Source organism: Neofelis nebulosa, chromosome 1, assembly GCF_028018385.1.
Source record: "Neofelis nebulosa isolate mNeoNeb1 chromosome 1, mNeoNeb1.pri, whole genome shotgun sequence".
Taxonomy (NCBI): Eukaryota; Metazoa; Chordata; class Mammalia; order Carnivora; family Felidae; genus Neofelis; species Neofelis nebulosa.
In genome coordinates this window covers 90,561,599-90,633,687 of record NC_080782.1, presented here as the reverse complement: position 1 = coordinate 90,633,687, position 72,089 = coordinate 90,561,599, and the positions used below count along the sequence as shown (strand labels likewise).

The 72,089-nt window shown below is 36.6% G+C and overlaps 1 protein-coding gene, 1 non-coding gene and 1 pseudogene across 2 annotated transcripts; all 3 read left to right on the top strand.

Annotated features, from left to right (window-relative positions):
- The first annotated feature begins 12,188 nt into the window (after nucleotides 1-12,188).
- On the top strand, nucleotides 12,189-12,908 carry LOC131511728 (transcription factor BTF3-like; annotated as a pseudogene).
- A 50,980-nt stretch (nucleotides 12,909-63,888) lies between these two features.
- LOC131510537 (cytochrome c oxidase subunit 7C, mitochondrial) lies at nucleotides 63,889-66,145 on the top strand. Its single transcript, XM_058727768.1, has 3 exons — nucleotides 63,889-64,111; nucleotides 65,098-65,241; nucleotides 66,043-66,145. The coding sequence occupies exons 1-2, from the start codon at nucleotides 64,037-64,039 to the stop codon at nucleotides 65,212-65,214; spliced, it is 192 nt and encodes a 63-aa protein (XP_058583751.1). The 5' UTR covers nucleotides 63,889-64,036; the 3' UTR covers nucleotides 65,215-65,241; nucleotides 66,043-66,145.
- On the top strand, nucleotides 65,881-65,943 carry LOC131489963 (small nucleolar RNA Z39). The gene has a single exon (XR_009250853.1). It is a non-coding gene; the product is annotated as a small nucleolar RNA Z39 (small nucleolar RNA).
- Nucleotides 66,146-72,089: the final 5,944 nt, after the last annotated feature.

Sequence of the window (72,089 nt, the reverse complement as noted above, 5' to 3'; positions counted from 1 at the left end):
AAGCGGGGAGATTAAAAATCCCTACTCTTATGCACATCTTACTTTAATTTCATGGATCGTGAATAAAATTAAAAGAGATGGGAATATCTTAAAAGTCAAAATTATCTTTTCTTCTTCCATTTTACATAAATTTATATAGAAAATACCTCTTTTAATCCTCCTCTGTGTGCCAGGCACAACTTTGAAACTAGAGATAAAATGGTATATCAGATAAGTAATATTCTGTTTCTCAAAGAAATTAGGCTCTTATTAGAGGAAGAGAGGACTGAATAATAATACATAAGCGAAAAGGGAATTGCTAGTGAAAGCTAGGCGGATAATTAAGAAGTGGGAGGGGGGATGGGCTAAATGGGAAAGGGGCATTAAGGAATCTACTCCTGAAATCATTGTACATGTCTCAGATCTAAAGAGGGTGTAGAGACCTCTGGGAAGATGGCGGCATAGGAGGACGCTGGGCTCACCGCGAGTCCTGCTGATCACTTAGATTCCACCTACACCTGCCTAAATAACCCAGAAAACCACAGAGGATTAGCAGAAGGAGTCTCCGGAGCCAAGCGCAGACGTGAGGCCCACGGAAGAGGGTAGAAAGGGCGGAAAAGTGGTGCGTGCTCCACGGACTGGCGGGAGGGAGCGGGGTGGAGGGGCAGCCTGCCGGCCAAGCAGAGCCCCTGAGTCTGGCTTGCAAAAGCGGAGGGGCTGGACGGAGTGTGTTCCGACAGCAAGCGGGACTTAGCATGTGGGAGGTCATAAGTTAACAGCTCTGTTCATAAAGCGGGAAGGCTGGAGGACAAAGGGAGGGAGACTTGCTGAGCCCCGGAAAGACAGACCTCAGTTTGGCGGGGAACAAAGGCGCTCACCAGCGCCATCTCCTTTGCCCATCTCCCAGCCAAAATCCCAAAGGTAACCAGTTCCTGCCAGGGAACTTTCTTGGTCAGCGCAAACACCCAAGGCTGTGCTTCTGCAGAGCCACCCCTCCGGCAGCCGGTCTGACTCCCTCCCACTGCCACAGAGCCCCTCCTGAAGTGGATCACCGAAGGAGAAGCGAGCTAAGCCTGCCCCTCCTGCCCCCGTGCGCCTTGCCTACCCACCCCAGCTAATACGCCAGTTCCTCAGCACCACAAGCCTGGCAGTGTGCAAGTAGCCCAGATGGGCCACGCCACACCACAGTGAATCCCACCCCTAGGAGAGGGGAAGAGAAGGCACACACCAGTCTGACGGTGGCCCCAGCGGTGGGCTGGGGGCAGACATCAGGTCTGACTGTGGCCTGCCCACCAAATCCAGTTATACACCACAGCACAGGGGAAGTACCCTGAAGGTCCGCACCACTCCAGGGACTATCCAAAATGACCAAACGGAAGAATTCCCCTCAAAAGAATCTCCAGGAAATAACAACAGCTAATGAACTGATCAAAAAGGATTTAAATAATATAACAGAAAGTGAATTTAGAATAATAGTCATAAAATTAATCACTGGGCTTGAAAACAGTATAAAGGACAGCAGAGAATCTCTTGCTACAGAGATCAAGGGACTAAGGAACAGTCACGAGGAGCTGAAAAACGCTTTAAACGAGATGCAAAATAAAATGGAAATGACCACGGCTCATATTGAAGAGGCAGAGGAGAGAATAGGTGAACTAGAAGATAAAATTATGGAAAAAGAGGAAGCTGAGAAAAAGAGAGATAAAAAAATCCAGGAATATGAGGGGAAAATTAGAGAACTAAGTGATACACTAAAAAGAAATAATATACGCATAATTGGTATCCCAGAGGAGGAAGAGAGAGGGAAAGGTGCTGAAGGGGTACTTGAAGAAATTATAGCTGAGAACTTCCCTGAACTGCGGAAGGAAAAAGGCATTGAAATCCAAGAGGCACAGAGAAAACCCTTCAGACGTAACTTGAATCGATTTTCTACACGACATATCATAGTGAAACTGGCAAAATACAAGGATAAAGAGAAAATTCTGAAAGCAGCAAGGGGTAAACGTGCCCCAACATGTAAAGGGAGACCTATAAGACTCATGACTGATCTCTCTTTTGAAACTTGGCAGGCCAGAAAGACATGGCAGGAGATCTTCAATGTGATGAACAAAAACAATATGCAGCCGAGAATCCTTTATCCAGCAAGTCTGTCATTTAGAATACAAGGAGAGATAAAGATCTTCCCAAACAAACAAAAACTGAAGGAATTCGTCACCACTAAACCAGCCCTACAAGAGATCCTAAGGGGAATCCTGTGAGACAAAGTACCAGAGACATCGCTACAAGCATAAAACATACAGACATCACAATGACTCTAAACCCGTATCTTTCTATAATAACACTGAATGTAAATGGACTAAATGCGCCAACCAAAAGACATAGGGTATCAGAATGGATAAAAAAAACAAGACCCATCTATTTGCTGCCTACAAGAGACTCATTTTAGATCTGAGGCCACCTTTAGATTGAGAGTGAGGGGATGGAGAAATATTTATCATGCTACTGGAAGCCAAAAGAAAGCTGGAGTAGCCATACTTATCTCAGACAAACTAGACTTTAAATTAAAGGCTGTAACAAGAGATGAAGAAGGGCATTATATAAAAATCACAGGGTCTATCCATCAGGAAGAGCTAACAGTTATAAATGTCCATGTGCCGAATACGGGAGCCCCCAAATATATATAACAATTACTCATAAACATAAGCAACCTTATTGACAAGAATGTGGTAATTGCAGGGAACTTTAACACTCCACTTACCAAAATGGATAGATCATCTAGACACATGGTCAATAAAGAAACAAGGGCCCTGATGATACACTGGATCAGATGGACTTGACAGATATATTTAGAACTCTGCATCCCAAAGCAACAGAATATACTTTCTTCTCGAGTGCACATGGAACATTCTCCAAGATAGATCATATACTGGGTCACAAAACAGCCCTTCATAAGTATACAAGAATTGAAATTATACCATGCATACTTTCAGACCACAATGCTATGAAGCTTGAAATCAACCACAGGAAAAAGTCTGGAAAACCTCCAAAAGCATGGAGGTTAAAGAACACCCTACTAAAGAATGAGTGGGTCAACCAGGCAATTAGAGAAGAAATTAAAAAATATATGGAAACAAACGAAAATGAAAATACAACAATCCAAACGCTTTGGGACGCAGCAAAGACAGTCCTGAGAGGAAAATACATTGCAATAAAGGCCTATCTCAAGAAACAAGAAAATTCCCAAATACAAACTCTAACAGCACACCTAAAGGAAATAGAAGCAGAACAGCAAAGGCAGCCTAAACCCAGCAGAAGAAGAGAAATCATAAAGATCAGAGCAGAAATAAACAATATAGAATCTAAAAAAACTGTAGAGCAGATCAACGAAACCAAGAGTTGGTTTTTTGAAAAAATAAACAAAATTGACAAACCTCTAGCCAGGCTTCTCAAAAAGAAAAGGGAGATGACCCAAATAGATAAAATCATGAATGAAAAGGGAATGATTACAACCAATCCCTCAGAGATACAAACAATTATCAGGGAATACTATGAAAAATTATATGCTAACAAATTGGACAACCTGGAAGAAATGGACAAATTCCTAAACACCCACACTCTTCCAAAACTCAATCAGGAGGAAATAGAAAGCTTGAACAGACCCATAACCAGCGAATAAATTGAATCAGTTATCAAAAATCTCCCAACAAATAAGAGTCCAGGACCAGATAGCTTCCCAGGGGAGTTCTACCAGATGTTTAAAGCAGATATAATACCTATCCTTCTCAAGCTATTCCAAGAAATAGAAAGGGAAGGAAAACTTCCAGACTCATTCTATGAAGCCCGTATTACTTTGATTCCTAAACCAGACAGAGACCCAGTAAAAAAAGAGAACTACAGGCCAATATCCCTGATGAATAGGGATGCAAAAATTCTCAGTAAGATACTAGCAAATCTAATTCAACAGCTTATAAAAATAATTATTCAGCATGATCAAGTGAGATTCATTCCTGGGATGCAGGGCTGGTTCAACATTGCAAATCAATCAACGTGATACATCACATTAATAAAAGAAAAGAGAAGAACCATACGATCCTGTCAATCGATGCAGAAAAGGCCTTTGACAAAATCCAGCACCCTTTCTTAATAAAAACCCTTGAGAAAGTCGGGATAGAAGGAATATACTTAAACATCATAAAAGCCATTTATGAAAAGCCCACAGCTACCATCATCCTCAATGGGGAACAACTGAGAGCTTTTTCCCTGAGATCAGGAACACGACAGGGATGCCCACTCTCACCGCTGTTGTTTAATATAGTGTTGGAAGTTCTAGCATCAGCAATCAGACAACAAAAGGAAATCAAAGGCATCAAAATTGGCAAAGATGAAGTCAAGCTTTCACTTTTTGCAGATGACATGATACTATACATGGAAAATCCGATAGACTCCACCAAAAGTCTGCTAGAACTGATACATGAATTCAGCAAAGTTGCAGGATACAAAATCAATGTACAGAAATCAGTTGTATTCTTATACACTAACAATGAAGCAACAGAAAAACAAATAAAGAAACTGATCCCATTCACAATTGCACCAAGAAGCATAAAATACCTAGGAATAATTCTAACCAAAGATGTAAAAGATCTGTATGCTGAAAACTATAGAAAGCTTATGAAGGTAATTGAAGAAGATATAAGGAAATGGAAAAACATTCCGTGCTCATGGGTTGGAAGAATAAATATTGTTAAAATGTCAATACTACCCAAAGCGATCTACACATTCAATACAATCCCAATCAAAATTGCACCATCATTCTTCTCAAAACGAGAACAAGCCATCCTAAAATTCATATGGAACCACAAAAGGCCCCGAATAGCCAAAGTAATTTTGAAGAAGACCAAAGCAGGAGGCATCACAATCCCAGACTTTAGCCTCTACTACAAAGCTGTCATCATCAAGACAGCATGGTATTGGCACACAAACAGACACATAGACCAATGGAATAGGATAGAAACCCCAGAACTAGACCCACAAACGTATGGCCAACTCATCTTTGACAAAGCAGGAAAGAACATCCAATGGAAAAAAGACAGTCTCTTTAACAAATGGTGCTGGGAGCACTGGACAGCAACATGCAGAAGGTTGAAACTAGACCACTTTCTCACACCATTCACAAAAATAAACTCAAAATGGATAAAGGACCTGAACGTGAGACAGGAAACCATCAAAACCTTAGAGGAGAAAGCAGGAAAAGACCTCTCTGACCTCAGCCGTAGCAATCTCTTACTCGACACATCCCCAAAGGCAAGGGAATTAAAAGCAAAAATGAGTTACTGGGACCTTATGAAGATAAAAAGCTTCTGCACAGCAAAGGAAACAACCAACAAAACTAAAAGGCAACCAACAGAAAGGGAAAAGAGATTTGCAAATGACATATTGGACAAAGGGCTAGTATCCAAAATCTATAAAGAGCTCACCAAACTCCACACCAGAAAAACAAATAACCCAGTGAAGAAATGGGCAGAAAACATGAATAGACACTTCTCTAAAGAAGACATCTGGATGGCCAACAGGCACATGAAAAGATGCTCAATGTCGCTCCTTATCAGGGAAATACAAATCAAAACCACACTCAGATATCACCTCACGCCAGTCAGAGTGGCCAAAATGAAGAAATCAGGAGACTCTAGATGCTGGAGAGGATGTGGAGAAACGGGAACCCTCTTGAACTGTTGGTGGGAATGCAAATTGGTGCAGCCGCTCTGGAAAGCAGTGTGGAGGTTCCTCAGAAAATTAAAAATAGACCTACCCTATGACCCAGCAATAACACTGCTAGGAATTTACTCAAGGGATACAAGAGTACTGATGCATAGGGGCACTTGTACCCCAATGTTTAAAGCAGCACTCTCAACAATAGCCAAATTATGGAAAGAGCCTAAATGTCCATCAACTGATGAATGGATAAAGAAATTGTGGTTTATATACACAATGGAATACTACGTGGCAATGAGAAAGAATGAAATATGGCCCTTTGTAGCAACGTGGATGGAACTGGAGAGTGTTATGCTAAGTGAAATAAGCCATACAGAGAAAGACAGAAACCATATGTTTTCACTCTTATGTGGATCCTGAGAAACGTAACAGAAACCCATGGGGGAGGGGAAGGAAAAAAAAAAAAAAGAGGTTAGAGTGGGAGAGAGCCAAAGCATAAGAGACTGTTAAAAACTGAGAACAAACTGAGGGTTGATGGGGGATGGGAGGGAGGGGAGGGTGGGTGATGGGTATTGAGGAAGGCACCTTTTGGGATGAGCACTGGGTGTTGTATGGAAACCAATTTGACAATAAATTTCATATATTGAAAAAAAAATAAAGAGGGTGCAGATACTACTCTTATTTTGGTTGGTGAGGGTGGGTAGTTCCAAGGTAAGATATCAATGCCCAGATGGAGTTAGCTATATTATGACCAGAAAGCAAAGCATCTTAAATGGAGAGGATGGCCTGAAAAAATACTTAAAATAGAATGAGATTGGTCTATCCTGTTGGGAAAATAAAAATAATAAGTGTGATTAAGCATAGCAAATGAAAAGAAACATGTGAAATGAGGCCAGGAAATAGGTAGAAGCTGGGTCATAAGGAACTTATATATCAGGGTAAGAAGGGTGGATTTTGTTCTATGAGCAATGATAGGCCATCAAAGGATTTGGGATTTTTTTAAACTTATTTATTGTTTAATTTACATCCAAGTTAGTTAGCATATATATGGTGCAACAATGATTTCAGGAGTAGATTCCTTAATGTCCCTTATTCATTTAGCCCATCCCCCCCCCCCACAACCCTCCAGTAATTCTCTGTTCTCTATATTTAAGTCTTTTATGTTTTGTCTCCCTCCCTGTTTTTATATTATTTTTGCTTCCCTTCCCTTATGGTCATCTGTTTTATCTCTTAAAGTCTACATATGAGTGAAGTCCACATATGATATTTGTCTTTCTCTGACTGACTAGTTTCACTTAGCATAATCCCCTCCAGTTTCATCTGTGCAGTTGCATATGGCAAGATTTCATTCATTCTGATTGCCAGGTAATACTCCGTTGTATATATATGCCACATCTTCTTTATCCATTCATCCATCAATGGACATTTGGGCTCTTTCCATACTTTGGCTATTGTCAATAGTACTGCTATAAACATTGGGGTGCATGTGCCCCTTTAAAACAGCTCACCTGTATCTCATGGATAAATGCCTACTAGTGCAATTGCTGGGCCATAGGGTAGTTCTATTTTTAATTTTTTAAGGAACCTCCATACTGTTTTCCAGAGTGGCTGCACCAGCTTGCATTCCCAACAGCAGTGAAAAAGAGATCTTCTTTCTCTGCATCCTTGCCAACATCTGTTGTTGCCTGAGTTGTTAATGTTAGCCATTCTGACAGGCGTGAGGTGGTATCTCATTGTGGTTTTGATTTGTATTCCCCTGATGATGAGTGATGTTGAGCATTTTTTCATGTGTTGGTTGGCCCTCTGGATGTCTTCTTCGGAAAAGTGTCTATTCATATCTTTTGCCCATTTCTTCACTGGATTATTTGTTTTTTGGGTGTTGAGTTTGATAAGTTCTTTATAGATTTTAGATACTAACCCTTTATCTGATATGAAGGTTTGTGTTTAAAGCAAGAAGATAAGATTACCTAATTTATGTTTTAAATAGATGCTGTTGGCTGGGGCACCTGGGTGGCTCGGTTGGTTAAACATCCAGATCTTGATTTCAGCTCAGGTCATTATCTCATAGCTGGTGGGTTAGAGCCCCATGCAGAGTTCCGCTTGAGATTTTCTGTCTCCCTCTCTCTCTGCCCATCTCCAGCTTGCGCTCATGCGTTTGCACATATGTGCTCTCTCTGTTTCTCTTAAAAATAAATAAATAAATAAATAAATAAATAAATAGATAGATAAATAAATAAATAAATCCTATTGGCTGCTCTGCAAAGAAGCAGTTGATAAGAGGACAACTTGGAAGACCCCTGCAGAAAGACAGTGTCAACTCTGATTAATGTAATTCCAGAGATAAATTAAGTGGACAAATTTGGGGTAATTATGAATAAATTTAGCATACCCTTTTATTTCTTGAATAAAGCACATTATTTTCAAAATTTTTTGATGTTTTATTTATTTTTGAGACAGAGAGAGACAGAGCATGAGCAGAGGAGAGGCAGAGAGAGAGCAAGAGACAGAATCTGAACCAGGCTCCAGGCTCTGAGCTGTCAGCACGGAGCCTGACACAAGGCTCGAACTCACGAACTGCGAGATCATGAGCTGAGCCGAAGTCCAACGCTCAACCAACTGAGCCACCCAGGCGTCCCGCACATTATTTTGATTGAGCAGATAGGACCTGAGATGTATGGTGAGGGAGAGACAGATATAATCATATTTTTAGACCAGTACTGTTAAATAAAATTTTCTGCAGTAAAAGAAATTTTTTTATGTCTGTGCTAATATGGTAACCAATACCCATATATGACCGCTGAACACTTAAAATGTGACTAGTATAAGTGTGAAATGCAATTTTTACCTTTACTTAATTTTAGTTTAAATAATCACATGCAAGTGGTGGCTACTAAATTAGATAGACCAGCTCTAGAAATCTGGCTTGAGCAAATAATTGAATGGTAGTGTCTATTACTGAAACAAGCAAGAGTAAGAGAAAAGCAGACTTGGAATGAAAATCAAGGGTTCTATTTGGATCATGTTAAGTTTGAGATGCTGAGTGGTTACCTATGTGGATATATCACATAGTATAATAGATAGGTGAACATGGAGTTCCAGCAAGTTCAGCATTATATCTACACACTTAAGAATTATCAACACATAGATATTATTTATACCCATGAAACTCAGTGAGGCCCTCTAGAGAGAGTGTATAGAGAGAAAAGGGCTCAGTGACAGAGGGTGACATTTGAACATTTAATAATCAAAACAGAAGCCAGTGTAAAAGACTGAAAGCAAAGTCAGTCTCAAGAGGTACACCCTGAAGTAGAGCACAACCAGGTCAATGACGGTTGAAGAAGGGTCATCTCTTCCACATCAGTTTAGGAAAGCACTGTTGCCCTTGGAATGACCAGATGGAGCCCAGGGAATAGCTCAGCTTGACAGCCTGTAAGCTATATGGGGGAGGGCATGGATTTTCATAAGGATTTGGAGCTGAAGGTGAGGCTAAAATGAACAGTATTATTCATTACGAATATGTCATTCAGAATATATCATTCTGAAACTATGAGGCAGAGGCATTCATGGTTTCAGAAGCAAGAAGCAGCTGGACGCTGATTTAAAACCTGCACCATTTCCCATTCAGAAATAGCTAACTATAAATTTCTCTAATAACAATGATTATAAAAATATATTAAGTTTATCTTTCCTAACAAAAACTTCATATTACTCCTTCAAAAACAAATACTCTAAAGGTAAACATCAGGAACTTTTGATTTTGTGTCATAATGTAAGTTTTCAGGAGGGCAAGTGTATACCAAGCATTGTATCAGATAAAGAAGTTAATGCAGAATTTTATCATATATTAAGAAGTTATAAGACCTTTTAAAATAATTTAAAAGAGGTAGAAAAACATTTTAAGCAATGGAAAATAGCTTTATCTTTCTCAGATAGGTTTTTCTTAGAATTTCATTAGAATTCTTTTTAATGTAATTCTCTTTATAGTAAATCCCTAGGTTTAATCTGGGATTGTTTTGAGATTCATGATTGTGTGATTTTATTTGAGCTTTATAGAATAAAGGCATTTTTCATTCTGGACTTATGTATCTGTTTCTATCTATCTCCAGAAAGAAAAAGATAAAAATAAAACCAGAAGTAAAAGAAGGCAGCCTGAAAACTGCCACCACAGACTGATGAACTACATGAATATTGCTCTATTATGATAAACCATCATTTGCACATACACAGAACTTTTTTTTCTAGGACCATAATGAGAATTTCATAGTACATTCAGGAGTTGTTTCTCATTTTGATGTTTCTATAAAATAACAAATTCAGATCATGTTTACAGGAAAAATACATACTATCCTTGTTTATCACACTACTGATTTTGCTTTCTGTGGGAAGTGGCCACTTAGTCATATCCTTGCCATGCTACATATAGAGAATATATATATATATATATATATATATACACACACACACACACATATGAACACACAAACGTATATATACACATATATATACACTCTACATGTATACACATATATATGAACATAAATATGTACAAAAGAACAATAATAATTACAAATATATGGATATAAATACAAAAGATGAGATAGATAAAATTTAATTTAAATTTTCAACTATAAGTTTACCAGACACCAATAGCGAAATGTGGGCGTGTTCTTATGGTCTACACAACAGTGAACATGAAAGGTTAAACAGTAAAACTTCAAGATGCCATGGCCAGAAGGCAGGTTTAATTCTATAATGCAGAACATATCTTTCTATGACTGTCTAATAGAATCGTTTTATACCTCAGGTTTCAATGGAAAGTCATTCTGTACCTACAAAATGATTGAAATGAAAATCACCTGACTCTTCTTGGACAGTAGAACCAAATGACCAAACAATGTACAGGCAGATTAGGAGTCAGCACAAGACAGATGCATCAGGCTTTGCCCAGATTCCGATCAGAACATAGTCCAGTCAAGAGATAAGGAAGAGTGATGGCCCAGAGACAAACACAGAAAGGCCATGTGATAATGAACACATATTTTTGGCAACTTGGAAAGCAGAAAAATGAAATAAAAATGCTGTTGATTTAGACTCAAATTTAAAATCTAAATTGTAAGTTATTTCAGACAATGAAGCTTAGCTTCTTTTACTGTTATTGTAATGTTGATATAAAAATGATATCCAATCAGCTCAATGGTCTAATGCAGCAAGAGACCTAAGAAACAGATCTCTAGAATTTTACTACAAGGAGAAAGGACAAGCTTTTTACTTATCTAAATATGATTAAGAGTATTTCCACTTCTGTCATGATAAAGAATAGAAATTCTAGAAAAAATTAAGTGAATGTTATTTCAAGTTGATTAATCTTATAATTATGACTAAAAGAATTATATACTGAACTGAACGTATTGTTATAATATGTAGCATCATTATACATAAAACCTTGATGATGGCTTTGACCAGGGACCTTAATTCTATATGGAAAAAAAATACAAATAGATAAATAAATCATAAGTCCTACTGTCCAAAAGTCATAGTATGGCAGTTAATTAAAAGAGTTAATTTCAGCAACAAATCCTAAAATGTAGGATGCAAATACATAAAGGTAATAAATGGATGAAAAACATCGTACATAATATTTTTACTTAAAACATGAACACCCAATCACTAATTTGATATTGGCCAAAGATGAATTGGATTATTGACCAGTAATGTACTGTGTCTAATGCTTCATCTCCCATTTTCAGTTTCAGTATCTTCAAGGTAAAAACAGAATTTGAAGACATTTGTAAAGCAAAATGTGTGAAACCTTTCCAATTTTTGTTTTTTCAGTCTTTACAGTCACCACAATTTTTAGCCATTTACATAAGTCAAGCCATGCCAAAGCATTCAATTTTTATTTTATTCAGGTAACGATCTCTTTCCATACGTATGTGATCACTTTATTATATTTGTCTAAACATTTGTGATTGCAGTAACAAGTATAAACCTATGGGAATAAGTCTCCAACTGGTAGGAGTAAACCATTCCTTGGCAAAACAGAACACACCCCATGAGCAGTAAACCTTCAGCACGCCAAGGGCATTAGCACGTTATATGGAAAAATTAATTCATCTGTTAAACTAATTAAGAGGTTAATTAGGAGACCTTCTACCAAAGATAATTGATTAATCAATGGAGGGTTATATAAATATATACATTAATATCGACAAAAATTTGATAAAAAGAACTGATAGAAAAGGAAGATACCACACGTTAAAATTTTGTCAAGGATTTTTAATTTAGAAATTAAGATTGAGACTCATTTTCTTCAATATCTTTTTTTGAAGAGCAGAAAAATATATAGAATCTGCTGTTGTTTATAGATCATACAATTATATGGAAGAAAAAAAAAATAGCTGCTATCTTGCTTCCCTGCATGTGTGCACCTAATCTCAACTGGTCCACCGAGACCCCCTGAGCACCAACCCTAGTCCCCCAAGCAGTCCCATTTCCTCTCCAACAAGATGAAAGAAACTATCATGAGCCGGAAGAAACTCGTGGAACTGCAAGCACAAGCGCGCATTGGTGGGAAAGAGCTGCTGGCGCAGAGAAGGTGGCTCTTAGAACAGCTACAGCAGATGATTAAAAAAAACCAAACAAACTTCAGTTCTCTTTAAAGAAGTTGGGGGTAAAAGATATCTCTGGTATTGAAGAAGTGAATATGTTCACAAACCAAGGAACAGGGAGGGGTCCACTTTAAGAACCCTAAAGTTCAGGCATCCCTGGCAGCGAAAACTTTCACCATTACAGGTCACGCTGAGACAAAGCAGCTGACAGAAATGCTACCCAGTTTCTTGAACCAACTTAGTGCAGACGGTCTGACTAGTTTAAGACTGGCTGAAGCTCTGCCCACACAGTGTGTGGATGGAAAGGTACCGTTTGCTACCGGAGAGGAGGGCGATGATGACGTTCCAGATCTTGTGGAAAACTTGGATGAAGCTTCCAAGAAGGAAGCAAATGAATAGAGGCACTTTCTGAAGTGACTTGAAGAAGTTACGGGAAGCTGCTGTTTTATAGTTTGACTGCTTTTTAAAACTTTTGTTCATGGATCTGATAAAATCTATATGTCTAATATTTTTAAGCCCTAGTCTCTTGGACACTGCAGCTCTTTTCGATTTTGGTTATACACAATTCATTCTTTGCAGCTAATTAAGCTGAAGAAACCTGGGAATACAGTTTGAAACAAGGTTAATGAAAGAAGGAAAGAAAGAAAGAAAGAAAGAAAGAAAGAAAGAAAGAAAGAAAGAAAGAAAGAAAGAAAGAAAGAAGAAAGAAAGAAAGAAAGAAAGAAAGAAAGAAAGAAAGAAAGAAAGAAAGAAAGAAAGAAAGAAAGAAAGAGGAAAAGAAAAGAAAAAAAATAGAAAGCAGAATGGGTTTCTTTCTGAAGTAACAAATCCATCTGAATTTCTATATATCATTAATTTGCACTAATATGAAAAACAAACTATTCACATTCTATGCAGTAAAATTACTGCTTAGAATTTCTGGGTTTTATGTGATTGCTCTTTCTTTCCAAGCAAGGTACAAAGTAAAACGCCTATCTGTTGTTGGTTTAGCTCTTGAGATTAATCAGAGCAATGTTTACTTGTTTTACATAGAGATCAATTTCTCTGGACCGAAGAGAATTCATATAGCAAGTTTATCCAATAAGTTTCTTACATAATAAGAAACGACTTTCTAGACAAGTCTAGCTCAGCATCTCACCTGCAGAGGAAAACCATGGAATATTGGCTGTCAGTATTAGCTAGTCTATAGTCATACAGCCCTGCACTTGCCAGATCTCATCTAATATCAAAGGATTAGCTAATATTTTGCTATATTCAAGCTAATTCTTAGAATACTGAAGGACAAATGGAGAGCAAAAGTACCAATTAATTAGGGGTGCCTGGGTGGCTCAATCAGTTAAGTGTCCTACTGTCTATCAGCTCAGGTCGTGCTCTCATAGTTCATGGGATCGAGCCCTGTGTCAGGATCTGTGCTGACAACACAGAGTCTACTTGGGATTCTCTCTCCCTCTCTCTCTGCCCCTCCTCCTCTTCCTCTCTTTCCCTCTCTCTGTCTCTCTTTCAAAATAAACAAATAAACTTAAATTTTTTTTAAGTACTAATTAATTAATTAACACTACAAATCTCTCCCAAGTTTAAATAAATACATATGCAGATATTTTCCCTCATTATTTACTTGGGGGAGGGATAAGAGAGATCAGCTATAACTTTAAAATGTCTAATTTAGGGGCGCCTGGGTGGCTCAGTCAGTTGAGCGTCTGACTTCAGCTTAGGTCATGATCTCACGGATTGTGAGTTTGAGCCCTCGTGGGGCTCTGTGCTGACAGCTCAGAGCCTGGAGCCTGCTTCATATTCTAGGTCTCCCTCTCTCTCTCTCTGCCCTATCCCACTCATGCTGTCTCTCTCTGTCTCTCAAAAATAAATAAACATTCAAAAAAATGTTTAATGTCTAATTTACTACTGACAAATTTAAAGTCCTTATTCTGGTCCTAATGTGATAGTCTCTGAAATAAATAAAATATAGGCTAAATTTGTGATTAATATTCATTTCAATTTTGACAGTTTAACTCAATTCAACCTGGGTGGGACCAGCAAAAGAAAGTCAAAGTTTATCACCAGTCTGTAAATTTTGGATAGCTTTCACTTGTTTATTCATATGTTTACCCCTATAATCTCTTTATGCAAAAATCCAAGAAAGGATGCTATAAGCTGAAGCAAGGACAGTGCACCTATGTCAGTTGCATGTTATTAAAATGAGAAGAGTAACAAAAAATCCTGGTCAGAACTATCATTGGTGCTCAAAGGCTGTGACCAGTCTACCCATACCTCACCCCAGATTGTCACATATGACAATGAAAGATATGTTTCATATATCTAGTCGACTATTAGGGCTATGGCCACATGTCTCAGAAAGAATTCTTACTTTCCCAAAGGATTAATGGCTTTTATCATGAAATGAAACTCACTTAAAAAGCTGAACTACATCTTAAGATCAAGAACAAAGGCAGCTAATTCTAAGACAAAGAAACCTTTATAAACCTGCCTACTCCAGGTTAGAGCTAAGCTCACCATGAATTCTCAGACTGATACACCTCTCCTGATTATCAAAAGGGTTATGACTCCTGGATTCACATCTGCTGCCTAACTCTCAACCTCTCAGCCTTCCCCTTGACTGTGCCTGTTATGTATTAATGTCTGTTACACAATTGGGTCCACCTCACTGTCTTCATGTTTTTTTAATTTTCATGTGAAGTAGCTATAACTATAGTAGCTATAACTATGAAAAAGAAGCTTTAAATTGTAAGACACCAAAAATTTAAAGTTATAGTTGCTTAAGCAACTGAGCCACACAGGTAGGTACCCCTTGAATAAGGTTTGTTAGTCAAAGGTATTTAAATCAGGATTTTCACAATTTACATTCAAACTGATCTACAAAATATTTTTAATTTGGGGATTTTTTTTTAATTTATATAAATCAGCACAGAGAAAATACTACAAATCAGCACAGAGAAAACACTACTATTTTAAAACTGAATCAATTCACCAGGTCTCTTAGAGTAAAACAAAAAACAAAAAAACAAAAAACAAAAAACAAAAAAACCCAACTCATTAAAAGTCTACATGCCAATAGGATAATTTTATATATACTTATTATGAGGAAAGGAAATAAGAGTAATTTATATTAGGCCAAAGTTTAGAGTATTAAATAATCTGAACAAGTTAAGCCTTCCAAACTTCAGAGAAATCCCAACTCACTAATTGTTCTTATGCATTTTCTCTATATTATTAATTTAATTTACCCTGGCATCATTTAAAGAGTAATCCTGGAGTCATGGCATTCTGATTTTGGAAGCTGCATTGAGGTGTTTCTTGTTCTGACACACTTAAGCAGACAGTAACTTTGGCAGAAATATTATGTTGTTAAATGGATATTATATGACTTGAAGCACCAAGTTGCTTATTGTTATTTTCAGTGTCTACCCATTCTTTTCAAATGGGAATTGTTATCAGTCTTCTGCAAAGGGATTCTTATTAAAGAGAAATTTTGTTTACTATTGACTGTCAGCTCTACTCAGAAGGAAAGAGTCATATCTTTGAATGTTAAATTCATAATTATAAATATCTCCCTAAATCACTGACATCTTTTCCTAATTATTGGGGCAAAGTTTCAATTTATAAAAAACAAGTCCAAAATACTTATTTTGGGTCTATGGCTATAAGAGAGCACGTATCAGGTTAACAGTATGAATGTATGATGATGTATTTACCAGAGACACACAAAAGAAGAAGAAATTGATAATTGGCATGGAAAATGCAAAATGTGCCAAATGATCCTCCTAAATATTGAGAGAAAGAGGGTTTAACATAATGCTGTACTTTGCACTAATGAAAATGTCCAGTATATTCCTTTCCCAAAGCAAAATAGCATGTAAATGACTCTGCTCAATGTTGTTTTTGTTAATGTGACATCCAAGGAAGCACTCCTCCTGGAGCCATAAACCGTGTTCAAGGACAAAGATCAAAACTGCTATCCATTGCCTCTAGCTGGTGGCTGGAACTAAAACCCACTGTCAGAATGGTTATCATTACCATAAGTGGCCACCTAGCCATTTAGAATTAGGACCATAGCCCATCTTCATTGTTCCCTCTCCTGAGAATTAGCAACAATGTGTATATTTTGCTGAAAATTTTCAGCATCGCATTTCAGGGCTCACAAAAGAAAAAGACTCCTCTCCGTTACCCTGGAAATTCCTGAATATCTATTTTCTATTTTTTCTTCAGAAATCAAATCAAATATCATACTTTCATAAAAGTTTGTTTAGTAGTGAGAGAAGAACATAATCTATGTAGAGGTGGAGCAAATTATGATAATAATAGGATATAAAGAACAGTTAAGCACGGGGTGGAGGAAAGGGAGATGGGATATAGATATCTTTATCCTAATGTCTTCAGTTCAAGAGACTGAAATCATTTGGTCCGAAGATATGGGTCAGAAAAGATAGATTGTGGTCCTGGGACTATTCACTAGGGACTAATGGCAAACTGTCCTGGATTTGTGCGCTTCTCAACATGGCCAGATGTAGTACACTTTGCCAGGTAGGGGGCAGTAAGTAACCTGACCAACCTGGCAGGCTTAGGGCTTTGATATTCTCAAAAAAGCCTTCACTGGAGTTTTGTCTCTTAGCTTCCTTGTCTTATATCTAAACCTAGGCTCTAAGTGTTTCTTAGTGTACATTCATTATTTTTTCCTATGTCTATCAGCTGTCTGACTATTCAAGATTTAAGCTAAAATATATATGTATTCCTTAGTTTCTGCCAAGTGTAATGCCCCCGATTTCAAATCCAAGAGACCACCAAGGAGCCAATACCGATGCAAACGCACGAGGGTTTATTTGCAAGCTCGAGCTTGGGCCCAAGTATACCCGACACAGCGGAGCAGGGACTTGGACCCCTAGGTTAAGAGGCATAGCAGTTTTATAGGGGCCAGTGGCCAATGAGATTGTAACACACACAGAAAGTTGCATAGTCATGTCAGTCCACACGCAGGTGGCCAATTGAATTACAATTTACCCTATAGTAACTGTTTGAACTAGCCTATCATTCTGGTCAGAATTGGCGTGCAAGTTTGGCAGGCAAAAGGCAGGGTTTACATTCTTTGGCGGTTAGGGGTTCCGCATTCCTATATGAGCCTGTTTCCAGTAAGGGTGTGCTCAGCGACTTGACTAGGGTGGGGGAGTGTCTTAAGCAATAAGTAGGTCATGTGGGGGTTATACATGAGATGGTGGGTGTAGCACAAAATGGAGTTAGTCTTGCTCTGCTTGTCCAGGGGTAGGGGATTTTTGTTAAATTCCTTGGGACCCACACCAAGAACTTTGGATATGACAGCATTGATTGATTTTATTTTCATAACAAGTCTCTGATGAAAGATTATTGCCCCCATTTTGGATGTAAAGGCACTAAGACTTTACACGGTTAAATAATGTGCCTAAATTAGTAAGAAATGAGCCAAGGGTCATAATCGAGTCTATTTTACAATAAAGCCTGTCCAACCATTATGCGTACAGCCCCCACCCGCTCCATATGTCCAAGAGAAGATATAACTTAGATGTTTCATAGCTTTGCTCAAAAGGGAAGAATGTGCTAATCTTCCATGATCAGAAAAACAAAGCACCTAGAGGCGTGCGTGTGTGTGTGTGTGTGTGTATTCATTAAAATTGGAGATCCAGCATCTCCACCTAAATTGCTATTATTAAGAGTAATAGAACATAATAAAACTTTATCCCCATTGTAATATTTGTAACATTTATTTCAATCCATAATTTCAACTTTCAGAGTTTTGCTAAAATGTGCTATGCTTTATATATTAAAATATATTTCATGTCATACATGATATGTTTTGTATAGTTGTTGGCTTTTTTAAAAAGGCAACCTAAAAAAGGGCCATGTACAAAAGTAACAGGACAACAGAGTAACAAGAAATTGATATGTACTGTGTTTCTAATTTGGATGAGATGACTATGATGAGAATTTCTCTTGACAAGGAAATAACTCCACTTAAGCAAATGTTTACATTCTTTTACACAATTGATCAGATCAATGTTAATATATAAACCAAACAAGTTTTATGGGTCAAGGAAATTTTTGAAAACTATTCCAATTATGCTTTAAAACTGTGAACATTCAAATGTTAGGAAATATCATTCATGAAAATCTATTAATAATAAGAGTAAGAATATAACAGCAATTTTTAGCATTAATAACATTCTTATTATGAGGCAATAACAGCATAGTTAGAGTAGGTAACATTTAGTGGGTAAGCTTTTCTTTAGTGGACACATTTGTTGCTTGGTTTTCTCCTTTTTCCCACCTGAACTATTCTATCCTTCGAAATCTCCTCAGACACCAGGTGTGCTTCAACTCAAATTCTTCTATTGAAAACATATATCCAAAGAATCAGAGATGTAGACTGAGCAGTATAAAAGTTAATCATCCAAAAATTATCCTCAGAGAAGATCTTTATTTTATTATAATTACAAGTACAGTGGAAATGCAGGTAACTAATATTAGCATTATTACCGTATTTCCCATCATTTAATGCTTGTTATGTGCCTACTAAACATTGACTATTACAGCAACTCAAAGAGGCAGGTACTGTTATCATCTCATTTTACAAATGAAAAAGCTAAAGATTTCAAGGGACTTATCCAAGATCACACAGTTAAAAAAGTGAAGAAATTTATATAGTTCTTAAATTATTTCTGTCTGCATATATGTGTGTGTTTGGCGGAGGGGGTGAAAATGTGTGTATTTCTTACAGAAGTTACCTTAGAACTGTTTTGTATACATTTAAGGCTGGCTTAATTCAAATACATAGAAACTTTCACTGAACTTATAGTTGCATTACTTTTTTCCTACTCTAATTTTGTAGTACATTTTTTAATATAGCCTTTGGTTTTTACCATCCTGTTTACATTAAAACAATTTTGTTTTAAGTGCATGAATGTGTTTTTCCAAATATTACAATAATAAATACATATTAGGGCAGTATACCAGCATTTAGAAAGTATATGGTGACCAAGAAAATAAATCAAGGCATCAAATACAGAACTTAAGAGATTTTTGAGTTTAAGATCATTAGTTTGTTTTGTATAGATTGGAGGTGAATACAAAACCATTATGGATTCCTCATCACAATTCTATGTGAGATGAGTAGGTGAGACACTCCATATCTTTAAAAATAATACTGTGTCAAAATCTTAAAACTTTGCTATCACAACTGACACTAATTGGCATCCTTGTTAGTGCTCTGAAAAGAGAGGTCAAAACTGGAGGTTCATAGGAGCTGAATTGCCCCTTCTTATAAGTGGTTCCTCTGGGTTGAAGAGCAGAGATGTGGAAACCTTAGAAAAAGTCTGACATGTAGCTTTATTATAAGAAAAACAAAAGACATTAATGTTGATCTGTGTGTATTGATTGTTTGACATCTTGGCCGAGCATTCTATAGGAAACTTATGAACAAATGTCTAAAATGATTAAAAAGATTATATAATGGTAATTCAATTCCACTGTTTCTTACTCAAATATTTTGAGGCTATAGGAGTATGTATAGAATTTCAGAGAGGTGTGGAGGGACAGTACATATACCTTTTGTTATGTATAACACCCCAGTAGGGTGGGAGGCAGCATTACATTAATATTTCTGCAACAACATATAGGAATATATGCAGCAACTGAAATAGAGAAAGGCTATAAATATGCTCGTGCCACTTCAGATTGAAATTTGCCACAAAAAAATGAGTTCACCTGAGGTTTTTGCTTTAAAATTATCTCTTATAAAAAACTGTGGAACCTCTGAATTGCCAATGCGGTATTGTGAATTTGTACAAGAATTGGGATTATTTGGCTTCAAGAAGAAAATACTGAAAATTAACTTAAATAAGGGCTTTATTTTTCCATTTATATTTTCAACAAATATTTGTCAAGCACCTACTACATGCCAGTTATTATGACGATGACACAGTGACAAACAAGACAGTATTTTGTGACCAGTCTTCTTCATTTCCAGTAAGATCAGAAAAGAAAGCAAACATTTTATCTACATCTCATAGAAATTAAATAAAATAAGGAAAAAAACTTCTCATTTCTAGGGTTAATACAGGAAAAGGTTATCTAAGAAGCTTATGGAATCCACTCTTCTCTGGAAATCTTGAAAGATGAATCATCTCTGTCTTAGATGATTTGGAGACAAAAGAAATCAACAGCGTAGCTTCCTGAAGCCTCTTACTAACCCATGCTCTATAATCAAATATTAATTTTCCATGCTATGATCTGATTAATTCTTACAGTTTAGTGATTTTTCACGATACAAGAATCTATATGATTATACGTTTGTAAAAAAAAGTTATTTTTGACACTGCGCATGCACACACACACGCACGCACATATACACAAATTTAAATAGGCACAAGTCGAGATTTGATGCATGTAAGTCAACACAAATCCAATTAAATGTTGCTTATCTAAACTGACTAAAAATAAACATGAAATATAAACTAGTCCATGAAGAAGCCAACATATTAATTCTGATTTTTCTCATTTTCAACTAAGAATTTTATGAACAATGGATATTAAAGCACTATAATTGTCATTTGAAACATAATATCAAAGACTTTGTTGTTAGTGTTTTATACCCACAGTCACTCAGGAAGCCAAAAATATAAGCATCTATAAATGTTCCTTCTGTGGAAAAGACATTTTCTATTTTGCATCCTTCTCCTAGAAACACCATTGTCCTCTCACTAAGGTTTTCAGAGAATCAATATATACCACTTATTAAGTATTAATATATATAATAGTGATTCTAAATTTTCCTAATTTTTTCTCCTTTTACATCTGTAATGATCCTTTTGTGTAGCCATGCACATACAAATGATTAAACCAAACAGGCCATTGAGTAGCTATTGTTCACACATACACACTTTTGCAAACATACTTACATATACCTATATTTGGTGGACAAATAAAAATTGGATTTTATTTGTTGAGATTTAATAACCAAAGTTGTAATTCTACCAATCATGCAGCCTCTTGTGAGGGCAGGCTGGGATACTATGACTCATCTTTCCAAATGATATCCCTAAAGATTCTAGAATAGTCATTCTTGTAGAAAAATAATGATTGCTACTCCTAGCACAAAACTGAACATTTTTGGAATGAGTCTTGTTCAAGACCATTTCATTAAAAAAAGATTTTCCCTTATAAATCGAAATTAAAACATTCCTTAGAACATATTGTACCAGCATGGGAGAAATTCAAGATTGTTTACATTTCCACTGAGGCATACATTCTGGACCACCTGGGAAAATTAAACAGCTCTAAAATTCCATTAAGCTATCAATCTAACCCTTTTCACAGGTAGGCAAAAGATAGAACCAGGAGGACAAAAAGTTTGATGTGTTCTTTTCTATCAGTCACAAAAGATAAGAAAGGTGAGGAAAGCAGTGCTCATCCATTAAACAAACCTAGTGAAACTTGACATGATTAAATCAAGTGATTGATGTGTTAAGTGGAGCTTCAGAACAGCTAGACATTGGTCTTGTTTCTCAGAATGAGCCACCAAATGGGTGCCCTCCTTCCCTATTGTTTTGCTTTGAAATGCATGTGATCTTGGCCTTTGTTGGACACATACTGGGTGTTGTCCTGCTGATCAGTATTGAAATTAAACATGGGAGATAAAACTCAATCCTAGATTCTTTATGGATGCTGATTTTTAAAAAAAATCCAAGAGTATATAAAGAAACAATGAAAGAGGACCTTCCCAAACAAATATCAAAGATTGCAAGCCCACACTAATTAATCCTGAATCCTCTAGAAGTGTTTCCTCCAACTGGCTTGTATGGGTGAGTTCAGGGTTGAAAGGAGTAATATTTAAAGACTGTAATTTTGTATTGGTAAAAGGTGCTTCTTGTGACACTACCAAAAAATATCTGTTATTAAGACTGGCTTGGGGGCGTGCCTTACTAGCTCAGTTGGTACAGTGTATGACTCTTAATCTCCGGGTTGTGAGTTTAACCCTCATGTTGGGCATAGAGCTTACTTAAAAAAATAAATAATATATATTTTAAAATATATTAAAAAACTAAAAAATTGGATTGAGCTGCTGGGCTGCCTGTCTCTCTGGCTCCTTTTCTACACAAAAATAAAAATAGTCAGGGGACTTCTGCCTGATTAGACTTTCTCTTGTTTCAAATTACCCCAGTAGCTGTTAACTCAAAAGTCCACATGACAAAAAATGAGAGATGAATCTTAGATTATAAAATACACTTATCTTCTCTGAAAGATAGTCTTATATTTAAAAAAATGGGGCATTAATAATATCTACATCATAGGGTTGTTGTGGCAAATATATAAACTAATGCAATGTAGAAAATTTAGTGCAGAGCTCAGGGAAATCTCAGTACATTTAACTATCATTATTATTTTAAGAATTGTGTAGTATGCTGCTTTGCACATATGTAATGCATTCCTTTTTTATTTTAAGTGCCACTTTCCTAACTGATGCTTGTGCATTAAGAGTACGATCCTGGGGGCGCCTGGGTGGCGCAGTCGGTTAAGCGGCCGACTTCAGCCAGGTCACGATCTCGCGTCTGTGAGTTCGAGCCCCGCGTCGGGCTCTGTGCTGACAGCTCGGAGCCTGGAGCCTGTTTCCAATTCTGTGTCTCCCTCTCTCTCTGCCCCTCCCCCGTTCATGCTCTGTGTCTCTCTGTCCCAAAAATAAATAAAAAACATTGAAAAAAAAAAAATTAAAAAAAAAAAAAAAAAGAGTACGATCCTGCCTTAGAAAAACCCTAGACTGAATGTAGGTAAATTTCTATTGTGGTACCTGTATTGCCAAGGACTGACTTTTTATATGACCTGGTACAAGTCGCTTCATCACTACAGAATACAGTTCCCTAGTATGTGATGTGTAGAACTGGACTCAACACCTCTAAATTGCCTTCTTGATCTCCAGGTTCATTTACTTCCTATGATTAATATACACTATGTTGTTTGTGCCGTCATAACCGAAACTGAGTAAATGTATTCATCCCTCTGCTTTCTAAATAAGATGATTTGAACAAATAGAGTTTTCATGTTTCCCACATCTATCTACAATTTTTAAATATGCTTAGCTATTGGGGTGCCTGGGTGGCTCAGTTGTTAAGCATCTGACTTCGGCTCAAGTCATATCTCAGAGTTCATGAGTTTGAGTCCCACATCGGGTAAGCATGAACCCTGCTTGGGGTGAATTTGAGTCCCACTTTGAGTAAACATGAACCCCGCTTTGAGTGAGCCCCACTTCTCTCTCTCCCTTTCTCTGTCTCTCCCTCTCTCTGCTCTTCTGGGGATTCTCTCTTTCTCTGCCCCTTGCTCACCCTCCCTCTCTCAAAAATAAATAAATAAATAAAAAAACCTAGCTCTCATATCTTTACACAACGTCAAAGTTGCTAACAATAGCACCCTCTGATAAGATTAAATGTGTACCTTTGGTACTATAGAAACTGAATACCACCTCACTTTGAATATATGAACTGCATAGATGGTAAGTTCTGTGTTTTTATTATTCAAACTCTTCCCTTAAACGAATACATTGTTATATTACCTATCTAACCAAAATAGATTGAGAATATCTGTAATATTTGACTCAAACCTTAAAAGATCTGAATCTGAATATATACTGTTGGATGCCTAAAATCCATCCTTCTTTTCTTCTTTGCTAAAAGAATCCTGATTTCATTCAGGTATTACTGACCGTGTCTTTCAGAAAAGACTTAAGTTCCCAAGGGCTGCGTCTTGATTAGGCTACACCATTCCCCTTTCAAGTGATTGGTTTAGAGAAAAACGTGCGACCCAATTCTGGAAAATGAGACATAAGAGAAAGTCTGTTGGGTGGCTTGTGGGCAAGGTTTCTTTGTTCTTAAAAAAGAGACTACAGGAGAAATATCCTTTTACCCCTTCTGGCCATTATCATCTCTTTGTGATATCTGCAACTGCAGGAGCTGTTTTGTGCCTAAAAGGTGAGCCAGGCTAAGAAGCTGCAGAGTGAAAAATGGAAAAATCTGGATTCTTCTTCATGATTTGACTGAGTCACTGAATTTATCACACTGAAATGTAATCAACTCTAGACTTCCTGTTTTGTGATATTGTAAATATCCTTATTGCTTAGGTCATTTTAAGTTGGGCTTTGGGTTACCTCTGAAACATAATATATGCTACATAATATATTACTCAGAAAAGCTAGCTGCAATAACAAACATCCAAGATCTCAGTGGCTTAAGACAAAATAGAAATCCATTTCTTGCTCACCTTATAGTCAAATTTCAGTCAGCAGAAGCCTGTACTCCATGCAGCCTACCATAGCCCCATGTGGTTCTACCTCTTTTACATGCAGGAACATGTTGCGGAAAGAAAGAGGTAATGAGAAACAAAGACACATTCCAATACTTGGACCTCTGTCATGTAATCCCACCAATTCAGCTGGGAAATGCAGTCAAGCCATGTGCTCACGAGGAAGAAGAAATGGGTCTGGCATACACATAGTGTTGTCTCTAATTTTGCTTTAACAGTTCTGATATGGTAACATTTTTTTAAGTCAGTGTTGGCTTAATCATGTGGGGTAGTAAGCAAAAAAATAACCTGCTATACCACCTATTCCACCAAATAATATTCTACCCTAAGAGTATCTTGCTTTGAAGGCCCTCCTGTCTGGCTCAGTCAGTGGAGCATGCGACTCTTGATCTTGGCGTCATGAGTTCAATCCCGACGTTGGGCAGTAGAGCTTACTTAAAAAAAGAGTATGATGCTTTGAAAGATATATTTGCCACTCATGTATAGTATATAAAAAAGCCTTCTTCCTACTCCAATAAAACTAGGGATATTCTCTTTACATGCTGGGGGATGATACAAAATAGGGGGGATTAATATATGGCATCTTCCCAAAGATCAAGTTTATTTTTTAATAGAAAGAAGTCTGTTCAATCAGACTGGGCATTTGATAAAATGAGTAATAAAAACAGGTGGCTTTCAACATTTGGTTTAGAATGCAAAAGTGAATGTTATGTTTATTTGTTAAGTGAGTCCCAGCTATTGGAATTTACTTTCTCTGGGTGGTTTGTCAAAATCTAAAAAGTATCTTTAATATCACTTTTGATTTGTATCTGCTTTAATGTTTCTTTGCTATCCTATGAACATTAAAGATTAAAAAGAATTGTTGACTAAGCTCTGGTCTCTTCTGTATATCTTTAGAGATGTGTGTGTGTGTGTGTGTGTGTGTGTGTGTGTTTGGATGTTCTCAGCAGCCTCATTTTACATACTATATTTTAGAAATAGTTTTTGGTGCAACAGAGCAGTACACAGATCAATCACCAACACTATCCTGTTGTTGTCTGTAACCAGCATCTGATACTTATGGGGAAAACAGGAAGAAAAGATAACACTGAACCACCCATGGGAGATTTTCCATGTCTGGTGGGTGACAGAGAAAGTGAAGCAAAACCAATCCCATTACCACTAGTTATGCTTCAGCCACTCCAATTTCATTCATTTTGCTTTTATTTCTGATGTGCAGAAGCCGTTTGATAAATTCCCTTCTGGGGACAGGCCAGTCTTGGAAGAATGTACATTAAAAAGTTATGAAGAGTACATAATTTATTAAACCCAACTCATTATTGGAAACTGTTAGCATACAATTCATTTAATAGGAATCACTGGTGGAGAAAATGACTGTTGTTTTGATCTGATCACATAAGCTATGGCGTGATTTTCCTTGTCTGTGGTGATTTACTTAATCTTGAACAACATGAATACTCAGTTAAAGTCTGCTTGCTGCTGGAAAACAGACACGTATGTTATGTTATTTATTAATGGCAATGGCTTTACATTTTTATTATGATCTGTAACAAATAGACTCTCCAACTTTTTAGCAAAATGATTGAATAATTGAATAGAATAGCTATATCCCTGAGTGCACAATGGACATGAATAGGAAATGGTTTTACTAACAAACACCAAGGCCTAGGAGCCCATCATTTATTAACAGCCTTCACTCAGGAAAACAACTGATCTATCAAAAAAAGATGTCCTGTCTGCCTACTATGCACAGAGTAAGCCCGAACATTGTAAAGTGAAAACATAAAACATCAGAGCTGAAGGAGACAAGACATATACATTAAAACAGCTACGAGTCACCAAACCCTGGATGATACCAACAAATGCTAGAAGGGGTTAGGGGAAGGTGAGAGAGCTCAGTAATGCGGAATGGCTAGGGATAATCTTTATAGCCTCGGGTCTGGCCCTAGGGAGATTTCCTTCATGTAATTTTGACATTATTTTCCAAGCCAATGTCATAGAACTATGGCGGGATAATTTCAAGTGATATATTAAAATATATTTAGTCATTTCCCTATTACTGAGCATTTACTTTATTTCCAGTTTTTCCCACTACAGAGATACCGTAATAATCAATCTTGAAGTATTTTTGTTCTTTTTTTCTGTAGGATACATTTTCAGAAGTGGAATTGCTGGGTCAAAAGGTATGTGTATTTTTTTTTATTCTTGATATGTTGTCAAGAAGGCATTCAAGCTCACCTTTCCCACAGCAAGATCAGTCAGAAAGTACCATTTTGTCCATCACTGCCGGAGGTGGTTCTGTTGATCTGTTTCAGCTTTGCCTGCATGATGAGTGGGAAGTAATCTCTCATTGTGACTTTCAGTCTTATTCCTCAAAGCTCTCAGTGGGTTTGGTATCCTTTTATATATGATTAATGGTCATTTGGATTTTTATCCTTCTACGAAATTATAATTCCTGTCCTTTGTTTATTTCCCTATTTCATTGCCTTTCTTCTAATAAATGAAAAAATCTAAACTTTTACTTGCAGACTTTTAATGTTTAGTCTTGAATAGTGTTGCTGATATTGTAGCTGTCCACAATGCCCAATGCTAAGAGACACTGTGGAAACTAGAACATGCTCACATATGGTAATATAGGGCTAAGATACACGTGGAAACATCTATACTACCAAAGCAGTCTGTAATAAACATTTCAAAATAAAATATCTCACAAAATTGGAGACTCCAATCACATTACTGAAACTAAGAAGGAAAATGTATTTCTGGCTAATACAGTCAAGGGAAATTTATCATCAAGAGAACATAAATCTGTCTTTAGTTGATTGGTATGATTTTGATGAGTATTATGTCAGAAGAGAGCAACCCATGTGGAGAAATAACAGAGATTTTAAAAACCAAATAATTAATTTAAATGCCAGAAGAATTGACCTATGTACTATGACCCTCTTAAATTTAGTAAAATTTCTTATTGTAACAATATGATATATAATTTTCAAATCCTGAAAAAAATAATTTAGAAGAATACAAATACCTTCCTTAGTAGTTTTTAAAAATGATGTTATGCTTCTTAAGAAGTGCAGAGAGGGGCGCCTGGGTGGCTCAGTCGGTTGAGTGTCCAACTTTGGCTCAGGTCATGATCTCGCGGTCTGGAATTTGAGTCCCATGTGGGACTCAGTGCTGACAGCTTGGAGCCTGGAGTCTGCTTCAGATTCTCTGTCTCCCTCTCTCTCTGCCTCTGCCCCACTCATGTTCTGTCTGTCTGTCTCTCTCTCTCTCTCCTCTGTCAAAAATAAACATTAAAATTTTTTTTAATAAAAAAAGAAGTGCAGAGAAACATTTGTGTCTGTGTTTAGAATTTAAAATTTTAGCAACCACTAAGCAATTTCTTAGGCGATCATATTTTGAAAATTAGGAAAACCTGGAATTTATAGTAATACTTACCTCCTTCAGTAACACCAAAATTACTAAGCAGTAGCTTGAAATTCTGAAAATTAATACAACTTCCTAAAACATCTAACCTGAAATTAGCTAGAATCTGATTCAACCTGAATTGTGGTGGTATTTGACTTTTTAGCATACCCTTGTCTACTCTGTGTATTATTCAGAAGTTATTGAAATACACATATAACCCACGTTTCTGAAGAGCCTTATTAGGTACATGGAACAAAATAAGTAATAGTAATATTAACGACTCACTTGGGGGAGCTGGGTCAGCTGAATGGGTGTAAATATATAGCTATTTCACAGTCTCCCAAAATAAACATAGAAGTCCCTGAGGGTACCTAAACTATTCTCAAAACTTATAGTGTCCGTTTAATGCTCTTCTTTTGTTGGGCATTTATAGCCTCTCCGCCTTAGTGAGATCACTACCCTCTGACACCCCTGCATTTTTCACACATCATTGCTGTTTTGATGACTACAGCAACTGAATACTGAATACTTTCAATATTTGTATGCTGAGAAATCTCCAATAGCAAGTCATGCTAGAACCAACTAGTTGGCTCAGATCTTTTCTTTCCTGCATGTTCGTTCTCCTCACTCACCCTTCATAGTCCCAAGCTGGCAGGATCAGAAATGAGTCCCTGAGCAAGGAGGGAAGAGGAAGACCACAAAGCTCAGAACATACAAAAGAGGCTAACAATACTACCTTACCCACTGTGGACACAAGCCTGAAGCGGGCTCGAAAGGTAGAAGGGAGAAGCTATAACTCTCAATGCATTTATAAACATCTTAGATCTGACAATGAGATTTTGTGATTAAAATTTCCAGAGAATTGTTTTAACTATCATGGAGTGACCAGAACAGTCACAAGACCTGCCCTGGTGGAAAAGAACTACCCCTCCAGAGCAAGTTAGAACGAGCAATGGACAGAGAGAATAAGGTTGTCTCCTGGAAGCCAACTCGTTCTTTCATTTCAAGTGTAGCGGTCATTGAATCTCTACTGTATGCCCAGCACTCTCCTTAGCTAGGAAGATTAATAAAAAATATATTGATAAACTTAACTTTTTAAATTAATTCTGTAAGATGAACACTATCATTACCAATCCTGTTTTCTAGATAAGGGCATTTAGGCACAAAGAGTTAATATAATTTGTCAAAGATGACTAAGCAAGTGAGTGGCAGAGCTGGGATATATTGTTCCCTGTAGGAATAAGTGAAAACAGACACATCACAGACTATGGAGAAATTCTGAGTTTCAAAGAATGCAGTCTTTACTTCTGTAAAGATTTTGAGTTGCTTTTTTTTTTTGAAGTAAATAAACCACAAAAACAACAAAAAATTTTAGACAATTTCCTTTTGTTCACACAGAGGCACTGCACATTTAAGTCAAGAATAAATTACCAATAAAATGGAAAGTTACAAAAAAGAAGAACTGCACACATTTTATTGATTTCTAAATTATGGTTTCTGAATTTTACATATAAGGAAGTGGAAAGCATATTAGATACTACAGAAAATCAAATTAATGATACTGAAAAATATGAGAAATCCTTCTAAAACATAAAAATAATGAAAAAAATAATTAAAATGAGAAAAATAAGCTATAAGGAAAACAAATCATCAATTTTAATCAAAGCACATGATAATGGATGGAAGAAAATTAATAATCTAAAGAATGAGATACTTTTTCCATTTAATAAAACATTCTGAAATCTGAGAGTAACTGCTATATTTCAGGAAATCAATAAAAAAACCCAATATCAAAACATAGCTAGTGGAATTGTCACAGTTAAAAGGTAAAGAAAGAATCCTACAGCCATCTGGGGAAAAAAATAATAACGTACAGAGAAATAAGATAAAATTGGCCCAGATTGCTCCACAACACTAAATGCCAGGGGACTGTGAGACAATATTTATCAAACTTTGAAGAAATTATCCATGAATTCTATTTCCAGGAAGACTGTCAATTCTTGTGTGAAGGCAGCAGAAAAATATTGGATATGCAAATGAGCAGGTAACAGATAATATTTCCCAGGTATATTTCCTGACCATATGACTTGAAGACATTCTGAAAGACAAGAATAAAAATCCAAGAATGAAAATGTCATGCCTAAAAAGGGGTGGCTGTGAGCACTGACAATCAGTAAACCATATTAAGATATTTACTAATGCAATAGAAACTCTCTTATTTGAACTCAACTAATTAACAAGAACCTCTATTCCCATGTAATTCATATTTATTCTCAGTGTCTGTTTTTCTCTTCCAAGGCAGCCATAACAAAATACCACCATTTGAATGCCTTAAACAACAGAAAGTTATTTTGTCACAGTTCTGGGGCCTGGAAGTCCAAGATCAAGGTGCCAGCAGAATTGGTTCCTAGTGAGCCTCTCTTTCTGACTTACAGACAGCTGCCCATGTACATGAACTCCTAGTGTCTCTCTCTCTCTCTCTCTCTCCCTCTCTTTTACAATAATCTCTACACACAATGTGAGGCTCCAACTCACAACTCTGAGGTCTAGAGTCACATGCTCTACCAACTGAGCCAGCCAAGCACTCCATCGCTTCCTTTTCTTTTAGTGACACCAGCCCTATTGGATTTCTCTCCCCCACTTTATGATCTCATTTAACTTTAAATTCAAATACTTCTTTCAAAGGCTCTATCTCCAAACATACTCACGTTAAGGGTTATAGCTTCAAATTATGAATTTTAAAGAGATATAATTCAGTCTTTGATGGTGTTCATAAGTAAAAGGCTAATCTCAATTCACTGTATCAAACCTGCTAACTGAATGCTTATTGACAAGTATTACTGCTAAGGCAACAGGTTATCTCTAATTTTACTTTGACCATTTAAATTACCAAATTCTACCATTTAAATTGGCAAACTGTGAGCCAGCTATGATAATTTCCAAATCTTTTTATCCAGGTATAATTACTTATTAAGTAATTTATTTAAATATTGTACAGACCAATGGAGCAGGAGTTTGAAAACCCAGAGTCATTATATCTAAGACGAATTATAGTATTTGGGAAGACTCAGTGAAAGGAAACCACAAAATGAAATTGATTTTATATTAATTAGTTGTAGCTGAGGCAACTATAGAAGGTTGAGAATAAAACTTATAAACATCCAGAAGGATTCTACCCATGGATTTCCTCATAAGTGTTCCAGTTCTCACTCCACTAGAATGAAACAGAAACTGAAAATTAATGATGATGTTTTAAGACTGTGGCATAAGAAATACAAAATGAACTACAATCAGTAGAAATGTACTCAAGAAGATGTCTCAACTCTATATCTAAATATAAGTGAATAAAGTACATTTACATGCTTTAAGCTAAAATGTTTAATTATGTGTGTATTATTTTAATAAAAGAGTAAAGCTTTTGGTTACTCAAGCAATTATGGATCATGTCATATGAAAAGGATTCTTCTGTTTTTATTTTTCAGTACAAAGCTGATTATAAATCATTTAATTTGAAAAAACACTATGTGTTTGTTTTAATAACAGGGATTTTAACTCTAATTTCCATTAAAATAAAATTATCAGATTACTAAAAGAAAGGACAATGATCCTTTCAAAGGATGCAGAGAAAGCATTTGACAAAATACAGCATTCTTTCTTGATAAAAACCCGAAAGAAAGTAGGGAGAGAAAGATCATACCTCAAGATCACAAAAACCATATATGAAAATCCCACTGCCAGTATCATCCTCAGTGGGGAAAACCTGAGAGGTTTCCCTGTAAGGTCAGGAACACGACAGGGATGTCCACACTCGCCACTGTTATTCAACATAGTATTGGAAGTCCTAGCCTCAGCAATCAGACAGCACAAAGAAATAAAAGGTGTCCAAACTTGCATTCTTCACAGACAACATGATATTCTATGGGAACCCAAAAGATTCTACCAAAAAACTGCTAGAACTGATCCATGAATTCAACAAAGTCACAGGATATAAAATCAATGCACAGAAATCGGTTGCATTTCTATACACTAATAATGAAGCAGCAGGAAGAGAAATCAAGGAACCGATCCCATCTACAATTGCACCACAAACCTTAAAACACCTAGGAATAAATCTAACCAAAGAGGTGAAAAATCTATACACTGAAAACTATAGAAAGGTTATGAAAGAAATTGAAGAAAACAAAAACAAAAAAAAAAATGGAAAATATTCCATGCTTCTGGATTGGAAGAACAAGTATTTTTTAAATGTCAATACTACCCAAAGCAATCTACATATTCAATATAATACCTACCAAAATAGCACCAGCATTCTTCACAGAGCTAGAACACACAATCCTAAAATTTGTATGGAACCAGAAAAGACCCCGAATAGCCAAAGCAATCTTGAAAAAGCAGGAGGCATCACAGTCCTGGACTTCAAGCTGTATTACAAAACTGTAATTATCAAGACAATATGGTACTGGCACAAAAACAGACATTCATATCACTGGAACAGAATTGAGAACCCAGAAATGGACCCACAAACATATGGCCAACTAATCTTTGACAAAGCAGGAAAGACTATCCAATGGAATAAAGACAGTCTGTTCAGCAAGTGGTGTTGGGAAAACCGAACAACCACATGCAGAAAAATGAAACTGGATCACTTTCTTACACTATACACAAAAATAAACTCAAAATGGATGAAAGACCTAAACATAAGACAGGAAGCCATCAAAATCCTAGAGGAGAAAATAGGCAAAAACCTTTGACCTCGGCCGCAGCAGCTTCTTACTCAACACGTCTCCGGAGGCAAGGGAAACAAAAGCAAAAATGAACTGCTGGGACCTCATCAAAATAAAAACTTCTGCACAGCGAAGGAAACAATCAGCAAAACTGAAAGGCAACCGACAGAATGGGAGAAGATATTTGCAAGTGACATATCAGATAAAGGGTTAGTATCCAAAATCTATAAAGAACTTATCAAACTCAACACCCAAAAAACAAAGAATCCAGTGAAGAAATGGGCAAAAGATGAATAGATACTTTTCCAAAGAAGACATCCAGATGGCAAACAGATCCATGAAAAAATGCTCAATATCACTCATCATGAGGGAAATGCAAATCGAAACCACAATGAGATACCACCTCACACCTGTCAGAATGGCTAAAATTAACAACTCAGGCAACAACAGATGTTGGTGAGGATGTGGAGAAACAGGAATCCTTTTCCACTGCTGGTGGGAATGCAAACTGGTGCAGCCACTCTGGAAAACAGTATGGAGGTTCCTCAAAAAATTAAAAATAGAACTACCCTACAACCCAGCAATTGCACTATTAGGTATTTATCCAAGGGATACAGGTGTACTGTTTCAAAAGGGCTCATGCACCCCAATGTTTATAGCAGTGCTATTGACAATAGCCCAAGTATGGAAAAAACCCTAATGTCCATCTATGGATGAATGGATAAAGAAGATGTGATATATATGTACAATGGAGTATTACTCAGCAATCAAAAAGAATGAAATCTTGCCATTTGCAACTACATGAGTGGAACTGGAGGATATTATGCTAAGCAAAATTAGTCAGAGAAAGACAAATACCATATGACTTCATGCATATGTGGAATTTAAGGTACAAAACAGATGAACATAAGGGAAGGGAAGCAAAAATGATATAAAAACAGGGAGGCGTATAAAACATAAGAGACTCTTACATATAGAGAACAAACTTAGGGTTGCTGGAGGGGTTGTGGGTGGGGGGATTGGCTGAATGGGTGAGGGGCATTAAGGAAGACACTTTTTGGGATGAGCACTGGGTATTATATGCAGGGGATATTATTGCACTATATGCTAACGAACTTGGATGCAAATTTTAAAAATATAAAATTTAAAATAATAAAAATTAATATAAAATAAAGTTACCAGGATGACTGAGTTGGCTGCACAATCTTTATATTTAAATTTAAGTATTGTAGTTATAAATACTGTAAGGGATGGAAGGATTTGGGGACTGATAAGAAAAAAAGATATAATGTAGCACACACAAGGCTTATTGGGCTGTACTTGGACAGAGTTGCATAAGAGAGAAGTCCCTCACAGCATGAGATTATCCAGAGGCATATGGCAAGGAGGACAAGGGAACACTTGTGGGAGACAGATATGACAGAGGAAACTAATATGTTAGTTATATATGCTACTCAACAGCATGGTTGAGAGTGTCTGGGTCAGAGGACTCCAAAGGCCCATAGCAGCTTGAGATCTTATAACCACAAGGCCCTATCCTACCAATGGCCAGCCGAAGTAGATTAAATTTATCAAAGTATGAAAAGAAGGTAGGCTCTAAATGGCTAAAACTCTATTTGTTTTGACTATTATAAAAATAATTGGATGTGTAAAAATGTAAGTTTCCTACTAGTACAGTTTTGAGCCAACGTATCTCAACCTGTAGTAAAGAAATAAATAACCTAGGGGTACACGATGACCATCTTTGGCTCTTTTATATAACAATATCGTTTAAGCAATATATATACTGAAACCGTTTCACATTGATATCTGTGATATTCAACAGTGAAATTGCCAAAATATAACTGCCATATATGAGCATGTACAAGGAGGGCTGAATATTTATTTCCCCTTAGTGAAAACAGTTCAAGCAAACAAAAACACTATATTAGAAAAATTACTGCTTAAGTATTTTTACCAAGTATAAATATATATTTTAATGTGTTTAATTATGTATAAATTATTTTCACTTGTATAAAAAGGCCAAAAAAATGGATTATTGTCATGCTTTTCAGAGGAAATTTTTATTTTCTGCTCTCTTATTCTTTTGCTTGTGTTTTTTTTTTTTTTTTTGCTTTTTAAAAAGATTTTATTATTTTAAGTAATCTCTGCACCCAATGTGGGGCTTGAACTCACAACCCTGAGATCAAGAGTTGCACACTCAACCAACTGTCCCAGCAAGGGGCCCCTCAACTCTCTTGTTCCTTTTATTATACTGCTTCTTATTTCCTTAGAGTCACTCTAGCATTGCTGTCAGGGAATGAAAGTCAATTGAAATTCATATTATTGATGTTACATTAACAGACTCCACAGATAGCAATGTGAACCATGAATAAAATCACATAAAATACAAATGTTCTCAATGTTGAGAGGGGAAGAAGGAAAATAATACGTAACAGCTTTAGAATTGTGTGAAAAGGAAATAAAACATCATTCCAATAAATTAACAAACAGGAGCCATTAGACTTAATAAATGCAAAGCACTATGCTCTTTACATGAAGTTAATAAAACCAGATGGGACATATTTTATTAAGAAGCTGTTAAAATTTTTTTAAAAAAAGGAATCCTAAGATAACTGTGGGTTGAAAGTTTGTTCTGAAACAACAGCAACAACAACAACAACAACAACAATAAAGATTGAGATGTGTGTTAGGGGAAGGTCAAGTAGAATAACTTAATTCAGCATATCATAGGAATCTATTATGCAATTGGTGCCCAGGATATCAGGAGGAATGCGAAAATCTTCTCTCCAGGCCCGTCATGTATGGGTAAATGGCGTTACTGCCTTAAAGTAGTTCACAATCTAGTAGAGAAAACAAACAAACAAAATACTATATAAAGAATAATTGGTCTTTCCGTTCATAATTACCATAGTGCCTGTCTTCTGCACTTTGAATATAGGAGCTATGTTTACAGATTCTCCACTGTATTTCTAACTCTTGAAAAGTAATATTACATATTAGGCACTCAGCAAGTATGTATTAAATTGATTACATGGTAGGCACTCAGCAAGTATGTTGGTGCTATAGAAAGAACCAACCTGGATACTTATTCTGCCTCATATATAAAACCGGAGTTTAGCCAAGTAACCTACTACCTCCTTTGAGTTACTACCATATATATATTTTTTTTCCCTTTCATGAAGACTGTCATTCCAAACTTAGAAGTTCCCAAAACTCAGCTTTCACATTTCTCTTCATGTCCAGAGAATTTCCTTTATCTGTGAGTTGGGAAGTGTTGTACGATTTCTTCAGTAACCCAGAGATCCATGGGTTAGATCAACAACGCAAAGGGCAAACTTCAGAGCATATCAGAAGCCCAGTTGGAAATGAGTGGATCTAAGAGCCAGAATGCTGGGTCACCTGTGGTCAATCTGGCATCGCTACTTACCCCCTTCTAAGATCTTTTTTTCTGTGTCTCAGAGAGAAGTCAGGGTGTACATTTCACAAAATCCACGTCACTATTTGGTTCTAGGTTAAAATTTTCCAAAGGGAGGCTCTGGCACAAGATTTTGAGAGCAGAAGAGGAGAATCCAGATTCCTTTAGTTAAGTGCAGTCAGCTGCATGCACAGATCTGAGTTTCACAGAAGCTTACTGGCAAGTTTTTGCAAACCATCCATTTCACTAATGCAGACTGAAAGAGTTGGTGGGAGTTTTCCAGAAATTCTAGACTATTAAGGCAGCTTCCAAGCAAAGTAAGGATTACTCTGATATTTTAGACTTAAATATTTAATGAAAATTTTACTGACGTTTGTTCCTTCAGCTACTCTGTTGTTTGAGCTTCTATTTCTTACAGTAAACGTCTATGTCCAAATCACACAGTGAATAAATAATTAAGTGAATAATTTCAGACAATACTACTGTCAATAACCACCTCCAGTTCTTAGGTTCTTAGATAAAAGGCAAGAGTGGAAGACCTCACATAATTATCTTTGTGTCTACAACATTAGCCAAAGGCAAAGTTAGTTGTGTGGGTAGTAAAGAACCTCAACTCTGGTTTAAGGCTTTCTTAGACTTTTCCAAGGATGGAAACTGGTATCAGTGGTAGGACTGAACCACACAACTTCTTGAGCTGGTAGGCAAATAATTCCACACTGCAGTGCTCCTCACCCCACTGGGAGATAAAAGCCGTCTGTAAACCTGTTTCTTGTTCAGTGTTTTCATTCTTTTAAATGCATGTAGTTGTGATAAAATTAAAATAGACTATCCATCCCAGCTATTGGACTGCCCTGCAGGGGCAAGGATTCTCATCTCCACACCTGTACATGGCATAGCTCTATTATTTATTTTCTGTACTCAAAGCCCCCTGGCTTGACAGATGGTTCTTATTGAAAATTTCATTTGTGTCCCTAGTGACTGCTTATTATTTTTAGCCTTTTCTCTTCTCTGTCATTATCTTCTGAGGTTAATAGAGGTAAACTTAGGCTACAAATATATATATTCTCACTAATACAAAAAGTGCCTTACTTTATAATTTTCACAAACCCTATTTTAAACAATATTTCACATTAATGCTGTATTAGAAATGTGGTCACTTTTATTTATTTTTTTAAAGATTTTATTTTTATTTATTTTTTTTTTTTTTAAGATTTTTTTTTTTTTAATTTTTTTTTCAACGTTTTTTATTTATTTTTGGGACAGAGAGAGACAGAGCATGAACGGGGGAGGGGCAGAGAGAGAGGGAGACACAGAATCGGAAACAGGCTCCAGGCTCCGAGCCATCAGCCCAGAGCCTGACGCGGGGCTCGAACTCAGGGACCGCGAGATCGTGACCTGAGCTGAAGTCGGACGCTTAACCGACTGAGCCACCCAGGCGCCCCTAAGATTTTATTTTTAAGTAATCTCTATGCCCAACTTGAATTTACAACCTTGAGATTAAGAGTCACATACTCCACCAACTGAGCTAGCCAACCAAATGCCCCAAAATGTGGTCACTTTTAAATGTTGTGTGTAGAAATATGAGTTGAGAGTTTTGGCCCTAGCCCTAACTAGGGCAAAACTAACTGTGCTATGCTGGACCTTTTAAATGGCCTCTCCACCTTCAACATATCTCTTCCTACTTTCCCAATTTCTTCCAGACTACCTATTCTACATTCTCTGAGATTAGCTGGGACCATGTAGATCCGTTTTAAGACAATGTGGGCAGAAGAAAAGTGCTCTTTTAGTCCTGTCCCAAAAATGATACTGAGGACACTGAGGTCCTAGGAGTTGATGGAAGGAGCCTAGATCTCTGAATGACGATATGAAGTAAAGTCTCCCACTGACCCACACTGGAGTATGATACAAGCAGGAAGAAAGTGTTTATTTGTGAAGCCACTGAAATTATGGAGGTAATTGGTTAAGAGTAGATAGCCTAATATGATTCAATAGGTTAGTCTAGTCTGTTTAATCTCCAACATGTCCCCAGTTTCTATAGAATAGAAACTGGATATTTTAGAATGATTCTCTAAGACATCCTTCCAACAAACTGTTCCCTTTGACAGACCTCATGCTTAAGATTAGGTTCAGAATTAACTGAGTTAAACAATTTACATGATCAGAATAACCTGAGACTATGTCCATCATTTTTTCTCCAGTTAGAATTTCTTTTCTCTAACATCTGCCATGTGAAATCCCCCATATATATCCATTAAGCTGATGAAAGTGTCAGGAGTACTGTATTTTTTGTGAATGTGTGAGTGTGTGTGTGTGTGTGTGTGTGTGTGTGTGTGTGTGTGAGCACACACAAGTATGTGCATTTTAAAGGTTGTCATGACCATAAAATTAGGTCTGCCGGGTAAAGATAAAGGTATTATGTCACATAAAAATAGAAGCTCTCATCTGTGAACTATGGTGTGCAGCATTCTGATTTTTAAGTGATCTGTAGATGAGTTTCTTTTAAAGAAATGATTTTCAGGTTTCAGTTGAAAAGCCAAGCCTCACGTTATATTCCAGGCTCAGTACCACAGTATATTACACAAAATATTGGGCAAAACATTGAATGTCAATCTTATTTTTTTGAAAATGTCTGATTTTTCTTACCAACACAGGTAACGTATTTTGGGAATGACATTTGTTTTGCAGTCTTGTCTTACCTCAAAAGAAGTAAGAACCATAAATAAAATAAAAGACAACCACTCTGAAACATTATTCTTTATTGTTTTTGTTTAGGCTCCTATGGCAAATCTATATGAATGCTCTTACACTGCTTGAGACAAGGTTAAACACGTAATCATTGCAAGATATTCTAAAATGTATGCATTTACCGATCAGTCAGCATTCTGAAGTGTGAAAGGCATCTCCTTTATAAGAGTTGGCTTCATACATGGGAAAGCATGGAGCCTGAAGGCTTAATTGACATTTGTAAGAAACAATCTGTCTGCACAGAGCACCATCTGTTTACAGTTATTGCCTATCAAAAGAATGTAAGAATCTTCGTCCTGTGAACAATCATTCTAGAAACCATTGTATCATTCTCACCTAGTAGCCGAGTAGCAGAAAAATATTTTGTTGGCAGGTAGGCTAATTTCCATTTAGGAAAAACTATGGAATACTGATTGTCCCTCCTTCAGAATCAATGTAATTTCTTGTCAATGCTTAAATTGTATATGGTAACCAAGAAGCCATGTTTATTTCCTTTTTTCTTGAGCAACTAGAAATATTCGAGATGACTAAAAATGGCTGGGGGGTAGGGTTGTGTCTTTATACTCCAGACAGTGTCTTTCAGAGTTTTTTTATACATAATAAGAAGGTAAACACTTGTTGAATTTAATTGAAGAAACTGATGTGGCATCTAAACACAAAAATTGAGTTAAAAAAAACCCATAAATATATTTAGACTGAACGAACTACTTGCTTCCTATCTTGTTTTGGCATAAACACAGCACAATAAAAGTTAGCAAAGATGAAAATCTAGTACCTATTATTTTGGATAAGGACAAAAGCAATATAAGCCCTGCTGTTTGTGAACATAAAAGAAAATTGCTTATCTGATTCAGAAAGGAGTTGGACCAATTCTAAAAACATCATTCCTTTTATACTTTTTTTTTTTCTTTTCACCAGTCCCAATGTTTTTCTAATTCATTAAGCTGAGATCATCTATGTGCAGGCTTGACAATATGGTTAAGTAGGAACAAGGCTCAATAAATCTAATGAATTTTTACTTACAATTTGAATGTCAATGATGCACAGTTTTTCAGAGACAATGGCTATAATTAAGTCCATTCCCCATTTTTTTATCTGAAGTGATAGCATGGCAAAACTATAATTATGCAAAATGACACATTTCCCAAATTATGCATTATGAAGACATTAAAGATATTTAAAAAGTAATCACATGTATCTAAAAAAAAGGCACACGACTGTTATTTAAACCTTCAAATAAAATTATTGACTATCAAACTTACACTTAAGAAAACTTAAATAGATGTTCATGAGTTATTTGCTCTATGGTTTTGGTTTGCTTACATTCCTAAATTACTCCTTTCCTGTATCTACAAGATAGTAAGCACTCAGATAACTTTTAAATATGTACTTCACCAACAAGAAAAGAAAATCAAGAAAAGACAGAGTCAGAGACATTAACATAATAAACTAAGGAGAACATAGAAATTGATTAAAATGTTGATAAATGTAATTTATATTTAATAATTAATGTTATGTGTTAAAAATAAAAATTTGTGGCACCCAGCTAAAGCAAGGCTAAGAGAGAATTTTATATCACTGTACATTTGCATTAGAAATAATAAGTTTTCAAATCAATAATCTACACTCTCACCTTACCTTTTATGAAGTTAGTATTATCCTGACACCAAACCCAGACAAAAACAACACACATGCACACACACATGCACGTACACATGTAAAAACAGAATTTAACAGTATATAAAAAGAATTATGCACCATAATCAAATGGATAAGGTACAAGACTGGCTCAATATTTGAAAATCAAATAATGTAATTCACTGCATTAACAAACTGAAGAAGAAACTCACATGATCATATCAACTGATGCAGAAAACAGAGTTTACAAATTGAAATATCCATTCGTGACTTAAAAAAAAAAAAGAAGAAGAAGAAGAAGAAGTCTCAGAAACCCGGGATGGGAGGAGAACTTCAAGTAAAAAGAACAGGTAAAAATTAATTCGCTGCTAGAATCATACATAATAATGAAGACTTAATACTTACTCCCTAATATCAGAAAAAAGGCATGATAGCTACTCTCACCATTGCCACTAAACATAGTATGAGAAATTCAAGTCAGTGACAAAGTAAGAAAAAAATACAAGGCAAATAGATGGGAGAGGAAGAAATGAAACTGCCTCTATTTGCAGAAAACATTGTGGTGTATGTACAAGATTATGTTGAGTGACAAAAATTAATCTCAAAAAGTCTCATATTGTAGGTTGTTATTTTTATAACTTTCTCAACATATGAAAATTATACGGATGATTAATAGATTAGTAGTTGTCAGGGTTATGGGATGATGGAGAAGAAGAGGGAGGTGTGACTATAAAGAGATGGCATGATGGAGATGTTTGTGTGAACAGACTAGTTCTGCTTCTTGTTTGTGACAGTGGTTACACAAATCTACATGGCTCATAAATGGTATCAAACCACACGTAACATTGTACCATTGTCACTTCCCAGGTTTTGATATTGTATTATAGTTATGTCAGGAAATTAAGTAAAGGGTACATGAGACCTCTCTATATTATTTTTGCAACTTCCTGTGAAACTACAATTATTTCAAAATAAATTTAAAAAAAATGAAAGAAAATCACAGACTTGGAGAATACATTTGCTATTACTTTGAGTGACAAAGAATCGTTACATGAAATCTATGAAGAATCTGAAAATCAGTAATAAAAAGTAAATAAGCAATTATAAGAATGTGCAAAGGCTGGAAGGAAATTCTTAGAGAAAGAAAAGGCACTAGCAGACATCATTAATTCACCCTGTTCATTTTGCTATACTCTGTCTCCTTTATATTTGGAATATTCCATTAATAAAGACATGAATTTCCCCCTAGTTATAAATGGAAAACTGGACACATAGATTTGTCCATACAGTTACCTTTTTGAGTTTCTCATTTCTTATATTTTACAAAAGATTCAGGCTTAAGAATAAAAGCTACTTCCATCAGAAATTCTTTGAAGTAGTGAATGTTAATGTACAACTCCATTCCTAAACTCTTTGTTTAGAAGTTAAGATCTCCCAATTTCTAACTAGTTAAAAATACTGCAAAATGAATAAGACCACTTTATTTAATTGTTGCATAAATTGTTTGTGTAGACAATGGAGTATGAATTAAGAGAAACAGGGACATGGGAATGCTTGTGGGGGGTAGGGAGAAGTGTAGTTTACAAAGCTAAACAAAACTGTAATCTAACCGGGACATATAGAGTTTAGAAACTCAGACTGAGAGGGATTTTTTTTTTTATTATTGATTTCAGGTAGTCATTTTTGAACAACAATGCCATGATTTCTGCCTCAGTTCAACTAAATTACCATGTTCATCTAGTTCTATCCTGAAGGAAGTAAACCTTCTACTAAAGTGTCAAAGTTAGTTTCTACTATAACCAAATATCTCTGAGCTCAAGATTAATGAGAAAATAATCTCAGATAAAACCAAAAGGAAAAAAATACCGTACAATAAACTAAATAAGTTTGATTTTTAGTCTATTTTTGTAACACATCTGAAATAAATACATATTTGCTGTAGGAGTATACATTTCTAGGAAGAGAACATACTCAGAAAATAAAGATTTGAAGTGTTCAGGGGGAAAATTATCCTCAGGAACCTATGTCGGCAAAATCATTCTTTTTTAAATTTTTTTTAATGTTTATTTTTGAGAGAGTGCAAATGGAGAAGGGCAGAGAGAAGGGGACAGAAGACCTGAAATGGACTCTATGCTGACAGTAGCAAGTCCAAAGTGGGGCTTGAACTCACGAACTGAACCCTGATATCATGACCTGAGCTGAAGTCGGATGGTCAACCAACTGAGCCACCCAGGTGCCCCAGCAAAATGATTCTTGAACTGCCCAGTCCCTAAGCAATTTCCTGAGTAGGAATAAGGGTGGAGGTGGGGTTGGAGACCAATTCAACATGGTACTAGAGTCACAGAGTTTGCAGTAACAACAAATTTTTCAGTGTGGTAGTTCAGGTTTAAGTATTATTCATTAAAGAGATAATCTGAAAAAATTAAGTCATTAGAAGAAAAAAATGTAATAAATCGCATCATTTGGAAAACAATAGCATTTGTCTTTTATGTTTTTATAAAATTTAAATTTGGGTTATACAAGTGTTTTATCAATAATAGGAAAGCTGGACATTTTGAAATAGGAATAGGAATAGACGTTTTGAAATTTACACATGTTGAATAAAATAACTTTAGCTGAATACAGATTTATTGACGGTAGGAAATAAATGAATTTCTAGCACATTTTTAAACATTAGATTTCCCAATATATTTTTAGATTTCCAGGGAAATTCTTCATTCCATACTATATCTATCATAAATAAAATATTGTCCAGAAAGAGTATAGCATTTGAATTTCACTACAATGAACTCCAAAGTAAAGATCTTTCATCATCGATTACCTTGTAATTTATTTATCATTTACTCAAAAAACTAAATTGGAAAATCTGGTTGTTGAGAATGCTTTGAAAATATAAACTGATTTCAAAGGACCAATAGCGACCCCTTTCTTTTTTGTACTTAAATATCAAAGACTTAAATTCAATAGCTTACTTTCCTTTTGTTCACAACAGTTATTAATGTATGTTAGCGAAAGATGACACTCAAGCAGAAGAATAATTTCTGGGTAATTAAGTAGTTTCTTACATTTAAGGTTATTAAGATACTTCTTGTTTATTTGCTTTTTTTACAGACTTCTTTTGTCCACATAAAAACAGAATATTGCAAAGGAAGATATATAGCTTAATAATCCACATGAATTAGCATCACTAGACTAGTCAGAAGATACCAATGCATATAACAGCTTTTATGACAAATGAATACTTTTCATTTTTTTTTAAGTTTTTTAATTTATTTTGAGAGAGAGAGAGAGAGAGGGTGCAATCAGGGAAGGAGCAGAGATAGAGGAAGAGAGAGAGAATCCCAAGCAGGCTCTATGCCACCAGCACAAAGCACAAGTTGGGGTGATCTCATGAACTCTGATATCATGACCTGAGCCAAAATCAAGAGTCGGAAGCTTAACTGACTGAGCCACCCAGGCACCCCAATACTTTCCAATGTTTTAATTCTCTTAATATAAGTGTATTAATGCTAGCATGCTTTTTATATGCATATATTACTTTTTCCATATATAAGTGTGATACACATTTGTTATTTAGTTTTTCACTTTAGATTTATATATTAACTGAGATTTTTTTTTTAAAAATCTGTTTGGGGCACCCAGGGGACTTAGTTGGTTAAGCCTCCAACTTCGGCTCAGGTCATGATTTCACAGTTCATGAGTTTGAGCCCCCTGTGGGACTCTGTGCTGACAGCTCAGAGCCTAGAGCCTGCTTCTAGTTTTGTGTCTCCATTTCTCTGCCCTCTCCTGCTCATGATCTCTCTTACTTTCTCTCTTTCTCTCTCTCTCTCAAAAATAAATAAATATTTAAAAAAATGTTTTTGAATCTGCTTGATTTGGATACAAGGAAACACTATTATTTACTGCAACCTCAACTATTATAACTAAAGTATTTTAAAGGCAGCTAAATAAAAAGAATGGGTGTGATATTCCCAAGCAACAGCAAAGCAATCAATGAATTTCATAGCTGTAGCAAAACTTTTCTCTTAAAATAGGAAAAAGATATTTATATGAAACTTCATCATCATAATCAAATATAGCACTACTATACTGTATATTGACTTTATACATCATACAAGACTTCACTAGGACTGAAATGTATTATTAAAAGTAGAGTGACAGGTGTGACAAAATCTACTGCTTGTGTGCCTTCAGCTACAGTAAGTCTCATCACAAACTGAAAGAAAAATGTATCACATGGGATAAAGAATAAAAAGAACAACTCCAAGGGTTATTATCTTGTCACTTCCTATATACCTAGACTTACTCTATAGCCCTTCTTTTAAGTGAATGAAGAGCTAGAATACATTACAGGCTATAGCATGCTTCTTTCTAAGACCTCTCTTTCAATTTACTCTTCTGACCTTAAGTGATCACCTCTAAGCCCATGGCCTCAAATCAACTCTAACTTGGTGATGCTCCAAATTAGTTTTACCTCAGAATTCTTCTCTGAGGTCCATATCCACTATGGGCAATGTTTACTCAATTTCTCTATTTGGGTGTCTCAAGAGACCCTCAATTTCAATATATCCAAAACTGAACCAAAATTTGTCAGTTTCCATTTTTGCCTTCTAAGTATTGTTCTCTTATTCATTTATCTTTATCTCCATTGAGAGTATCCCAGTCCAATCTACTATTATATGTCATCAAATTCTGCTATCACTAACAGCCTTCCCACTGGTCTCCCAGAATTCATTTTTGCTCTATCCAAGTCATTCTTCACTCAATAGCCAGTAACATTATTTTTAAGACAAAAAAAAAAAAAAAAAAAAAGATCTTGGGACAAAGGGAAAGATAAAATGTATCTTGTACTATTTTCTTTTTGAAAAAAAAAAGTTTATTTTGAGAGAGAGTGTGCTCATGTGAGTGGGGGGAGGGTCAGAGAGAGAGGAAGGAGACAATCCCAAGTAAGATCCATGCTGTCAGCACAGAGCCCAATATGGGGCTCCATCTCATGTACTGCAAGATCATGACCTAAGCTGAAACCAGGAGCTGGCTGCTTAACCAACTGAGCCATTGATCTTGAACTACTTTCAAATAAAATGATAAATGACCAGAGAAAAATGAACAGCGGAATAAACAAAGTGTAGGACACTGGTGATGCTGACAAGAAAGATCAGATTCAGTGGGGTGGTAGAGATGAAGCCAGACTGGAGTGAGATGCAACACATGTGACAGGAGGAAGTAGAGAAACTGTGTGAAGACAAAGATTTGAAGGAATTTATGGACTGAAGCAGAGAAAGAGGGCAGTTGTAACATTGGAATATTGAATCAAAGGAGGAATTCCCTAGAAAGCAAGGTAATAGAAAATATTTGAATGCTGATTGATCCCTCGTACCCCAATAGGACAAAACCAGGAAGAACAAGAAAGGCAGGTTTCTGTTTTTTGAGGAGAAAACATTTTTAGATAAAATCCGTAGCTCACGGAACATTTCTTCATCGAAAAACTTTGGCCCAATGGACATTTCTGCATCGAAAAACTTTGGCCCAATGGACAAGACTGTGATCAAAAAGGCAATGGAGTAACTGCAGTGGTGACCCAACCCCCACCCCTCCCTGCACCCTAAGGCTGATGAATGTGAGGTACCTAGCTGTAAGAGGTGGATCTTCACTAAGAACTCTAAATGACAGGCATTAGAGAGTGGTCATTGTAGAACTCTGCCAGATTGTGGACTCCTGCCACTTCTCATTCATGTATCAGCAGAGTGCTAATAATACCCAAGGGTATTGATCTTTACTCACTATATAAATAACATATTAAAGTGAGAGACAATTCGTGTTAGCCTAATGGAGTGTCCAGCGGCCAAATTTTCTCAGATTTCTGGGCAAAAGAATTGTATTCCTAATACCCACAAGTTTCTGACATAAAATTATACCGGAATGTGAACGTGAAAGCAGTGGAGTCCTTGAATCAGCACCAAAGGGTGGATAAAGGGATAAAGTGAAATTATTACAATGAAACAATGAAAGGAGTACTAACACTTCTCTACACAGAGAATTGCAAGTTCCATAGGTTTTTATGTAAAAGCCCAGGCTCTGGAGTTAAACTGGGTTCAAAACTCCTGCAGACTCTGCCACTTACTAGCAGGGTAATTTTAAGCAGTCAGTGATCTGGAAAGGTCAGTTTTCTTTGAACAATGGAAATTCTTTTTTTCTCAATTTCACAGTGATATTTTTATTAACACCAACTGTTTTGTAATTATTATTTTTAATGTTTATTTATTTTTGAGAGAGAGAGACAGAGAGACAGAGCATGAGCGAAGGAGAGGCAGAGAGGGAAGGAGACGCAGAATCCCAAGCAGGCTCCACACTGTCAGTGAAGAGCCCTATGCAGGGCTCAAATTCACAAACCATGAGACTGTGATCTGAGCAGAAGTCAGCTGCTTAACTGACTGAACCACCCAGACTTACTGTTTAAAAACTTTTTAATGTTTGTTTATTACTGAGAGAGAGAAAGAGAGCACGAGCTCTGGGATGGGGCAGAGAGAGAGGGAAATAGAGAAGCAGACTCCACACTGTCAGCACAAAGCCCGACATGGGGCTTGAAATCACAAACCATCAGATCATGACCTGATCCCAAGTCCAACCCTCAACTGAGTGAGCCACCCAGGAGCCCCTGTTGCTGTTTTTTTTTGTTGTTGTTGTTTTTTATTTTATTTTTTTTTAAGAACAGTTACCACTAATATACAAGCTCTGCATCAGTTACCCTTGACTTCTCACATGTCTGAAATGACCAAGGAATAGCCAGTGTTGATACTATCATTAAAAAGTTTAATGGCCTAACAGAAAAGTGAAACCATTTTTAGCAGAATAACTTATTCAGGAAAGCCTAGCTGAAAATCTTTTCATTTCTATTTTCTCACCTACATGCATTTCAAGGTTCTTAAAAGTCTTCTTAAAAAAGAAAGAAAAAGAGCACCTGGGTGGCTCAGTTGGTTAAGTGTCCAACCTCATCTCAGGTCATGATTTTGCAGTCTGTGAGTTCGAGCCCCACGTCTGGCTTTGTGCTGACAGCTCAGAGACCAGAGCCTGCTTCAGATTCTGTATCTCCCTCTCTCTCTGCCTCTCCTGCACTCTCTCTCTCTCAAGAATAAATAAACATTAAAAATAATTTTTAAAAAGAAAAAAATGATGTGTATCAGTTTCTCTTATTTAATGTGGCTATAGAAAATACTTGACCAGGGGCGCCTGGGTGGCGCAGTAGGTTGGGCGTCCGACTTCAGCCAGGTCACGATCTCGCGGTCTGTGAGTTTGAGCCCCGCATCAGGCTCTGGGCTGATGGCTCAGAGCCTGGAGCCTGTTTCCGATTCTGTGTCTCCCTCTCTCTCTGCCCCTCCCCCGTTCATGCTCTGTCTCTCTCTGTCCCAAAAATAAAATAAAAAACGTTGAAAAAAAAAATTAAAAAAAAAAAAAAAAAAGAAAATACTTGACCAAAAGCATTGACTAAACCCTGTTCTAAATAGATTCAGAAAGAAAAAGCTAAGACTCCCATTAAACAATTTGATATTTGTTTCAACCTTACTATTTTATTCTGTAAATATAAGGCATGGGTATAGTAAGACAAATTTACTAATGTTACTCTTTATCTTATAATATTATGGATAAAAGAAATTGGATGAACTGGTGAAATACCATGTCTCCATTTGTATTAATAATATGAATGCAGGGACGCCTGGTTCACTTAGTTTATAGAGCATGCAACTCTTGATCTCAGGGTTGTGAGTTCAAGCCCCATGTTGGGTATAGAGATTACTTAAAAATAAAATATTAAAATAATAATAATAATATGAATGGATATAAACCTTTGATGGACAAATATAAAAGTAAAGCATTTTACCTGTGAAAATTACAATTTTAAGGATAATAATATTAAAACAAATCCATCAAAATTCAGTGTGGATTCTTATGTCAGTCCTTGAAGGTTGGCATCTTCCCTCACATTTCCTGCACTGTCAGTGGAAAGTAGAGTGTTTTATCAACTTCCAGAGAAAAGGCAGTATTCTAAACAGGAACGGTTGACACACTTTTTTTCTTTTAAATAATGAGCAGTTTATTGCCATTAAGACAAGAAAATGCAGACAGTCACTTGTAACTCTAATTGCAGGCATTCTAAAATGTCTGTTTGGAAAATTACCTCTGGTATACTTATGAACTACTTTGAGATATAGAAATTACAAATTTTTTTCCAGGAAACTAATCAAATTGTAGATAAATATAGCTCAATCATCAATTTAAGATACAAAGTTGCAACACTAACTTTAAAGACAGCAAGTATACTTTATTCCCTTACTTATACTTAACGTTTGTTTTAAAACAGCTCAGGCCTATGTCTGATATAAAAAAACTTTGTGCCTCATTCCAGAAATAACTGTCAAATTTAATGAATGAATGATTCAATGAGTGAATTAGCAAAATAGTTAACCAACTAGTAGAGAACATTTATAGAGACAAAAATAGGTACTTTATTAAAGGATTGATTTAGAACTGTTTTTTGTATTGAAAATGTTAATCTTGATTGTGTCAAAATCTTTCCAACTAGGATCATTCCTTTCATCTCATCCATTGCCTGAGCTTGGTGTTCTTTCTTTCAGTGACACTGGAAGGATGTTATGTTTACTTTATCACTTATTGAACATTGTTATAATCATCTATATTTTGTGTCCCCTACTAGACTCTAACCTACTTTAGGGCCGAGGTCTGTATTCCTGGTAATTGAGCACTCTACCCAATATCTAGCATTGTACCAACATTACATGAGTTAAAATGTTTTGAATATATTAATAAACAAGCTCATCTGGAATGAAATGAGTGACTTGGTATAGAGACTGAGAGGACCAAGGAAGGCTCTCTCAGGATACCACAGTATTTCTTGAGGATAAGGAAACTTTCACCAAGCAGTGGATGCAAGGGACATGGTTTAGGCAACCATATGCAAAGCATGAAAATTGGTAATGTTAGCCATTTCCCTTCCTTCTTTTACGTTTATTAGTTCTGACATGTTCTGTGTACTATACCATATAAAATAGGCATTTTATTTCAAATGGCTAAACGTATTGACATTGATTAGTAAAAATGTTCCAAAACATCCTCTTCTATCTTCTGGCTGCAAAAGAATAAACTTCAAAGAAGCAGTTAAATCACCTCTCTGTTCTTCCTATGTGCCTAAAAACAGTACACATTTATAAATATAATGAAATTGATTTTTTAAATTACACAAGTTGGTAATTTTTTCTGTAGTCCATTCATATTTTAATTACTTAATCCATTTTCCCTTTAAAAACAAAAGTTACACATACTTGAGTAATGAAATGTTTGTTTTAAGTAAATAAAATAGGAGACTAAATTAGATAATAAAATTTCGTACTCTGTTCTTTTTGTTTCACTACTGAAGCACCTGTCAGCCTATCTTATTTTTAAGTACACAAAACACATTACAGATTTTGCCAATAAAACCCAAGAAGGAGCAAACAAGATTAAGCAACATCATCCTTTTTTTCTTATCAACTGAAAATCAATGAACTTAGAAACTGTAGTTTTGGTCTTCTACAGACCAACTGTTATTCAGAGAAAAACTATACACTGTTACAAAATTTTAGGTAATGCTAGCAACCTTCTATATACTCCCATTTTACTATTAGCTAGTAATTAGTAACTATCTAAAACTATTGTATCCTATTTAAGAAAAATTAACTGTTTCTTATTGTTTGATCACTTCCCCTTTCAAAATAAATTTTAGATTTAATTTTTGTTCATTATTTTGTAAATTATGTTTTGAAAATTTATAATATGCTCATTGCTGCAGGCACCAAAATGAAGTGAAATGGAGCATTAAGGCTTGTGCCACAGTCTGTTTCCTTGACTCAGTTATCTATATATTTCACAAGGAAAGATTTGACCTAAATACTTTATTTCATTGTTGTTACTTTTTGATATTTGAAAAATTTTCCACTATTTCCTTAAAATCATATTGAATACTATAAGCAAATCTTAATACACTACCCATTATTAAAGACATGAGATAGCATTTTCTTGAAAAATTGTGAATTTTTTGCATTTGTTTTTTCTGGGCTATCCAAATTTTCCTTACATTATTTATAATTTTAATTGCCTCATTAATAAGGTCACATGCCATTAGACTACTGTATGTAACATTATGTGTACTACATGCACAAAGAGAATCACTTGTACAAAAAAAAGCTAAAATTGTAAAATTTTAGCATGGAAGCCTTAAATTACTCTGTAAAATTATATTTACACAGTAATATGTTTGAAAGGGATAAAAATGATTTATTGCCAGAAACAATAAAATTTTGTGAAAAAGTAATAAAATGTATCATGTTTTCTTGTATTTTCAATTTGACCATACCTTTCTAGCCAATATGGAAGAAGTGAAACTGTTGTTTAAAAATTATTATTGAATATGCTAATTTCAAATAACTAAAAAAGATGTAATCTAAAATATAATATATAAATTTTATAGTTGCACATATGCCCAGGAAAGAAACTTTTTGTCCAGAAACTTCCATGACTTCGTAAAATGTACATGGTACAGAAATCACCTGAATATTTTAAATTTTGTCCAGAACAGTCTGTCCTAATTAAACAGAACAAACACAGAGAATCTTCCTCCTTCATTTGTCGGAAATTATCTGTAAAAGTATCATTTCTTTTACTTAAACTTTGATTCTTACTACTTTGGAAAGTCTTCAGAGAACATTAGCACTCCAATATAATGCTAACTCTTACATATTAAAAAGATACTAATTTTAGATCTCATAAAAGGCTATATTTCCCAGAAAGAGTGTGTTTCTTGAGCCTTGGAAAGGAATGTGCAGAAGAGAAGAGTCACAGCGTGGCATGAACTGGAGTAGAAATCAAAAACAGAAATACTAAGGACGCCATTTTTCTACTTAAGGGGCGTGTTTAATGTAGGTACTGTGCTCATACACAACCAGGTGTGACCTTGAAATGAGAAGCTAGGAAATCAAGTGTAAAGTTTTTAGTTTTCTTAGAGCAATATAGAGGGAATATTTTCCTTTCATCCTTTCACTTGGACTCAGAAATAACCAGCTATTGTCTGCCCTGAGATACCCACTTAAAATGGTCAGCACTGCAACACTGAGCAGCTCTGTGTGCATGAGGAAGAGTATTCAGCCTTGTGTCTAGACCCCTCCTCTTTCTAGATATTTAAAACATTCTATGCTTTTTGTTTTCTTTCCATCCTTCTCCATTAAATGATGAGTACCTTGAAAAGAGAGAGAGAGAAAAAAAAAAAAAGAAGTTCAAATACAATTCTCATATTCTAGATTGGGATGACCAGAGAGTGGAAATGACACCCATGAAAAGAAAATTGGGAGGAAAAGAGTAGATTGGTGGTACAGGCTGGAGTTTCACCAACATAACACATTTGGTTTTACACAGACTGTGGCGCTATTATGACTTCATGGGGCAGGGCAAGGGGCTGTATTAAAATCCTCCAATGATGGCAGCATTGAGAAAAGTCAGGTTAAGTATAGCAGGTTAAGGGCATCGCTTTCAAAAAGATGACCAGTTTGGTATCTAAGAGATACCAAATGGAGAACATTTCTCCATTATCATTATTAAACCACCTTGTCAGACCTCTTTAATCTTTATGATTTAAACTTTGGAATCCAGCATATTATTTTCCTGATATACATTAATTTGGTATCCTTAATCTTTAACTCCTGTATCTGTCATTCCTTTCCTGGAATTCCAAGTTATTTAAAGTTGCAAAGTAATCACATCAAATCTGTATATTTTCCACCAAGTTTCCATGACTCACATGAGAGAGACAGCAAAAGAGAGAGAGAAATTTTATCCTGAACAAAATTATGCAGTTATTATCATTTTTTATTATCATTTTTTGCAGTTATTATCATTTTTCATCTTGCATGTTGCTCTAACCAATCTCTAATTCTTTCCTGCTTCCAGGAATCAATCCCCGCCACACACACAACTTTCCCTAGAAATGTTGTCTTCTGGAAAGGTCTTGGATTGTGAATTTAAGTCAAATTCTTACTTCTGTTCTTAATGTGTATCTAAGCCTTTGTCTCTAATTTTAGAATCAAAGACTTTGCTTTCCTTTTGAGAATGATCAGAAAGTACTGGGATTTTTTTTATTTCCCTGTAGTCGGGTTTTGTCTAACTTCCCAATATATGCACAAGACTGCTCTGAGAGGTGGATATAATTCAAATCAGTTATTTTACTTCAGATAGTAAAAACCTGTGTCCTCGGAAAATAACGTTTAACTCATCACCTGTTTTTTATTAACCATAAATTACCTTTAGCTCTACCCTCTCCTACCATTTCCTCCCTTCAGGATAGAATTTCTATAGCAGGAATGCAAAGAAAAAGCCGGGGCGGGGGGGAACCTCCAATTTCAGCTTTTGAGTTACTGAAAAGACTTTGGAAAATACAGGTGACACAACAGGTTGAGTAATTAGGGATTTGGGATCTTGCATCCCTGGATACTAAGCGTCAAAAGTCTTATTAATGCTGATGGCTGTGCTATAAGAATACCAAATTCAGACTTCTTCAGCAATGACTTGGAATATATAAATTTAAATATAATTTATATATATAATAAATGTATATATAATTTATTTATATAGATATAAAGATATATGTAAAATTTATATATAAATATATAGATTTAAATATAAACTTGGAAAAGTTTATTATAACCTATACATATGCAAATAATACAGAATATAATAATAACAACTTACACTTCTTTGATAGTCCTCACATTCAAGGTTTCTTGTGTGGTTCGGGTTCTCACAATAAAATGAACAATATTCTGAGCTAATCCGGTAAGGGAGGTGTTTTGTCTCACATTTTAAGTTTATATTCTCTTCTTAACAATTAAGCAATTTATCTTTAATAAACTGTATATATATACTTTTAATGTTTATTTATTTTTGAGAGAGAGAGAATGTGAGCTGGGGAGGGGCAGAGAGAGAGGGAAACACAGAATCTGAAGCAGGCTCCAGGCTCTGAGCTGTCAGCACAGAGCCCTATGCGGGGCTCGAACCCAAGAACCAGGAGACCATGACCTGAGCCAAAGTCAGAGGCTTAGCTGATTGAGCCACACAGGCGCCCCTGTAGAACGTGTTTTAATCCAATCCTGTGTCTTCCTTTGTTAGTCAAAAAGTGCTCAGTACTAGTACTGAGCTCCATAGCTTTTCCAGACAAGCTCAGTAAGAAAAATAGGAGACTGTAAGAAATAGAATGTCTGGGGTTTTTCCTTCATAGGATGGTCTTTCTAGTGACATTAGTCAGAAAAGAAGTTCCTTTCCAGTCAAAAGGTGATGGAATTTCCTAAGGAACTGATTTTTTAAAATCTTGCATGAAAAGCTGAGAAATGTGTGACCAGTGACTCAAGAGGCCAGGAGGGTAGGGGTGCCGTGGTGGCCTAGGCAGCTTGAGAAGGTATCTTTGGGGCATGTGAGCACAAATTTTGTGGCCTTAATACAAAAGCTGATGATACAAGCAGAGAAAGTGCAGTAACTATGAGGAGGGTAGGATTGATCTCAGCATGAAGACAAGAGGGAAAAATAACAGCAGCACAAACAGCGGTGTGGAAGTTATAATAATAGCTGCTATGTATTGAGCATTGCTATTGCCAGATACAGCGCTAAGCACACGTGTTCACGTAATTAAAAACTAATTGTCTATTTTAAAGGTGGAACTAAGGATAGGTTCATTACCTTCTAAATGAGTGGCTACCAGAGAACACAGATTCATAAGATAGGAATAAAACAGAAGCAAGTTTTAATATCACTTCCCATCTGCCCTTGATGCATTGTGGAACAGAGGGGAGGATCAATGGAAGCTTATAAATGTTCAACACTACGGGCAGTGGATAGCAAACACTGATGATGGAAAAGGGAGCGGGCACTCTGCCAGCAGACTGCAGGACACTAAGGCAGTTGGCCCTTCCCTTGTTGAGAAGGGTGAGTCATTGCAATTCTCCAGATGGATCCCAGCAAGTGCAGAAACATTGGCTCAGACTAGGTGTATGTTCTGTTGACTCAAGTTGCTGTGAAGAGATGGAATAGGGCAGTGGTTTTCAATGCAGAACAACTGTTGTCAACAGAGAGGACATTTGGTAACATCTGGAGACAAATTTGGTTGTCATAACTTGGGTAGTGCTACTAGCATCTAGTGGGTAGATGCCCAAAATGTAGCCAAGCATTCTATAATGTTCAGGACATTACTTCAACAAAGAATTATCTAGCCCAGACTGTAAATGGTCCCCTGTTGAAAAACTTTGCAATAGAACACAATTTGGCTTTAATTAAGAATACCCAGGCATCCAAGTTTAAGGTGCTCAGAGGCAATTAACAAATCAATCCTTTTGAAAGTAATATTTTATTGCTAAAAGGAAATTATGAGTGATTGAAATATTCTATATCTTTTTTTTTCTTTTTTTTTTTTTGTTCAATATATGAAGTTTATTGTCAAATTGGTTTCCATACAACACCCAGTGCTCATCCCAAAAGGTGCCCTCCTCAATACCCATCACCCACCCTCCCCTCCCTCCCACCCCCCATCAACCCTCAGTTTGTTCTCAGTTTTTAACAGTCTCTTATGCTTTGGCTCTCTCCCACTCTAACCTTTTTTTTTTTTTTTCCTTCCCCTCCCCCATGGTCTTCTGTTAAGTGTCTCAGGATCCACATAAGAGTGAAAACATATGGTATTTGTCTTTCTCTGTATGGCTTATTTCACTTAGCATCACACTCTCCAGTTCCATCCATGTTGCTACAAAAGGCCATATTTCATTCTTTCTCATTGCCACGTAGTATTCCATTGTGTATATAAACCACAATTTCTTTATCCATTCATCAGTTGATGGGCATTTAGGCTCTTTCCATAATTTGGCTATTGTTGAGAGTGCTGCTATAAACATTGGGGTACAAGAGCCCCTATGCATCAGTACTCCTGTATCCCTTGGGTAAATTCCTAGCAGTGCTATTGCTGGGTCATAGGGTAGGTCTATTTTTAATTTTCTGAGGAACTTCCACACTGCTTTCCAGAGCGGCTGCACCAGTTTGCATTCCCACCAACAGTGCAAGAGGGTTCCCATTTCTCCACATCCTCTCCAGCATCTAGAGTCTCCTGATTTGTTCATTTTGGCCACTCTGACTGGCGTGAGGTGATATCTGAGTGTGGTTTTGATTTGTATTTCCCTGATAAGGAGCGACGTTGAACATCTTTTCATGTGCCTGTTGGCCATCCAGATGTCTTCTTTAGAGAAGTGTCTATTCATGTTTTCTGCCCATTTCTTCACTGGGTTATTTGTTTTTCCGGTGTGGAGTTTGATGAGCTCTTTATAGATTTTGGATACTAGCCCTTTGTCCGATATGTCATTTGCAAATATCTTTTCCCATTCCGTTGGTTGCCTTTTAGTTTTGTTGGTTGTTTCCTTTGCTGTGCAGAAGTTTTTATCTTCATAGGGTCCCAGTAATTCATTTTTGCTTTTAATTCCCTTGCCTTTGGGGATGTGTCGAGTAAGAGATTGCTACGGCTGAGGTCAGAGAGGTCTTTTCCTGCATTTTCCTCTAGGGTTTTGATGGTTTCCTGTCTCACATTCAGGTCCTTTATCCATTTTGATTTATTTTTGTGAATGGTGTGAGAAAGTGGTCTAGTTTCAACCTTCTGCATGTTGCTGTCCAGTTCTCCCAGCACCATTTGTTAAAGAGACTGTCTTTTTTCCATTGGATGTTCTTTCCTGCTTTGTCAAAGATTAGTTGGCCATATGTTTGTGGGTCTAGTTCTGGGGTTTCTATTCTATGAAATATTCTATATCTTAATTATGGCATTGGTTAACAAGTGTATACAGTTGTCAAGTTCATTGAAGAGTACACTCTTAATAGATATGTTTTATTGCACATAATTAGTGGCTCAATAAAGTGGATTTTAAAAGCTAAATCATAATCTCACCCTCAAAATATATTTGTATTTAAATTCAAAAACTGCTACATAATTTATTCATTGGTTTCAGCAAACATTTCAAGGAGTGTCTCTATGGAGACATAGACACATGGGTGATCAGAAGAAAACAAAACTTGGTGCCCTGAGAGCTTACATGCAAGTAGAGCATTAGACTTCTTTATATTTCAGAACTACATACTTCAATGGTCAATCCACTGAGAAAGACAGAAAATTAATTAAAAAGTGACATATGGAGGGGGATCCCAAAAGGGAGTTGTTATGGGGAATATAACACTTCGAAGCAGCAAATATGTCCATTAACCCTTCCAGTAACCCTATAAAGTAAGGAACATTATTGTCCCCATTTGAAAGATACTGGAAGGTCGTGCAACTTGCCCAAAGCTAAATAGTTAGGGTAGATTGTGCATTTGAATCCATGTCAGTCTGATTCCAGGTTATAATACATTGCCTGGAGTGTGCAACTCTGGGGAAATGTGCAAGACCAAGAAATTATACAAGAATTATGACAATTCGGAACCACTTTAGCAAAGTTCCGAGAGTATATATAACAAGTGGAAATTGAATTCTTATAGAGGCACTGTATAAGATTTCAGCAAGAAACTAGGTCTCTGTGGAGGAGATGCTATCTGTTCAACCAAACCGTTTCCAATTTCCTCTAGGACACACAAAAGTCTCAATTCCTCAGACTCTCTGCATCTGGATGGTAGTATATGACTGATTCAGATAATAGAATTTGGCACAAGTGGTGCATGCTTGAGCTGATCCCTCACAACCCTGTGTGAGTCGCTACTTTCTCTTTCTTAGCATGGTGGCAAGCAGGGTCAACCCAGAGGATTGAGTGGAGGCACAAGAGGATGATGACACTTGAATCACCATGTGGAAGATGGCATGCTGACCATCTGATTCTGACTGTGACATAGTGAGAAATAAATCTTCGCTGTATTAAGCCATTAAAATCGGGGTATCATTTGGTATATTAGCTAGCTTTAATTACCTTACTTAGCCCAGGCTCCATAAAGCAAAAAAGAGAAAACTGATAAAGTAAGTAATACTGTAACAACTCGCTATGTGAGAAAAAATTTATGATGTTTTAGTTTATTTACATGCTAATATTGTTCCAGAAAACATCTGAGGTACAGAACAAAGACACATACCATATAACAAGATAAAATAAATTTAAAATTGGGGAGGAAAGTGAAACAAAGGTAAATAAATTTAGAAAAGTAGATGGAGCCGGGAGTGAGATACGTGAAATAGATCCATCGTCTCCACTAAAGATAGGTCACACTTTTGGCTCTAACATTCTAGGAACCAGTACAAGGAGGAAATTACAATCAAGTTTGTTATTCACAGTGCTCATAAGGCAGAAGCAAATCAGCTACCCAGGAGAGGCATGTTTATTCTAGTTTTCAGACCAGAGAAAAATTTGTCCAATGGGGCCTTAAAAATGACAATGTGAAATGTATTGAAACACATCCTACAAGGAGGGGGTGGGGAGAGAAACAACCTCCACAGTAAACCCAGCAATAAGATTCATAAGTCTGATATTTATAAAATCTCTTAGTACAAAGTGGTAAGAAGATGCTGAGCACAACTCACGTTCGATGAAGCAGTTTTAGAATGCTGTTCGGTGAGGGTCTAGTTTAATTGACAGATATGGAGAGAACTGCAAATTAAACCTAACCTACCCTATGGAATAATTTTATAATTAGTTGAAATGATTAAAATAATGTTTGGTGAGTCCAGTAATAATTTTCTCAAACTGCATAAATATTCTCAAGAAATTCCCAGTTTTCTTAATTGTTAGTTCAAAGTGAAAAGCCAAATACAGAAACTGTTATAGCATAAACAAGCACATCTTGATGGACTGTATTAACCATATAGTTGCCAATCCATGGTCCAGAGAAAAAGGGGTGCCTTTGATCTAATTTCTGGTCAAAATATAGCAGCAGCTTAACATGCATTGACCAGCAGTAATGGACCTGGTTATAAATAAAGATTTCCATAAATCTTTAAAAAAAAAAATGGTTGGGGGGCACCTAGGTGGCTCAGCTGGTTAAGTATCCAACTTCAGCTCAGGTCATGATCTCACGGTTAGTGCGTTCAAGCCCCACATAGGGCTCAGTGCTGTCAGTGGTGTGTCTGCTTTGGATTCTCTCTCTCTCCCTCTCTCTCTGCCCCTCCTCCACTCGTGCTTTCTCCCTCTCTCAAAAATAAATAAATCTGAAAAAAAAAAAAAAAGATGGGATCCTTATTGGCACAATCCTTCACAATCATCACATGTAATGCACCAAAGTTCATTCTATTCCCATTTATTTCCTGTTTTTCTTCTACTCTAACAAAAAAAAGCATTTCCTTTTAGAATGATGCATCAAATTGATTTTCAAAATTCCCTTCCTCACTTAAATTATGTGTGTCTCTAAACTAAAGAAATAAACCATTTAATCACTTAGTATCCCAGTTATGGAGACAACGGGGAAACGCCATGGTAAATTTAAAGAAACCTGTTCAAAACAATGATAAATACCACTGCAAGTTAAGTCAAGATGGAGATGGAACATAAATAGAGTTAGAATCAGTGACTTTCAAACTGAGAAGTGTTAGTTTCTGTATTCATCTTATAGAAATGTATCTACCTCTACCTGCCAACACTGAATGACAAATAATTATATTAGGAGTTGATCTGTCAAAAAAGTGAATCGTCCTTAAACCTACATTGAGATTAAGAAATAACATTGGAATAAGAAACATGAAATGCTTTTAAGGAAATAATGGTATTCAGAAGTAATGAAACAAGAGGAAGAGTAAAATACACAGCTTGATCAAGTAAGCATTTTTTTGGCATAACTTTTTCTTCCAGTTGGTCATCACTAAATCATTCAAAAGGCTGGCAGAATATTTTCCAACCCTGATTGCTACAGTGGAATTACATTTTGTCTTTTCCTAAAATCAGGTGTTATTTTCCCCTACAAATGTAAAATTTCAAATACAAGTTAACACAGAGTTCTGATTTTAATTCTGTAGTATGAGATATTCTAAAAATTTAAGACCAAAAGAAACATGTTAACTTGAGTTTTTCAATGTAGGATAGAAACATAATTTCTTTACTAAAGAATCCCTTTCTAAATAAACTCTAACCTAGTTCTTAAAAATCTTATATAGTAGCTGTTGAGAGAAATGACAAATATTGTACTTTAATTTTTAGAAATACTGTTCTATATAATGTAACTTCAGTCTCCAAAGACTCCTCTGGGTCTAGAAAGTACACTGCTTACTCTATGATATACACCCTACTCAGTACTTAAAATAATTGGATTTTATTTTTAAAATATAACTTTGGAGTAAACTTCATGTCCCTAAAGATGTTTTCTATTTTGTACCAATATGTGAAATGTCTCATTTCTCTTGAAATTCATTTTATAGCAAAAGAGTATCATACTGAATCAAAAGTTTCTCTAAGATAATTCACATTTTTCTTGCCAACTATAATGACTAAATTTAGATTGTTAGACCAATAAATAGTGCATGATACCTGTTCCAGGTTTTGTACTCCTATATAACAAACTACCCCAAACTTAGCAGCTTAAAACAATATTTTATTTTTTTCTCTTCAGTTCTGGAGGTTGATGGGCTCAGCTGGGCAGTTCTTGTTTAACATAGCTCATAAAATCATAGGCAAATCATGACTGTGGCTGGAGTCACCTGAAGGCTTCTTCACTCATATATCTGGTGCCCAGGCTAGGATATGGCAGGAACAGCTGGAAGCTGATCTGGCCTATTTTCCCCCCTCATTTCCTCCCCCTCCCCCCAGGAGGCTTCTCCAAAGGGTTCGCTTGGGTTCCCTTACAGTCCTGGTACACTCAGGGTAGCTAGACTTCTTACATGGTGGCTGTCTCCTCTCAAGAAAACATTCCAAGTTGCCTGAATGGAAACTTCAAAGCTTTTGATAAGTCAGCTTCAGAAATATCTGAATGTTACTCTATTGCATTCTATTGGTCAAGCAGGTCACTGAGGTCAAGAAGTGGGGGGAGTTAGAACCCACCTCTCAAAGGTAAGAGTTACAAAGAAATTGTGGCCATCTTTAATTTACCACAATGCCTATTCAAAAAAGAAGATTAACAAATTTCTTAAAACTTTTTCTTCCCTCCATAGCGAATTTTAAGAGATTGAGATTAGCTTAAAACCCCGAAACTCAGAGTATCTTAGCTATTTAACTAATTTATTAATTGGTCACTAATTAGCAATGAAGAAAAATGATATGGAAACTAATAAGAAATTTTCCCTAGAGTTCAGTTTGGCTTTATGACAAAAACATTCTTTAGAAAATATTTTTAAATAACTATCAAGAATGTGTTCTGTGGGTAATATCTAGCCATTAACAAAAAGGTGAGTAATCATGCAAGGAATACGTGATCTCATCAACTTTCAATCCCATTCCATTTACCTTCTAGTTACCAAGAGCATCAAAAAGCTGCACCGTGACTTTCTGAGGGTATTTAGCACTCCCTTCAGGGGAGCCACTGCTGTATCAGTGCTGTATACACAGCTGTATTATGCCAGCTGCTGTATCACCATCAAATGGAGCCACTCTGCTTCCCAGACGTTCCGTGTTTTGATATGTTCAGCACAGTCATTTTTGTTACCCCTAGAAAATTATCATAGAAGCATCATCTGACAGAAAGGTATGTATTAAGCAAAGATAAATGTTTTATGTAACATAACTGATTCCTAAATATAGATTGGTGATAAGAAAGTGTGTTCTTCCAATGGCAGGTGATTTCCTTAAATAAAATGGCTGTGTTACTTCTAGGTGTCTGTCCTGGTAATTCACTATTGCTTAACAAACTATTTAAATTTAAATTTAACTTAACGAATTTAAATTTTTCTAATATTTATTTATTTTGAGAGTGAAAGAGAGAGCACGCACACACGCATGAGCAGGGGAAAGGCAGAGAGAGATGGGGAGAGAGAGAGAAGCCCAAGCAGACTCTGCACTGTCAGCACAGAGCCTGACATGGGGCTCAATCTCACAAATGGTGAGATCATGACCTGAGCCAAAATCAAGAGTCAGAAGTTTAACTGACTGAGCCACCCAGGTACCTCCAAACTATCACAAATTTAATGGCTTGGAAGAACAATCATTTTATTTTATCTCACAAATTTGTAGATCAGCATTTTGGGCAGAGCTCTACTGGGCAACTCTTCCTCAAATCGCATTGACTGGGGACACTCACTGATGATATTCAGCAGGCAGCTGGACTGAGCTGGAGGATCCAGGATAACTCACTCCCATGCCTGACACCTGAGCTGACCCCTTTTACCTACTTTTGGTCGACTTCTGGGGACTCTCCAGGAGGCCTCTCCATAAAAGTAGTCAAACTTCTTACACGAATGTTCAGAGTTCCCAGGGCAAGTGTTCCAAAAGACAGGAAAGGACACTGTCAATATCATAAGACCTGGGCAGGACACTGGTACAGTATCACTTATAACAAATTCTCTTGGTCAAAATAGTCAGAGTCCACCCAGATTTGGGATGAGAAGGCAGGCTCTATATCTTGATGAAAGGATTTGCAGCTATCTTTATTTTGGCACAGGGCCCATGAGGAGGCTGACAGTTCTGAGACCATTTGCTAGAATCTATCCTGGAGTTCCCTTTGGAGTTAGATGAAAGCCAGATATGCAGGGGAGACTCAAACAGTGCGAATTAGAACTAACAGTGAACCAAATATACAGGGGATATTACATTCATTAGACTGAAAGGGACAATTCAGAAATACTAAATGTGAAAACATTCCCCAATTATAGTCAGATAAGAATCCTTTAATATATAAAAGCCCTGAACAGGACATTTAAAAAATGTTAATGTCTTACATCCTCTATTAGGAGGAGAACACCAGTTATAATGCACTACATGTGTCTCTACTTAATCAGAAGTTACTTGTAGAAATAAACTTATTAATTTTTTAAAGTGGAGTTTTTTTTGCGGGGGCAGGGGGCGGTTGGAGATGGGGAAGCATCACTTTTCTCTTACAGAAGATAAGTAAAGTATATGTTAATGTATATATTTTATACCCAGTTTTCAAAGCAAGACTTTATTTACTGCTGCTGTATTAATGAGCCATCTAGGGCAATATATGCTCTCCCACAGATGAATAACATAAAACTTAGGTTAGCAGGGCTCTTCACAATTTAACCTAATACCGCTTTCCCAGCCTTATATATCACTTCCCAATCCCACCAGTCAAAGACCACCAGAAACACACTTACAATTGAACAAGCTGGGTTATTACTCACTGCATCAAGGGAAACCAAATACCATGAAGAGCTATTGGCATCTCGGTAAAAAGATGTCAAGACTTAACAAGATTTGGGCTTGTTTTCTGTGACTACGTCTATCTTACCAAATCTCACTTAGCAAAAAGAAAGACTAATCCAAGGTTAAGGTGGTAATTGGTGAAGAGACAGAACTCATCATGTTAGACTGGATATGGTGATGTTTGGTCATTTTTGTTACTTGGACAATATTATGTTTTGTCTATGTTCAGATATGAAAATGGAGTGATCTTACTCTTTCCTTGATCCATCACTGACACAGAGTAACTTCGTCTGATGCTGATGTTCTGTGAAATTGTTTATGTTCAGCAGAACACCAATCCTCAGGCCAGGCTAACTCCAGATATAAGAAGCTGCTTTTCTCTTTCACTCTCTGAACATGCCATACTCACATCGGCCTTGAGTTTGCTCTGCCCTGTCTCTAATTCTGTTCTATTTAATAACCTATATTTTTCAGGAATCCTTCCCTTAGCAATTCATCTCAATTTTCTCTTCGACATATTTCGTGCTACATAGTGTTTCGTTACTTCAGTTTATGCTTTGTTTCCTCGTATAAGATCACGGTATACACCTCTCTCAGCGCTGGCAGAGTACTGCAAATCACAGGCTCCTAGCATTAAAAGAAAACAAACAAACAAAAATCCCCAAAAAAGAAGAGGTAAAGGTTTATTTTTGTGTTCCATAAACTCGGTGAGACTGCGTCACTCAATTCAGTACAATTGTTCTGGAATCCGGCCCCCAAAATCCTGATCAGAACTCGACAAGAAATCAGGTTTGACTAAATTGCACGTAGAAACGCCTTGGGCTCTTACCCTCCCGGCCTCCCTAACACACACAGCCAGTACCTCTACCCGACCCCCACAAGCAATCCGGCTCTCGCGTCGGACTACGTTTCCCATAGTCCTTCAGAGCCGACAAGGCGATGCCGCGTTCTGAACTACAATTCCCACAATCCTCAGACCCCACCATCTTGTCTCATTTTCTGTGGCCTCTCCCCATTTCCCATCTTCCCTTCCGGGTCTTACACACCGGAGAACAAGGTCGTGAAAAGAAGAGGACTTGGTTTGGTGCTGTCGTTTCTGTCGTCTAGGGGCTCTGCGCTTTTCGCAGAACTTCCAACAGCGCTATGTTGGGACAGAGCATCCGGAGGTTCACAACCTCTGTGGTCCGTAGAAGCCATTATGAGGAGGGCCCAGGGAAGGTTAGTGTGTTAGGGGCCCCGTTTCGTTGGGGGAGGGGGCACTTAGCTGCGATTTGCTGAACTCCAAGGCCTCCCAAGGACCGTGGAGAGGGAGACGGTAAGCCGGAGAGGTGAGCTGGGACGTCGGGTAGCGTTCCACTTCCCCCAGGAACCAGGGGCAAAGCGCAGGACCCTGGTTGCACGCCTTCGGCGGGTAAAGGAATGAATAGGAAGAGCCTTAGGCCCCACTTGGCCCTAGCGCTCCCCTCCGCGCCCTCCGAGATCTGGAGGGTCCCTGAGGCCAATGCTGCAGATATTTGTGGCTTAAAGCCGAACTAGAGGTCACCGGACTCGGAGTGAAGGTCGTCGGAAACAAAGGAGGATATGGGGGCCTGTGGTTGTGGGTCGAGTCTAAGCTAGTTAACTAAATTAGAGGTATTAAATCTCTTTAGTTGAAGTTGGGTTTAGCGTCAAGTATCAATAGCCTAAGTCGAGTAGTGAGCAGTAACTACCTCCAGTGATCGAGGCCTAGTAGGAAAGGGCGGAAGAAGGGTTTTCGATGGTAGCGCCGCTTGGTTATGAAAAAGTCAGTCTTCGTAATTCAGTTAACTTTGCCGTGTGCCTTTACAAGGTGACTAGTTTCTAACAAATAGCAAACCAGAACAGTGCATTCTTTTTCTAAAACAGGTCCCCTGAAGAATAAGTTTTTCGGCTTTTCTAAAGTAAAAGGGAAAACTTAACCAGTGTGATACACCGGAGTTATTAAGACCACTGCCTGTGCTCAGTAAAGCCAGTGCTTTTTTTTTTTTTTTTTAAACCTTACAGTGTTGTCCTACATGAAGGTCATAGGATGTAAAACATGATGTTTGAAATACGATATGATACATGGCATACATAACCTGATTATGTAAAAACAAATACCTAGCATCCCCTGTGTACTTCTATAATCTATAAAATCAGATGATTCAGTTTCATTTTTGTTGGTTGTTCTCTTTTTTCCCCAACAGAATTTGCCATTTTCAGTGGAAAACAAGTGGCGGTTACTTGTTATGATGACTATGTACTTTGGATCTGGATTTGCTGCACCTTTTTTTATAGTAAGACACCAGCTGCTTAAGAAATAAGGATGTTTTAATTAATCCATTAAACAGGTAATTAATGGATTTCTAATCTTAAAACATTGTTTTTCCTTATTCCCCCCTCCCCCCCCCCCCATCACACCCACACAGTGTGTAGGGCCGATTTCTGAAGTTAGTGTAGATGTGGCCTTGGTGGAGACACGTTGGTGAACCAATAAATGTTTCTTTGCCTGAAAGCCAATGTATATTGGATACTACTGTTTGTCAGGCACACTTTACATTAATGTCATCTAGTTACACCTAGCAAGCCTGTGAGGTTGGGTGACTTCACCTGGCCTAAGACACAAAGATGTTAAGTTGCCTCATATTCATTAACTGGTGATGGTGAACCAGGATTTTTAGCCAGTCTTGTTTCAGTTCACACACTTAACCAGGTAGAGTTCTGATAGACTAATTAACGTTAGGGCAACATCTGTTTGTGCATACCCCAATCAGTCTTACGTGCTAGAAGATTAACAGATTCTTTGTGTGAGAAGAAAAGATTTATTTAGCATAATTGTAATCAGAATTTGCCTCAAAGCAACATTTTGGGAAGATCTGTGGAATGATTGGAATAAATTCCAAAACTATCCTTTGGAAAGAAAAGACTCTATTCTTCATTATATACAAGGGAAGTTCTTTATCCAAGTGATGCATAATGGAAAGATTTTGGTGCATATGATGAAGCAAATCAGTATGAATAAAGTCATGATACTGTAAACGCTTTCTGATGTACCAAACTGATGGACAGACAATATGTGTATGAAAGTACATGGTTTCTGTTTTAATAGGTGAGACGTTTTAAATACCAATATATATATTTTTTATTTGCAGGTGTGAAAAGGAGCATTTTAAGAGGTGCAGTCTCTTTGAAAAATGGATCAAACTCTTGAATTCAACATACTCAATATGTTTGTAAATAAACTTATGGCATGAATCCTTAATGCCTCTTCTCTGAAACCTGGAATGTAATAATTGTGCTGACTTTTTATTTAGGAAATGTTCTAGTATTTGTTTGCTCAAAATATGTGTAAATTTAGCCTCTTTCTTGATTTTAAATTTTGAGATTTAATTTTTGATTACTAGGTCAGGACCTTGTTGGTAATTTATGTTATATAAAATGCAAACTTGACTTTGTTGTCCCAGAATAATTTTTTTTAATTGAAAAAGAGGAAGAAGTGTACATTTAGTCTTTACTTGAAGCAGTAAAGTTTTTCTTCATGAGTGACAATTACTTAATCATGAGGAAAACCAATAGTGAGTGTATAGAGTGAAGTCCAAGAGCTTTTTTCCCTCCAGACTTGTGATCTAAAACTAAATTTTTTGCCTTGATAAATTTGCTATTGACCAATACTAGTTTTGTTTAGACTGAATAAAAGTAGAATATTTGAAATGAAATATAATAGCATGCAAGATAAAACATAGAAATACTCCCAACTTTATTCTTGAACTTTAGTAGACATGGACTAAAAGATGCCTCTGAAGAGTAATTGTATCCGTGAATCAAATTTATGTTATGGATGGTAAAATGCTGTTAGCTACTTAAAATATAATGACGTAGTTCCTAGAGCTTTGAACTGGGGCAGGAAAAAGGTAGTTGCTGAATGTTTTAATCCTAGTTTGGTCACTTTTGGAATACCACTCGTATTAGAATGCCATAAAATAGAGGTTGTAAACTAGTGGTGTATTTGAGCTCTAGACTTTTTGGTGATTGGGGGGCTATGTTTGTTTTTTTGTTTTTTTGTTTTTTTTAACGTTTATTTATTATTGAGAGAGAGACACAGAGCATGAGCAGGGGAGGGGTAGAGAGAGGGCAAGACACAGAATCTGATGTAGGCTCCAGGCTGGGAGCTGTCAGCACAGAGCCCAATGCGGGGCTCGAACTCACAAACTGTGAGATCATGACCTGAGCTGAAGGCGGTCGCCTAACCAACTGAGCCACCCAGGTTGGGAGGCTATAGTTTTTAAAGCAGTGTTTAAAAACTAGAATAATTACAAGAAAGTCTCTGTGGATTCTTAAAAAATTGCTGTGGGTGGTTCTACATTTCTTCATGGAACAAAAGAGCTGCCTCACCATAATATTAGAGTTCCTATATACCCCTAATGTTAAACTACTAATTTGCTGGAGCTCTAAAAACACACTTCTCAGTTTATGTGACAGGGCCTATCTTTACACTCTTCAATAGCTACATAACAACCATTTAAATATAGATACAATTAAATCTTTATGACTTTGCCTGGCTTATTCCCTGTACTTGCATGTCATTGTCCTTTTGTTTTTTTTTTTTTGATTATCCATTAATGAATCAGATGTCTTCCTGCGTTTTTGTAATATTACGGCTTTCTATCTTTGGGAAAGTAGGAAGTTTAAGGTTCATAAAATGATTTCAAATTCTTGGTTCAGATCTGTGCCATTAAATTACAAATTTAGCTGTCTTCATTTTTTTGGAGGATCTAGGAATAGTGTATATCTTGTATTTTGAGATTCAATAACTATATAAAAACATTTTAATTTCTGGCAAGTCCTAAATGATTTTTTTCTGATGTAAAATATAAATCAGACTTTACTTACTATTGATTGGACAGCAGAGTCTAGGTAGATAACATCTGATTTATTACATTTGTCTTCCTAAGTTACAGTATTTGAGGATTTTACATGAATGAGGGAAAAACCTACTTTGCCCATCCTGGGAGAGGAGCACAGATTGCCCTGTCGTAAAAAGGCTTCATTCAGCAGCTATACTGAGTAGTGGTATACTCAGAAAACACCAAATGGGATATGTATATAGAAAGATTTTTTTTTAAGAAACTGGGTCATGTGATTGTGGAGGCTTGACAGGTCCAAACTCTGGTGGGTAGCGCTGAAGGCTGGAGATCCAGAGAAAAGTTGCTTTTCCAGTCCAAATGTATCTTGGCAGAATTTCCTCTTCCAGGGGGTAGCTGGCTGGCTCAGGGCATGAGACTCTTGATCTTAGGGTTGTAAGTTGGAGCCCCACAAGATGTGAAGCAGGCTCTGCACTGATAGCAACAAGCCTGATGCAGGGCTTACACTCAAGAACTGTGAGATCACAACCTAAGCCAAAGTCAGATGATCAACCAACTGAGCCACCCAGGTACCCCTGTCTTTTTTTTTTTTTTTTTTTTATTAAAGTCTCCTACTGATTGGATGAGGCTAACCCACATTATGGAGAATAATCAAGCTTTAATGAAACTTCTTCAATTTAAATGTTAATCTCCAAAAACACCACACATATCCAGAATAATGTTTGACCAAATACCTGGACACATGGCTCAGTCAAGTTGACACATAACCATGACCATTTCATATAAGAATATGCTTCCATCTACCATATTTTAAAGTACTGGCTTGGCTTTTTTTGAAAAACCACCACAGAATGTTTTTGGTTTTTTTCTTCTTTTTTCCCATATACTGGCTTTTCAAAATTCAAGCCAACACTTAAAACTACAAGATTCTCATAAAAATCCAGATTCTTTTGGAAAACTTAAACTGGAAGGACTCCTACACGCATGTCTGAAACTAAGCTAGGCAAAGTAAAGTACCCCACAGGGATGCTTCCTTGACTCCAGAATACCTGATTAGGGATTTTGCAAGGGGCCAGAACCCAGCCATTTGCTTTTAAGAAAACTATTATTGCTTCCATAATTAAGCTTTGGCCACCCCAAAGCAGGAAAAAAAAAAAAAAAAACTTTTGCTACAGAGGCAGAACAAACGCAGTTAATACAGGTTTAGGACTTAAGATGTTTGGATTCAAAACCAGGCTTGATCGTATATTGTGTTCAAGAGACTGCCTCATTTCCTGTTACATCTATTTAGTTTCAAAGATTATAAATGGAAATAGGTCTTATTTAGGCAAATTTCTCTAAGTGCCTAATGTGGACTGTTTAACTGAAAAACGGGTGAGGTAGAGGAAACACATTATTTAAGTTGTTCTAGTTGATCCCACAGCCTTTCTGCAGTTGCGGTTGGTATTTTCAGTTACTCCAGCTACAGTTCTCACTAAGTATCCAGCTGATAGTTTAATCTTACCGTGTCCAAAAATGCCTGAGAGCATGTTAGTAAAATGCAAGTCTGATCTTATAGTAAGCTGTCACCATCAGTAAAATGCCAGCTCCTTGGTATGTCATTCAGTCATTTCCCTACAGTTTCATTATCATCGTAGCTATACAGCTCCAGTTTTATGTACCTCCTCCAAATCTTGTTAGCTCAGGTGCCACATTTTCTGTAAAGCTTTATCCTGATGATTCCTCCCCAATATCCCAAACACATTACACATAAGTCTCCAACACTTCGTAAACAGCTTTCCAATCAGCTCAGCATGTAGTGTAATTACTGATTTCCTTCCCTGTCTCTCATACCAGCGTATATTTCTGAGACCAGGGAGACTTATTTATTCATGTATCCTGCATGTATAATTTAGTGAGTGGTCAATGAACATTTATTGAGTAGAAACCAAGAATGATAAAACTACTTAAAAAGAGCAAATCCCAGGCCTAATCTGCACGCCAAAATAGTGTATGTCTCCATGTTTTCTGGATAAAAAAGTTTTTCCCCAAAGACTCGCTGAATTGGTTTCTCCAACCAAATGTATATTGGAGTAATCCAGTTACTGCAGACTCAATGAAAGGAGTTTGTGCCAAAATGTAACTGAGCTACGTCACTGCCCACACTGTTTAGTCCATCTGATACTCTTTGTAGACAAACTTTGATGAAAAGGCAAAAGCTGTGGATCTTATTTGAGACTAGTATTTTGAGAAACACTGTTGTAACGAATTAGGGAATGCATAGTTTTACCTAACAATAGAGCCCAGTGGACTTAAAGGCCTTCTATCTTACTCAACCTGTTGTTCGTAACGTCTTGCTTTGTTTGTCATATGATGGCTGCTCTAGTTCTAAGCATCCCACACAGATTTGGCAATATCCAGCAAGAAAAATTACTGTTTCAAGTTTTTAATTTCAAGTGGGAGAGAGCGAGCACAAGCAGGGCAGGGGCAGAGAGAGAGAGAGAGAGAGAGAGAAAGAATCCCAAGCAGGCTCCATGCTGTCAGTGCTGAGCCCAGAATGTGGCTGGATTTCAGGAACTGAACCATAAGATCATGACCTGAGGCGAAATCAAGAGTCAGTTGTTTAACTCATGGAGCCACCCAGGCACCCCTGTTTGAACTTATTTTTAAGTGTGAAGAAAAATTGCCTAGAAATCCACTCCTCATTAGTCACAAGGGTCATATATTCATTTCTAAATACAACACTAGCAAGGGGAATGGCTGGTACCACAGTGATTAGATTTGAGCAATTAAGATTTCTCCCAGGTCTTCTATGGGAAGAGTGGGCACTGAAACAAATCTGTTTTCTACTGGAAAGGGAAAAGAAAGTGGCTTTTGGTGTGTGAAAGACAGTGCCTGCTGCAGCTAGTCTGTGTAGTACAGACAGCTCTCAACTTATGATGGTTTGACTTAAGGTGTTCTAACTGTAATGGTGAAAGCTGATATAAATTCAGTAGAAACTAGAATACTTGAGTTTTGAATTTTGATCTTTTCCCAGGCTAGCATTAAGCAGTAGGATCCTCTCCTGTGATGCTGCACAGCAGCAGAGAGCCACTATTTCCTGTCAGCCACAGGATCACCAGGGTAAACAACAGGGTTAACAAATATTCTGTTTTTCACTTTCAATACAGTTTTCAATAAACTACCTGAGATATTCATTTTATTTATTTATTAGAAAAAAAAGGCTTTGTGCTAAATGATTCTGCCCAATGTAGGCTAATGCAAGCATACCTTGTTTAAGGTAGGCTAGGCTAAGCTATTTCCGCAAGTTAGGTTTATTAAATGCATTTTCAACTAAATGATATTTTCTACTTAGATTGGGTTTAGCAAGATGTAACCACGTCATAAGTCAAGGAAGGTCTGTGTACTGAAAAGAGGAAACCGAATGTCAAAATGTAATAAGCCTTTTATTTTAGTGTATCCAATAAATGAAGGTCTTTAGATTATAACCAGAATAAACTGTTATGGAAAGAGGAGAAATAGTGTTGTGGGTTATTTTTTTTTTCTTCTTTTGAATAGAAAATAAATATTTTTTCTATAGTAAATAGTGGAATATTTTACATGATTTATACTCTATCAAAATTTTTTTAAAAATTTATCCATTATGAAATAATATTTTGTTCTTCCAGCTATTAAAATGTTATAGATCAAAAGGAAGATAGCCACTTTATATTTATTTAACATTGATACCGTGAAGATTTTTTAGTGAACATATAATGCAAATAATTTATACTTGATTTTGGACAGACTTCTTGAACTCATATTTGAATATGGGTACAAACTGTTTGGGTCTTTTCCTAACCTGGTGTAATAGGCATTAGGGTTTTTCACAAGTCTGCCAGTTCTTCTATGTGCATGGCAGGATCGAACTCTGTCTCCTTTGCTTTGACAAATGAAAATATGATCAGAAGTGATGTGTTACTTCTTCATGGAAGCTTACAGAAGACAGTGTACCCCTTCCTTGTTCTGCAGGAATACAGCCTCCATCAGCCTGGATCCCTGAGAGACTAGTGAGTACAGCCACTTGTCCAATGTATAGATTGAGCAAGAAATTTTCATTATTTTAAAACTCTGGGATTAGGATTATTACTATAGAAAAACTTGGCCTGCCCTCAATGAAATACTTGTATACTCCATAGGATCTTGAAAAAGATTACTTCCCTATATCTCTGTCCCATTGTAGAATTCCATGTCAACTCGATGACTTTCTAAGGACTCTTCTAATTTAAAATGAATTGTGTCTACAATTACAAATATGGGTACCACTCAAAAACTGAAATAATAAGTAAAAATCTCTTCTGCATCCCCGAATGTGGACT

Excerpts from the sequence above, each read along its gene's own strand:
- LOC131510537 (XM_058727768.1), top strand. The coding sequence starts at position 64,037 with ATGTTGGGACAGAGCATCCGGAGGTTCACAACCTCTGTGGTCCGTAGA. Across the intron at positions 64,112-65,097 it reads ATGAGGAGGGCCCAGGGAAG|AATTTGCCATTTTCAGTGGA; the intron begins GTTAGTGTGTTA and ends TTTCCCCAACAG.